The 72,089-nt window shown below is 35.6% G+C and overlaps 2 protein-coding genes and 1 long non-coding RNA gene across 4 annotated transcripts in view; 1 reads left to right on the forward strand and 2 right to left on the reverse strand.

Moving 5' to 3' along the window:
• Positions 1-14,162: 14,162 nt before the first annotated feature.
• Positions 14,163-42,590, reverse strand: esrrgb (estrogen-related receptor gamma b). The gene is made up of 7 exons (XM_056445550.1): positions 42,418-42,590; positions 35,449-35,804; positions 32,925-33,041; positions 26,248-26,352; positions 25,717-25,899; positions 20,589-20,858; positions 14,163-17,084 (listed from the first exon to the last, which is right to left on the reverse strand). The coding sequence occupies exons 1-7, from the start codon at positions 42,474-42,476 to the stop codon at positions 16,840-16,842; spliced, it is 1,335 nt and encodes a 444-aa protein (XP_056301525.1). The 5' UTR covers positions 42,477-42,590; the 3' UTR covers positions 14,163-16,839.
• A 17,321-nt stretch (positions 42,591-59,911) lies between these two features.
• Positions 59,912-61,182, forward strand: LOC130247546 (uncharacterized). Its single transcript, XR_008839558.1, has 3 exons — positions 59,912-59,979; positions 60,762-60,903; positions 61,012-61,182. It is a non-coding gene; the product is annotated as an uncharacterized LOC130247546 (long non-coding RNA).
• A 1,683-nt stretch (positions 61,183-62,865) lies between these two features.
• Positions 62,866-72,089, reverse strand: part of gpatch2 (G patch domain containing 2) — a 24,790-nt gene continuing 15,566 nt past the window's right edge. For both annotated transcript variants that reach the window (XM_056481361.1, XM_056481359.1), the window contains exon 10: positions 62,866-67,579. In XM_056481361.1, the coding sequence (XP_056337336.1) occupies positions 67,410-67,579 (170 nt within the window). In that variant the 3' untranslated portion in view covers positions 62,866-67,409. The remainder of the gene's footprint in view (positions 67,580-72,089) is intronic.

Here is a 72,089-nt window from a genome sequence, read left to right on the forward strand (position 1 = left end):
AGTTAATTATGTTTAAGATCACTATTGTATGGGATGTTTTTTTCGAAGACTTCAATAATGCTTCAATAATGCCACTAAAATCTGTATACTCCACGTCTCAATTCCATTTCTGTTTAGTTCAGTTATGACTGTAGTCGGATTAAGGTCATTAAAAATCGTTGTTTAGAGCTTATCTAGGCCTACAGTTCAAAATTCATGTTTAACTGAATAAACAGTAAACACAAGTACATCTTATTGAACATCATTTATTTTCATCACCGATTATCATAGTAGAGCAGTTTCTCAAGCAGTTTGTGATGCATTTTGGAAACCAGAGATGAGCCCCTGGTCTAATATGCTACCTGGCTTGAGAAAACTTTTAGTCATTATTTTGGTAGCACACATATTCTGAATGACTTCGGCAGAATTCAAATGAGCCATTTTAATCTAGATTAATTCCAAGATTACAGGGAGATTAATCTAGATTAAAAATTTTTTATCTATGCCCATCTATAATATATATATAATATGACTTTAACACCCGCCAACCCACCAAATGCAGGTAGATTTCAGTAGTGGCCTGTTAAACAACCACTTTCACTAGCCACTTTGGCTGGTTGAAAATAATTTTCCCATATAAAAATTCTTAAAAGCAGGGTTCGACAGTAAAGATGGTCCAAAATGCATGCAAAGGCTATCTTAGAATTGAGAAGCAACACGACTGACAAAAATAATTGCGTTGACGCAAGCAATCAAAAGCAGGTGAATACCGAATAAGAGGATAATCACTCGAGCTAACAGTTGAGGTAATGCACGTGACTGTTTAAAACGAGTGCGCGCTCCAGTTTCCTTGCGTGAAACAACTGTGCCTAGAAACGCAACTGATGTGATCGGTTCTCTATCAAATAGACTAGACATATGTGATGAACATGCACCCACAGTCTTGCTGCTTTCAAGATTTGTCTTTTTGTAAGCAGCACCGGTTGCTTTCGCGTTAACCATTCTTTGAACAGATTATTTATGGGTCTAACCAGCCTGATCTCAAGAAAAAACGTAAGTATTTTACGTTTTGTCAGTTTAGTGGCTAATTCTAATTAGTGGCTCGTATGAATTCGTACGAGTTCAGTTGTACGAAATTGTACGATTTTAAAAAGGAGGCGTGGCACCTAACCCCACCCCTAAACCCAACCATCATTGGCGGATGAGCAAATCGTACTAAATTGTACGAATTAGATTGTACGAATTCATACGAATTAGCCACTAAATCAAAAAGTTACGAATTGCCGTGAGATTGTGTTGGGTCTAACATTAACCCTGTGTGTGTGATCATCCTTTCATTATCACACGGTATGTTTTTTTACCTGCTTTCTTTTGCGTTAATTTGATTTAATTATCATTTTTTATAATAACATTGCTTTAATGGGAGATTAACTCTCCATTTATGTGTAGTTAACTGGTGATCTGGGACCTTTAGCCAGGACAGATTACTGTGCATATGTTTTGTTTAAAATTTGTGGCTTAGAAATAATTCATTGTTTATGTTTGGTGTGTTCAGAGATACATTTGGTAAATCCTTCATTTTGAGCTCTGAAAATTCATGTGAAATAAAAACTAATTGTAATACTATGAAACCATGACGCATTTGCTCATGATTATTGAGCAAACTCACACAGACACACTACACGACACACAAAAAGTGGAATGAATGAGGAGGCATGTGGAGATAACGCAAAATCTAAATCAAGTAATTTTAGCATAGCAAAGTCATATTTATGTGTATAAAATATATTTTCCCAACAATAAAATTGTGACTAGTGAAAATGGCGAGTGGCTAGTAATGTTGGAGAACTACTAGCCACAGTGGCTGGTGATCAAAAAAGTTGATATCAAACTCATATATATATATATATATATATATATATATATATATATATATATATATATATATATATATATATATATATATATATATATATATATATATGTGTATATATATATATATATATATATATATATATATGATCTCTTATCTTATATACTTTATAATTTTGATAAATAATTGCAGTATGAAAGAAATAAATGTAAATGTGCATTACAATTAGTTTGTGGTTGAGATTGGAAAAGAAAATACTGATTTGCTTTCTCTTGGTTAAAAAAACTATGCTAATAAGCTTTAAATAACAAGAAAGTTATCAAGTTACAATAAAAAATGACAAAAATTTAAAAAGATTGCGGACTGTTTAATAATAAATAATATTATTAAAATAAATTATATAGTAAATAATAGTTTACATATTAAGCGAAAGTCATTCTATGGCTGTTTAAGTCTACTCAAATCATGTTTGTTATAATAAATCATTTGACAGATGTTTTGTAATTGAAAATGTTTTACTTTTGCAGGGTCTTAGTTTCTGCCGGATCTTTAGACCTTAAAAAGTCTTAAAAACAAAAAACTGGTATTAAATTTCCTGTCAAGTAAAACTGTAGCTGTATAATGTGTTTTATTTTAGTGGTGTCTTTATTTTTCTAGTCTAGGCCTGTCACAATGATCAATATATCGACTTATCGCACAACACATGGGCATGACCTCAATCATTTTTGGTGATGCAATATATATCGCCTGTACATAAAAAACAATTCTAGCAACACTTTAGCTGATATAGCTGATTCCAATGCCTGATTGTTAAATTGCTAAATTGACTATAAATAAATACGTTTTTTTAAAGAGTACTTGCATTGTGATGATTATACTGTCATTTTGGCATTATATAATAAGATGGCCTTAAAATGACAATAATATTATTCATCACAATATATTTTAGTAAATATATATATTTATATATGACAGGCCTATTCTAAATGAGAGCAATATCATACAACCTTTTTCTTAATTGTCTTGTCTTGTGTTCATTTCATTCTCAATTGTATTTGAAAATCTTACATATGACTTTAAGGTTTGTCATTTAATAATTGGGACATTTGCTTTCATGATGACGTTTAAGTGTCATTTTCATTGTTTATAGTCACTTCTCTTCCTCAACACTTTTAAAATAAAATAAGAAGATAAGTTTTTTATGATTTCTTATATATATATATTTATACTAAACAAATTCCATAACTAAATTGGAAAATATTTATTTTGTTCCCGCAATATACTAATGTTATACTTGTGAAAGATATTGGAGGATTTATGGGCTTTTAAGTGTAGATTTAAGCTGATTAACTTTTATTTGATTGCATATTTTACGGAAAATGTATTTAACTACTAGAATCTAAGGCATAGTCAGTTTGTTTCTTTGTTTATTTATCGTGTTTACTTCTTAATGGCTTCGGGTGTGATGTAATTGCGTGTAATGACCACTAGAAGTCAGCGCAGCTTAAAGTGCTCCTCAAAACACGCACTTGATTAATACTTCACTATTAAAATGAAATATTCATGAGCGATACACACACACACATATATATATATATAATGTGCTAATAAATCATCAGATATACGAGGCCACAGATGAGTCAGATCCCGGTGTAAGATGTTCACTGTATCAAACTGAGCGGCTTTAATTCATCCTGAGGCTGGAATGCTAATCCATTAATTCCCTGATCAGCATTCATGTTTCGGCTGATCGCGCTTCAGACATCCAGGGTTTATTACTGAATTAATGAAGTCCAGGATCAAAATCATCTGCAGATGGAGTGAATCACAGACACTCACTGAGCAGATATAAGCAGATATCAGATATCACATAGTGTCTTTCCCTCCTGTGATTTTCAAATATTTCCTAAACGATGTTTGACAGAGCAGAGAAATTTTCACAGTATTTCTGATAATATTTTTTCTTCTGGAGAAAGTCTTATTTGTTTTATTTCGGCTAGAATAAAAGCAGTTTTTAATTTTAAAAAGCATTTTAATATTATTAGCCCCCTTAAGCAGTATTTGTTTTCGAGTCTACAGAACAAACCATCATTATACAATGACTTGCCTAGTTAACCTAATTAACCTAGTTAAGCCTTTAAATGTCAATGTAAGCTAAATACCATATCCTGAAAAATATCTAGTAAAATATTATTTACTGTCATCATGGCAATGATAAAATAAATCAGTTATTAGAAATAAATTATTAAAAATATGTCTAGAGATGTGATGATAAAGTCTTCTCTCCGTTAAACAAATTGGGGGAAAATACTCAGAGGGGCTAATAATTGAGGAGGGCGGCTTATAATTCTGACTTCAACTGTAACAAACAGCACAGCAGTATTTCATAAAAATAGAAATATTAATCTATCATGTAAATTACACACAAATATTACGGAGTAACAAATCTAAAAATAAACAAATAAATAAATCCACATATAAATGAAGCTTATAGATAAGAAGATAGATGAATACATAAATGTAACAATAGAAAAATAAAAATATCTATGACAGATGATTTGTCATTTTAATTCAATTGAATCCTAAATTAAATATTTTTTCTTTTATTAATGTCTAAAATGTATTTTTCATTTATATTTCATTATTTTAAACTTTATTTGTTTTTCTAATTATTTTATATTTATTTATGCATTTATTTACTTTTATTAAGGCCTGTATGTGTTTATTTTGTACTCACTTAAAACAGTTGGGTTAATAATAACCCAACAGGTAACCCATAGATGGGTCAATTTGGCACCGACCTTCTGTTGGGTTATTTTAACCCAATCCATTGGGTTGATAAGGTTAACCCAACAATTTGGGTTAAAAAAATAACTAATTTGTTGGGTTATTTTGCCAAAAAGTGGCTTAACCACTATATAGTAATAAATTATTATTATAGTAGTAATCTTTATATGTAAATAAAAAAATACACCGCTTTTATTACATTGGCAATGCTTTATTTAAATCCATGAATTTAGTACCACTCCTTTCACAATAACAAACGCCTGAGAGCAGTTTAGTTCATCCCCAAGCAGCAGGACAAGAGGGTTCTGTCTCTGTTGCTCCTCCTCCTTTAAGTACTGAACGAAATACAAGTATACATACATGAATTAAATAAATGTCCAACATTTATTGTCATAAATAATGCACCTAGAATTCGCAAAATCAACAAATTCTTGTTTTGCCTCCTGGTATGAGGGCCGAACCATCTTGCTGCACAATCTGTATGGCAGTGGAGAAAGGATAGCTGGCAGAGTTGTTAAAGCCCCATCTCCAAAGTGGGATCTCCAAGGCTGTCTTTATATCAAACAAAAAAAAATAAAAATAATAATAATTAACCTCATATCACAGGTGAAATGCTACAAATAGGGAATAAAACAGAGCTGTTATGCAGGATTGTCTCACCAGATGAAATGTTTGCTTGAACTGATAGATCCAAGGCTCTCTTCTCTTTTTTGCAATACGAGAGGATCCGCAATGATGCATCTCCCCAAACCTCAAAAAGTTTCTTTGGTGTGTGGGTATAAAATACCCGTCCTGAGCAAACTAAAAATAAACAAAAACAGCACTTAAATCCACGCCATGCAAAGAGTACACTGGATTTATTAAAGGGATATTTTACACAAAAATGGAAATTCTGTCATCAATAATTCACCCTCCGCTTGTTCTAAATCTCTCCTCAGATAAACACAAAACATGATATTTTGAACAATACATGTAGCTAAACCATTCTTGGTCCACAGTGAAATTCCATAGCATTTTTGTCTTCGGTTGAAGTCAGTGGGGACTATTAAGTTTTTGATTTGCTTTGTCCTTTAAAGTTATCAATTGTGGTCAGCAGAAATAAATAAAAAAACAAATCAACAACTTGAGGGTGAGTAAATGATTAATACACCCAAAAATCAGTGAAACACCCATACACTATGGCCAATTTAGTTAATTAAATTTACCTATACTGCATGCGTTTGGACTGTGAGAGACATGCTCCTCTGACCCAGCTCCAGGACATGATGGATTCGCCTCTGCTGCTGAATGAGTGTATGGGTGTTTCACCGATTTTTGGGTGTATTCATCATTTACTCACCCTCAAGTTGTTGATTTATTTTTTTTTCTGCTGACCACAAATGATAACTTTAAAGGACAAATCAAAAACTTCATAGTCCCCACTGAACAGAGGAGAAAATGCTATGGACTTTCACACCAAGAATGGTTTAGTTACCTCCTCCTCCATATACCAAATGATGTTCGCTCCAACCTTAAAACAGAAATTTTAAATTTGTACATGTATGCCGGACCAAATAAAAACTAAAATCATGTGTTTACCCAGTTTAGCAACGAAGAAAAGATAACTGGAAGGCTGCAAGTGGGCATCTCCAGGGGTACCTTAAACAGATAAAGAGAAAAAAAAAATATGAAAATGTGCACTTTTAGCTGCAGGATTAGTCTTTTATGCAAGTTGTTAAGGTGCATCACATTTGCAAATTTGGTGGGCAAATTAGGTCCATTTTACATGGTCAACTGTGCACTGATGTTTATCAGTGTGCTTAATTCTCATGCTCAGAAACTTGCAAAAGAGTCAAACTCCTGATAACATTTTCTACTGAAATAGCTGGAACCTGTCAGTAAATTTTCATAATGCAATAATTAATATAAATAGGTTAATGTCTGTAATATCGCAATTTACTTGGTCAAATGTTCCAGGAGTGAAGTTCTGAACTGTGCTTAGACTCTATCAGTCATCTGTACTCACCTGTGGCCTCATGCCTGATACAGAGTCTAATACCAAATTCACACTCAAATAAGCCACAGAAACGCCTTTGAAAGAGGCATTTGTGTTATTACACACTACCAGTGCTGTTCAAAAAAGTATAAATGCATTTACAGAAGAATTACAAATGTATAATTTGATTTTAAGACATATCGTGATGTAAAGACACTTTTACAGTATATGATACTGCTGAAGTGTGTGTATCTGTGCATTTGTACATCATGTACATATTACAAAATACAGAGCTGTTGTTTTCTCATCTTTATCAACAAGATTATCAAGGAGGATTAAAACTCGCTCTATCCAGCGCAACCTACAGTGAACAAACAAACAAAAAAATAAATAAACAACAAATTAACATGAGCTGACAGTCAACATTTATCAGTTGAGTGGTTACAGCATCACTAAAATCTCACCTGAATTGAAAACTGGGCAAGGACATGTATGTTTAAGGGCTTTGTATTATAAGCATATATTACTACTATTATTATACAAAGCTAGCAGATGTTACAATTCTTATATATATATATATATATATATATATATATATATATATATATATATATATATATATATATATATATATATATATATATATATATATATATATATATATATATATATATATATATATATATATATATATATATAATTTTTAGGCTTATATTTAATTGTTGTATGACATATATAACCGATTAAACATTTATATTAGCATCTAACATTATCAGGCTTGTGGTTTCATCAATGTAGGTTAGTATAAGATGTAGGGAAACTGCAATTTTCAGCGCCTTCAATAAAGTACACACAAATACTAATAATAACAACATTTACCTTTCAATAGTTAATAATCAAGTACCTTAAAATGGATAATGAATCTTCTTCTGGTAAAAGATGGTGTAGCAAGCTTCTGCTCTGCTCTTGTTCAGGAGGATAACGTCCTCACGTTGCGATCCATTCAGCGCCCTCTAGCGGCGAATAATAACCAATAATAATATAATGGTCGGATTCCGTACTTCTTGGGAAAACCAGCAACTTCCTGAACAAAATGTAGCACATAAATGTGTCTATATTAGCATTTAGTTGTTACAATATGGTTTCCTAGCGAAAGGACAGTGTTTTTTAAGACAACATAACATACCTTCAACAAGACTGGACGCGACTCCGGTTTGATGTCTCTGCTGGGTCCTAAAGACAAAAATGACGGCGGAATATCTCAAATACGTGTGTCTTTCCTCCAAAACAACTGTAGAGATGAACGAGGAGGTAGAGAAAGCGTTTTTATCCGCATGTAGATCGGCTATGAAGCGCGCACGCTTGTATCATCAATAATTAAGAGTCCAGGTGAAACAGATATAAAAAACATGACACGAAGAGGCAATTTGCTGCATTTCTGCTCTAATTTACTGCATTAGAGCTTGCATAAACTTTATACCGCAAGAGCAACATCACGTACGCATATTGATTCAGCGGTTCTGTGTCAGTTCAATCAGTTGACTGTTGAAATTCAAAAATTGTAACCCAACTGGTTGAGTTATTAAATAAATAACCCAATAAAGGTTTAAAATAACCCAACAAAGCACCAAATATTTTTAACTCAACCATTGGGTTAAGTAAATAACCCAACGTTTTTTAGAGTGTATCTATGGAATTCCACACAAGCACAAATGTTTACGTTTTAATAAATGTGTTTAACATTGAAGTTTGATTGGCTATAAATTCAATTAATGTCAAGTAAACTGAATATTTTGGCTAGGGAAAGCAAACATTCACATACAGAAGACATCACTAAAAGTCATTCAGTGTCAAATATTATATTAAATTATATTAAAGTACTCAAGGATCACAGTGCAGCCCCAAAATACAACACTTCAAATTTTTAATGTACAATCACCGGCCACTTTATTAGGTACACCTGTCCAGCTGCTCGTTAACACAAATTTCTAATCAGCCAATCACATGGCAGCAACTCAATGCATTTAGGCATGTACACATGGTCAAGACGATCTGCTGCAGTTCAAACTGAACATCAGAATGGAGAAGAAAGGTGATTTATGTGACTTTGAACGTGGCATGGTTGTTGGTGCCATACGGGCTGGTCTGAGTATTTCAGAAACTGCTGATCTACTGGGATTTTCACGCACAACCATCTCTAGGGTTTACAGAGAATGGTCTGAAAAAGAGAAAATATCCAGTGAGCGGCAGTTCTGTGGGCGCAAATGCCTTGTTGATGCGAATCATCTCACACTGGTTTCTTGATCATGACAATGAGCTCACTGTACACAAATGGCCTCCACAGTCACCAGATCTCAATCCAATAGAGCACCTTTGGGATGTGGTGAAATGGGAGATTCGCATCATGGATGTGCAGCTGACAAATCTTCACCAACTGCCTGATGCTATCATGTCAATATTGAGCAAAATCTCAGGAATATTTCCAGTACCTTGTTAAATCTCTGCCACAAAAGATTAAGGCAGTTCTGAAGGTAAAAAGGGTCAAACCCGGTACTAGTAAGGTGTACCTAATAAAGTAGCCGATGAGTGTATAAACCCAGAGAAAATGTAATCTCTTACTATATATATTATTGTTTTGATGCTTTACAATAATATATTTGTATATATATATAGACATTAGATCAGTCTTTATCTTTGGTACAACTATTCACAAAATAACTTAAGATCACAGTCCAAAAAAATAGTCCACCCAAATTAATGTTGGAAAATATTCATAAAAAATGTAATAATGATGAAAAATCAAGAGACACATAAGACATATAAAATCTTTATTATTTTGCAACACCTCTGTGGAGTTCAAATGTATTATCTTACTAATGTCTTACTAACGGTGTTAGGTGACCAAACATATTTTTAATGCCTATAGCTGTTTAATAAAAATGTAAATGCACCAAGATATATTGTCTATATTCACTCAGAAAAGGAAAACGTTTTTAAAAAGGGGGTGTACTGCAGACAGTGATAGTCACAGAATTTGAAAGCCTGAATCTGCCCCGTTTGGAGTTTTTCCCAGTGTAAGCAACTTTTCTACGAGTCTCATTAATTACAGCGGCGTCTCTCAGTGAAGAGAGTCTAATGTGCTGATGGTTCCTGATGGGCTGTGAAATGATGCAGGTGAAGCTGTCTGACACGCGCTTAATTCATCTGCATCGATTAGCTTGATTATCCATAGACAGAAAATCACAGCCGCATCTCAATGATCTCTCATGCTCAGAAAAAACCTCTCTCTGAAGGAAGAACCTAAGATCAGCATCTATAGTAAATCAGACACATCTGATCAGCGTCTACCTTTGGAACTTGTGTGAGCCTTCTTTGTTGCAAATGCATATGATCATTTTCATTCCTACACCTTAAATGGAAGAAGTTTCGAAGTCTTCCTAGAGCTGGCCCTCCGACCAAACTGAGCTATTGGGGAGAAGAGCCTTGGTGAGAGAAGTAAAGAAGAACCCAAAGATCACTGTGGCTGAGCTCCAGAGATGCAGTCAGGAGATGGGAGAATGTTGTAGAAAGTCAACCATCACTGCAGCCCTCCACCAGTCGGGGCTTTATGGCAGAGTGGCCCAATGGAAGCCTCTCCTTAGTGCAAGACACATGAAAGCACACATGGAGTCATGCTAAAATGGTGAGAAATGAAACTCCCTATTAAATCCTATTCGCTACTCTCCACTCCTACTGACATTATTGTAGCTGCGGTTATCATTTAGCTCTTTGTGTTCAGACACAAATGAAAAAAAAAAAAACAGCTCCACATTCATCTGCTTCTGTGCGTCATCTTCATTGAATGAAAGTGAAACTAAGATCGCCTCGGCTGTTTTGCACTTGAGCGCCTCCGGGTGGTGTTTACTGTAAGTTCAGCAGCTCCAGGCACGTGAACAAAAGTTTCACGTTGACACTTGTAAACACAATAACCTACCCTGCGACATGAGATTCACTGGCCGTTTGTTATTAAAGGAAGGATCAGCACCAAAGAGTATTACTGTATGGGGCTTTGTCAGACTTTAACAGGGTCAATCACACTTCATATGGTCCAGTTTCTTCTTCCTCCGGATCACAACCTGTAAGTGTGATTAAAATGGTTGTCACTTTGTTTTCTCTAGCTTGCAAAATATGTATTTAATTGTGTGTCTTGCAATCGCTCCACGCGACTTGTACTGTATCGCTGAGGTTAAATCTTTATGGGGCTATTCCCATATCACGTTTAAAACCTGTTAAAAACGCAACCCAGGCTCATTCTGAAAACGTAGTCCCGAGGACGTTTCTGGAGACCACGAAATACGTCCCGGGAGGTACGTATTTTTGCAGTTTTTGGTTTTCGCGAATCCGCGAGAGGCCGCTGTGTGCGCCTTTTGGCTTCTTGGACGTCTCCCACGAGTGCCGTTCGCGCCCGCGCTGTTCTCGCATGAATCCCCCAGAGGCCGCTGTCGAACCAACGTCTGTCTGTCCCACTGGCTGAATGATTGACTGGGCGGCCGGCCGACCCACCCTCCTCCTTCCCTGAACCCAATTGATTTTACCGATCGACCCGCCTTCTTTGATACACCAAGGAGCGGTTTGGGAAAAACTGAATCGCTGAACAAATTATATGGGAGTCGTTGGGATAATTAGTTAATAATAAATAAATAATAAAATAATAATAAATAATAATAATAAATAATAAAACCATATTATAAGACAAGGAAAGTGTCTTTTGACCTTGCATGCATATCAGCCTGTTGTTAGAGACCCCCAAAACCAAAATATGACCTTTTATAATGCATAATACGGGCTCTTTAAAATCCCATGACCCATGGGAAACCTGAGCATGACACCATAAAACACCACAGCACCCACATGACAACCCAGGAACCAAACCAGAACGCTGGTGCAAAGCCTTTACAGACATTATTTATTTTATGGTGTAAGAATATCTACTAATCCCTCAGTGATGGAAGTCAAATACATGCCTGTGCGTTTGTTTATGTTTGTCATGCAGTTCATTTGATAAGAAAACAATCAGACGGCCATAATCCACAAATAAATCATGTAATTAGATCATTTCTGTGCCTGAACACAAACTGATGTGATGTTTTGTGAAGGTAAGCAGTGTTTGCTCTCCAAACAGATTTACATGCTGGAAAAAAAATCTTCAAACCAAAGATGAAAACACACTCACGATGTTTTTGAACATCTTCAGGTCACATTTCAGCCTTTATTTTTAAGAAAGACATAGAATCAACAGATCGGGGGAAGAGAAACGTACATTAACTTTCATGAGAGCGTCATACAAGCAACACGAACAAGAACAAAATGGTGAAAATCTCAAAGAAGTGAGACTCTTGTGGACGTAGGAAATGCTGGGAAACATTAGCAGAGTGATTTAATGTTCATTATTAAACAGACAAACACTGAAGAGATTGATAAGTCCTCACATATACAGAGAGACTTTTTTTCTTTATTATGGTAAACATTATTGTCTGACCATCACAATGCCTGACGGACAACATTCAGAGCTGGATATTATAGTAAAATATATGTGAAAATACTTCAGAGAGAGAGTCCAGCATGAGAGAGTAAATAACAGGGGTGTAAAATAGATCATGTTTGATGCGTATGGAGTAGACATCACGCTTGGGGACTTTCAGATTAAACTTAATCACCTGCACCTGAAAAAACCTGCATGCAATTTTACACATTCATGTACGAGTCTACCACGGAAAGTGGCTTTATAATCTTATTATTTGTAATGTATGGAGTTTTATTTAATATTTTATTTATTATAAAGCATGCTGGGATGTTTTTAATATTTTTTATTGTATTGTTTTAGTTTATAAATTATGTCGCGATGCTCCTGTCCTAATTTAATTCCCCCTTGGCAGGATTAATACAGTTTTAAAACTTAAAGAGGAAGAATACAAATGCCCCTTATGACAGGATGTAAAATAAACAGTCTCTGGTGTCCCTAAAGTGTGTATGTGAAGTTTCAGCTTAAAATAACACACAGATAATGTTTAATAAGTCTTTGAAGCTGCCCCTTTTAGCCTTTGATCCAAATCCTGCCATCCTGTCACTTTAAATTTAAATGAGATTGTGCTCTTTTGAAGAGAGGGCGGGGCTATACATGCGTATGTGTCAGCATAGTGGCAGATTCAAATCACTAATGTCGGGGCTGATGCTCACTCAGGGTGTTTATGCAAATGAGGGAGAGATGGTCACTAATAGGCGGGGCCTTTTCCCTCTGATGACACGTATAAAGGGAGAATGCCAACCGAAGTGTTTCTGCAGACAGTTTTTATCAAGTGTGATTATTAAAAATAGAATTAATGAATGTTTATCACTAGAAGCTGGTTATATTCACAAACTGCTGCACACAACTGTGTTTAAACCCCGTATAAAAGTGATTTTTGCGTAACAGGTCCCCTTTAAATTGAAATAAAATTACTTAAAAGTGTTTTATTTTTATACTGTTTACTTGTTAAACACCATAATATGCTCCGAGCTGTGAGTCTTGTACATTTCACCCCTAGAATGTTATGACAGAATCTTTATTTTTCATTTTTTTGGATGAACTTTGTAGTTTAAGATGAATCAATCAAAAATGATTCTGTTAAAACATTCAATAATTGCTGCAAAAGATACTTTCACATGTCTGGGAATGGCTGAAAACAGATATTGCTATGGCTTTCCTGGCATTGACTGAGTAGGAACTTTACAGTTTAATGAGTAAAAGTGCTTAAAAACAGCAAAAAACAAAAGTAGCCATTTTTGTTCATATATTTTAATGAGCACATGGAGACAATCATCCTTCATTAGTGTAGAATTTGTTATGCTAATCAGGTCACTCCTTAAATCCAAAGTGCCAAGTCTCTCAATCGTCTGTACGTGATTTCTTTTAAACCCCAGAATATTTCTCAAACACTGTGGATTTGTTATGTTTTCATTATTGTGTCAGCAGTTATTCCAACACAATCTCACGGTAATTCGTAAGTTTTTGATTTATTGGCTAATTCATATGAATTCGTATGGTCTAATCGATTCAGTACGATTTGCTCATCAACCAATGACAGTTCGGTTTAGGGGTGGGGTTGGTGCCACGCCTCCTTTATAATAAAACCTTTTCGTACAACTGAATTAGCCACTAAACTGACAAAACGTAACATACTTAGGTTTTCTTGTGAGATCAGGCTGGTTGTTCAGTAGTGTCAATAGCAATTGTTATTTATTTGGCAAGACTGACAGGTTCTACTGAGATAAAGCTCGGAAAACATCTTCAATATAATTAAATGCTATTTATCTTCAATAAGTTACAGAAATGCAAACAATGAACATCTTTGTTTTCAAGTTTGAGAAGTATATTCTTCATTAATTGAGTGGTATTTTATTATCCGCAACTCTCTGATTCACTACTGTTCAGAAGATACGCAGTTGAAGACAATTATTAGTTGTGAAATTAAACATTACAAATATTAAATATTACTTGTTTATGTTTTTACTTTCAAATATCTCCCATGAAGCGATGTTTAGCAGAAAATACGTTTGCTGTTTATTCAAATTACTTATTTAAAATGAGCCGAAACATTATTCTTGAGGTGTTTTTTAGTAACAACTTAACGCTCGTTCACACCGGGGCGCTTTTTGCAAAACATTCAACGCCTTGTGACTAAACAAAGGACACTACTGTGATCGTGCACACCAACACGCAAAACGCCAGGCGTAAAAGTCGTCATTTTTTTAAAAAACGCCTCATGCTTGTTTTTATTCCACTAGTTTTCTCCACCAATCAGACTGGCGCTTTTGTTCACGTGCCTGGAGCTGCTGAACTTAAAGTAAACACCACGCGGAGGCGCTCAAGTGCAAAACAGCCGAGGCGATCTTAGTTTCACTTTCATTCAATGAAGATGACGCACAGAAGCAGATGAATGTGGAGCTGTTTTTTTTTTTTTTCATTTGTGTCCGAACACAAAGAGCTAAATGATAACCGCAGCTACAATAATGTCAGTAGGAGTGGAGAGTAGCGAATAGGATTTAATAGGGAGTTTCATTTCTCTCTTCTTTTCTGACTTACATGACGTTCACTAAGCGCCATCTAATGTCAGCGGGTCATTTTGTGCGTTCACTCTGCTCAACGCTGATGAAAATCACCTGGGATTGAATGCAGAAAAACATCTTCAAAAACGTTGACGATAAACACGAGTGAAAAGCGCCCCGGTGTGTACAAGCCTTTCATTGTTTTAAGTTCAACCCATTTGTAACAACTAATTCATTCATTCATTTTCTTTTCGGCTTAGTTCCTTTATTAATCCTGGGTCGCCACAGTGTAATGAACCATCGTTACAACTAATAAGATAACAATTCCTTCATGTTGTCCCAACAAATCGATTGAGTGGAACCCATTTATTACCCAAAGGATTCATTACAGTGAAGGAAATGTTTCACAGTATTTCCTATTATATTTATTGTTAATTAAACTGCTGTGGTCAGTATTATTAGCCCCTTTGAAAATTACTAAATTATTCATTTTCTTTTCGGCTCAGTTCCTTTAATAATCTGGGGTCACCACAGCGGAATGAACTGCCAACTTATCCAGCACGTTTTACGCAGCGGATGCCCTTCCAGCCGCAACCCATCTCTGGGGAACATCCATACACACTCACTCACACACATACACTACGGACAATTTAGCTTTCCCAATTCACCTGTACCGCATGTCTTTGGACTGCAGGGGAAACCGGAGCACCCGGAGGAAACCCACGCGAACACAGGGAGAACATGCAAACTCCACACAGAAACACCAACTGACCCAGCCGAGGCTCGAACCAGTGACCTTTTTGCTGTGAGGCGACAGCACTACCTACTGCGCCACTGCATCGCCCCATACTAAATTATTAAGTAATTTAATAATAATAATAATATAATTTTGTCTTCAACTCTATGTTTCGTCTCTTCAGCTCTCCAAAGCTGCATTTACTTGATAAGAAAAAGCAATGAAACCAGTAATACTGTAAAAGATCATCACCGACTGCTATTACTGTTTTCTTCCTGAACATATTTGAAAAGTAATGAATGTCCAGCATCATTACTCCAGTCTTCACCATCACATGATCAGAAATCAGTCTAATGTGCATTCGTTTGAAAGATGTTGCACATTTTGTAACATTACAAATGTCTTCAGCATCGCTTTTGATCAGTTTCATTCATTTCTGTTTTATAAAACGAAATGAAACCCTTTGAACAGTAGTGCACATGAAAATTCTGTTTTCTGGATTTACAATGAATGTATACTGTAGATGTGTTTGAGTAAAACATTGTTTTTGTTTTGTCCTGAAGCATCTGTGACTGATAAATGGTCAACATGACAAAAATAAATGAGGTTTATTTATTTTAAGACAACACAAAACCAACGTTGAAGCAGATTACCAACACTAACTAAGCAGTTACCAATACTAAGATTAAAAAATAATAATAATAATTACACGAGACCTTTAAGAAATCAATATTTGGCTTAATAACCACTGATTTTCAATCATTTTAGAGATAAAATTCTCTGAATGACAATATTTCTGTTTGAAATATCTGTAAGAAATGTTATCAGACCTTTATAGACAAACAAACATGAACTGTTTACTCAAACCCAAAACCTACCAAACTGAGTAAATCCAGAAAACATTCAAGTGGTCTCTTCATGTGCAGTATATTTGATACCTTTGACATTATTATTGATCATCCTCAACAACAGTTGAAGTCAGAATTATTAGCCCCCTGTATATTTTTTTTCTCCACACATTTCTAAACATAATAGTTTGTTTTGTAGACAATTGAGAAAAAAATAGCTTAATGGGGCTAATAATATTGACCTTAAAATGGTTAAAAAAAATTAAAAACTGCTTTTATTCTAGCCGAAATAAAACAAATAAGACTTTCTCCAGAAGAAAAAATATTGTAGGAAATACTGTCAAAAATTCCTTGCTCTGTTAAACATCATTTGGGAAATATTTGAAATAGAAAACAAACAAAAATTCACAGGAGGTGAATCATTTTGACCTCAACTACATATGCAACTGTATCCATATGGAATATATCCCGTGTTATTAAGTAATTTCCCCTGTATCTGTGACCAATCCTCCCTCAGCCAACGGTGTGCGAGAGGTGGCGTGTCATCTCAGTCTGACAGGTCCACTGGGCTTTCGGATCAGATGTTGGCCTCCAGCAGCTCCAGGAAGAGTTTGTGCATTGGGACGCGTCCGTCCTGTTTGATGCTGCAGAAATGACGAACGGCTTTAGCGGAGGTTTGGCGGAGGAGAGGAAGAGTCATGATGAGTTTTCCTGCCCGTCGAGGGTCCTCACTGTGATGCACACACTCGTAATCCAGCAAAGCCTCGTGCAGGGCGTCCTGAAGACCCTGAACTGCTTCCACGTCCTCAATGTGCATCGAGTCTGAGAGAGGAAGTAAACCGGGATTTCAGATATTTACTAGTGCTGGGCAAAGAGTAATCGCATCCAAAATTAGTCCTTTAGCAGACGCTTTGGTTGAAATCAAAATGAGAATCAGAATGAGCTTTATTTTATATTAAAATGAGTTTTATTTTTATTCAGGAGCATTTAAAAAATAAAAAAAAAGTTTTGTATAGCTTTATGTGTGTGTGTGTGTGTGTTTGTGTGTGTGTGTGTGTGTATTACAATCCCTAATAAATAAATAATATATAATACACATAGACCTTATGACAAGCTTTAATTTACATCTATATACAATTTATATCTTTAATTTTCATATATAAATACATATCAACTCATGAACGCAGAATGACATTTAAGTGAAGTTTCACAAACTAATTTCGAGAGGAGCACGTGATATGATTGACTGCAGAGCTGGACACCCATCTACAATCATTAGTTAGCCAATCAGATTAATCCCAACGCACTATAAGTAGCCTAGCTAGAACTACTCCCTACTTTGTTTTCCGAAGAAACCCCCCTTCCACCCCTTCTCCTCCTTTACCACGGGGAGCTCTCTAGAACCACCTGATCTCGTACTCCCCTCACATGCTCTATGGACCAGGCGGGAGCCCTTGGCTCAACTATGTCCGAGCTCAGGGTTCTCTCCCGGGACAGCATGTCAAACCTGCTAACAGCGTCAAGCAATATCTAAGTGTGAACTCTTGAAATAATGTGTTGATTAGGGGTGTAACATATCACAGTTGATCCGTGATTCGTATGCATCACAACACACGGATCGGAACACACGTGACCCGTGGATTCATACTATTTTTTTACTTGTAGATTACTCCTGAATTTGTAAAGATCGCAGAGAGATCACTTCTCGCATCATTTAAAAAAGCATTCAGGCTTTCCTGTAAAATATAATGATGACGGAAGAAGTTGTGGTGGGTTATTGGGCATGTGGTGGGTTTCTTAGGTTATTAAAGGTGTTTTCTGTCACTACTTGTTTACCTGCATTAATGTATTCAGTGTAAGCTGCAGGATTAATCATTAAAAGATCGGGATCTCAACAACCACGCAACAAATTATAAATGATGGTGATTTGCATATGTTTATTAATCCTTCTAATCGCTGCATTCAAATCTGTGTTAGAAAAATGCAAAAATCAAGAAAGAGATGGAGTCTTTAGTCTTCTGAGTTAGTTAAACAGTCAAATAACACAGAAGTACAGGGGTAACAGTTTATAGTTTAGATAAAACCACTGGTGTTTATGGTAAAGATTACAATCACCATCATATGCATTTAACAACGCTCAAAAATGAAAGTTGTAGGCAGCAATTACATTGTGTAACCAAAAGGAGGCAACAACCAGCCATCACAAATATGCCACTGAATAATTCTTCAAAAATGACCCATCTAGCAATGAAACAAAGTTATGAGTGAATAACTGAATCATTTATTGAAAATGAGAATAAAAATAAATACAGGTAGTACAAATTATAATGTTCGATTTCTATATTCAGCATTATCAGCAACAGTAGTAACAGTGAATTTTTCACAGTAGTGAATGTTTTACACTATATTATTATTCAGCTGATTATCTCTTCATTTTAATTGTAATAAAATGACAGGTTCTAAGTTCTGTTTGTCAAAACCAAAAGTGTCTTACAGTGCTGTTTTTGGACTAAATGGAAAGAAAATAACATTTGTCGTCTCCCCTTTTTGGCTGATGCGAAAAATGGTCCAATCTGTGAGAAAAAACCCCTAATGTGATCCGAACTGTGAGATTTGTGATCCGTTACAGCACTAATATATTCAGATATAAATTAAAGTTAGTTTTGACATAAGATAAATGTGCTTTTATATGATAAACACATACATGCATAAAAACTATTTGAACAATTCTATTTTTGCATATATATTTAAATGTAAATTTGTTTCATATACATATACAATTGAGATCAAAATTATTACGTTTTCTTTCTCAGATATTTCCCAAATGATGTTTAGTGAAGTTTATTTATTAACTAATTTAAAGAGGATCACCTGCTTATGATTGCTTGCGGTCATGCATTATTCAATTTATGATTCACCAATCCGACGATTCCTAAGCCACTATAAATACCCTAAAGCTGCGGTCACACTGGGCTTTTCCTCCCATAGACTTCCATTCATACACACGCGAATGCGTCAGACCGGAAACGCAAGGTCATGCGTCAAGTTCAAGCTTAGTGAACTGTAACCTGCGAAATCGCATCACTTGACTGCGAGAGACCAATCGAGGATTAAAACATGACATCTCTGGACAGAAATTTAAAACATGGTGCAATCGCTCGCTTTTTTTAATGTCTAATCATCTTGTTTAATCCCGCCCCTTTTTCGCATCGCCGTACGACAGAATTTTGCACACACAAACTCTAGTGTAACCTCAGCTTTAGTTCCATATAACAGTCATCTTCATTTTGAAGAATCCCCCCTTCCACCCCTACTCCTCCTCCTTTCCTAAATGGGTGGTACGGTGGCCCAGTGGTTAGCACTGTTGCCTCACAGCAAGATGTCACTGGTTCTAGTCCTTATCAAGCCAGCCGATGTTTCTGTGCACAGTTTACACGCTGTCCCCGTGCTCACGTGGGCTTCCCCCCCCTCTTTTTCCTCCCACCATCCAAAAACATGCAACTTAAGTTAATTGACTAATCCAAATCAGCACCATGGACATGCTGCTAGTAAGACGTTATCTCTTAAGAGCAATCACTATCTGTTCATTAGCTACTACTACAGCAGAGGAGTTCTCGAGATCTACCTGAGCTCAAACTCCCCTCTCGCCTTGCAAACGAATGGGAGCCCCGGGCTCCAGGATCTTTTGAGCTCAGGGCTCTCTTCTGTGACAGCATGCCAAACAAGCTTTATAATCAATCATCAGCTAAGTGTGAACTCTTGAAACAGCGCAAGGAATTTTTCACAGTATTTCCTACAATATTTTTTCTTCTGAAGAAGAAAATTTGTTTTATTTCGGCTAGAATAAAAGCAGTTTTTAATTATTTTAGAAACCATTTTAAGGTCAATATTATTAGCCCCTTTAAGCTATATTTGTTTTTATAAAAACATTTTAAGGTCAAAATTAATAGCCCCTTTATATTTTTTTCGATAGTCTACAGAACAAACCATCAATATACAATAACTTGCCTAATTACCCTAACCTAGTTAACCTAATTAACCTAGTTAAGCCTTTAAATGTCACTTTAAGCTGTATAGAAGTGTCTTGAAAAATATCTAGTCAAATATTATTTACTGACATCATGGCAAAGATAAAATAAATCAGTTATTAGAAATGAGTTATTAAAACTATTATGTTTAGAAATGTGTTGAAGAAATATTATCTCCGTTAAACAGAAACTGGGGAAAAAAATATACAGGGGGGCTAATAATTCTGACTTCAACTGTATGTTAAAAATGCATCACACATCGATCACGGAGATCAGTGTGTGTGAATGTGAGTCTGACCTGAGTTAGCGAGAGCGATGGCCTTCAGAGTGACGAACTCTTCTCTCTCCAGACTCATGCATCTGTATCTGCGCACCAGCTGTAATATGGCCGTGTGCAGCTCCAGCAGACCGGCACATTTGGCCTGTTCCGCATCCATGATATAATCGTCCGCAAACAGCAGCCTGTCGTCGCAGGGCAGAGAGCGAAACGCCACCCGCAGAACCAGGATCTCCATCCAGGCGCTCTGAAGGAGACTCATCTGATCCGACAGAGAGAGCCTGGAGAAACCTGACACGGAGACGGAGGAAAGACATCAGTAAAATAAAGACATTCCCATCTAATTTATTCATTAAATAAACCAAAATATCCCAACAAACATTTATTCAGACACCATATATACAGTCAAGCCCAAAATTACTCATACCCTTGACAAATTCTGACTTAAAGTTTGGGTTCAAATGTAAATAAAAGCAACATAATGATCTGGTTCATCGCTGCTGGTTGCAGTTCCGATTGGGCCAGTTTCTGAGTTTGCATGTTCTCCATGTGTTGGCGTGGGTCCAGTTTCCACACACAGTCCAAAGACATGCGCTATAGATGAATTGGGTGAGCTAAATTGGCCATCGTGTATGTGTGTGTGTGTGTGTGTGTGTGTGTGTGTAAATTTGAGAGTGTATGGGTGTTTCCCAGTAGTGGGTTGCTGCTGGAAGGGTATCCGCTGCGTAAAACATAAGCTGGAATAGTTGGCGGTTCATTCCACTGTGTTGACCTCTGATAAATATGAGACTAAGCTGAAGGAAAATGAATGAATGATATATATGTATGTGTATATGTAAACACGTGTTTTTCTATGATGTATGCGTGTGTATTGCACTTGTGTGTGATGCACGTGTATTAATGTCTGTGTTTGCATGTGATGTGTGTGTTTATACTGTATGTATGTGTGTGTGTGCGTCAGTGGCAGCTGAGTATCTCTCCTTCTCCTCTACAGTTAATTAAAGCAGCAGTGATCAGAGGCGCAGGAGTGGTGTGATGTTTATCAGCTGACTCATGTTCATTAGCTGATTGAATCTCTGCGCTGATCGAGCAAGAGCTGAACAGTTACGCATCGACATTTGTGTAACATGTTAACAGATTCAAAGGGGCATCGTGACACTTAAACAACGGCAGTGAAAAACACCCAGCTGTTTAAATCAATGATGTCATCGTACAGCCAGCTTCAGACGCCAGAGGAAAGACAAAGCTGTTGTCACGCACACACACACACACACTAATTCATTGTTGACATGAACACAAAACACCACTCATCTATATGCTCAATTCACACACACATGCACATACATAAAGCCTTGGGTTGAATGTGAAAAATCGATTTCTTCTGTTATTTAATATATATATATATATATTACACGCTACCTGGCAGAAGTCTTGTCTCCTATCCAAGTTTTAGGAACAACAAATAATAAGTTGACTTCTATTTGATCATTTGGTATCAGTAGTGGCTTATATGAAAGGCAAAGGCCTCTAGATAACACTTATTTGACCCAAATGAAATATGATCATGTCTTGATTTTTAATTATTTAATTAGGACAGAAAGGTCTGACTTTGCTTGGACAAAAGTCTTGTTTCTTAACAGAAATAATGTCCAGTATAGAATATAAAGTCATGCTGCAGTGGAAACAGAATGAATATTGTGTCTGACTCCATCATGAGCTTGGAGGACTGCATCCATACATCTCTGCAATGACTCAAATCACTGATTAATAAAGTCATCTGGAATGGCAAAGAAAGCGTTCCTGCAGGACTCCCAGAGTTCATCAAGATTCTTTGGATTCATCTTCAATGCCTCCTCCATCTTACGCCAAATATGCTCAATATTGTTCATATCTGGTGACTGGGCTGGCCAATCCTGGAGTACATTGACCTTCTTTGCTTTCAGGAACTTTGATGTGGAGGCCACTCTGCAGATCTCTCTCACGCCCCCATACTGAATGTAACTCCAAACCATGATTTTCCCTCACCAAACTTGACTGATTTCTATGAGAATCTTGAGTCCATGCGGGTTCCACTTGGTCTTCTGCAGTATTTGTGATGATTGGGACGCAGTTCAACAGATGATTCATCTGAAAAATCAACCTTTTGACACTTTTACAAATGATCAACTAAAAGTCAAGTTATTATTTAGTGCTCTTACTGTACAACTGGGATCAACGACAAGACTTTTATCAAGTATATACAGTTGAAGTCAGAATTATTAGCCCCCCTGTTTATTTTTTTCCCCAATTTCTGTTTAACGGAGAGAAGATTTCTTTCAACACATTTCTAAACATAATAGTTTTAATAACTCATCTCTAATAACTGATTTATTTTATCTTTGCCATGATGACAGTAAATAATATTTGACTAGATATTTTTCAAGACACTTCTATACAGCTTAAAGTGACATTTAAAGGCTTAACTAGGTTAATTAGGTTAACTAGGCAGGTTAGGGTAATTAGGCAAGTTATTGTATAACAATGGTAGGTTCTGTAGACTATCGAAAAAAATATAGCTTAAAGGGGCTAATAATATTGACCTTGAAATGATATTTAAAAAATTAAAAACTGCTTTTATTCTAGCCGAAATAAAACAAAATAAAACTTTCTTTAGAAGAAAAAATATTATCAGACATACTGTGAAAATTTCCTTGCTCTGTTAAACATCATTTGAGAAATATTTAAAAAAGGGAGAAAAAAAAATCAAAGAGAGGCTAATAATTCTGACATCAACGGTATTTCTGTCAGAATTTTATCAAAATATCTGCAAATTTAATTATAATATGTAATTAGATGGGAAATAGATGACATTTTATGATATGTATACATTTTCCACCTCACCTGATTTATATCACCGCATTACCTGTTAAACAATGATAACCCAAATACTGACTAAATATATATATTTTATTAAATATCAAAATTTTAAAATTAATTTAAATAAATTAGAAATCATTTTAATTTGAAAAACCAACTTAATTTCTTAAGATTATTAGCACATAAATTGCCGACCTGTTTTAAAAGGGATAAAATAATAATAATTATTATTATTATTGTTGTTGCTATTATTTTTCTTTTGTTATGAGTACTGCAATGCAAGAAAATAATTGTAAACCTGTAAATGTAAACCATTGTTAATTAATTTGATTAAATTAATTAGAGAAATAATACAAGTTATTATTCACCTACATAATTATACTTGATAATTATCAAAATCAGCAGAATAAATCTCCTTCTGCAATAAATAAATGATCTTACATCGTGCATAGTTTAATTTCCAGGGCAAATTTATTTAGTTTTAAGCATGTTTAGATATTTGTACTTAACAAGAATAATACTATAATGTTTGATATTTTACTGCCAAAATGTCTGTAATGTTATATATTTTTACTGAACCAAAATACTTTAGTCACCAAAAAATCTGCAATATTTATTTCTAAAACATTTTTTGCACTCAGGGTTAATTAATATTATATAAAAACACTGTAAATCTGTATTGTGTGCCCTCAAGTGTGTGACATACACTCACATTCTATCTGCTTAAATGTGAACTAATAGTATTTATTTACCAAACACTGTAATCCGATGCACAAAACTATGACAAATAATATTCATGTTATGTAGAACCACACACACACACACACACCTGGATTTGTGGTTTGTTTTGTAAGCATTACTACAGAGGTCAGTATCAACACAAAACAGGTGCTGACCAGTTTAGTGTGTGTGTGTGTGTGTGTGTGTGTGTGCAATGAGCCATTGTTGTATAAGATTTATAAAAGAATCTGATGAAACCTTTGATGATGAGGACTACCTCATTTTGATAAAAAAATAAATAATAAATATATATATATACTTAATGAATGTAATACCTCTGTGTGTATATAATATATATATATACATATATATATATATATATATATATATATATATATATATATATATATATATATATATATATATATATATATATATATATATATATATTATACACACACAGGCACACATATACACTCACCGGCCACTTTATTAGGTACACCTGTCCAACTGCTCGTTAACACAAGTTTCTAATCAGCCAATCACATGGCAGCAACTCAAAGCATTTAGGCATGTAGAGATGATCAAGACGATCTGCGGCAGTTTAAACCGAACATCAGAATGGGTAAGAAAGGGGATTTAAGTGACTTTGAACGTGGCATGGTTGTTGGTGCCAGACGGGCTGGTCTGAGTATTTCAGAAACTGCTGATCTACTGGGATTTTCACGCACAACCATCTCTAGGGTTTACAGAAAATGGTCTGAAAAAGAGAAAATATCCAGTGAGCGGCAGTTCTGTGGGCACAAATGCCTTGTTGATCCCAGAGGAGAATGGCCAGACTGGTTTAGGCTGATAGAAAGGCAACAGTAACTCAAATAACCACTTGTTACAACTGAGGTCTGCAGAGGAGCATCTCTGAACACACAACAGAAACATAAACGCTGGTGTTCAGAGCTGCAAAAAAACTTGAAGTCTTGAATAAAGGATGATATTTATATTGTCAAATACCTCTGAAAGCATCTTGTGTTTTTGACAGAATGTGTGTGTGTGTGTGTATCTGACAGCAACACACAGCTGTTTTCCCAATCTCATCTGAACTAACAGTACTTCACCCCTCTGTGTCCAAAACAGACAGCAGATAAAGCACGTGTATGTGTGTGTGTTTGTATAAATGTTAATGTGTCTATACGTGTGTGCATATACAAGGGTGTGCTCATATGTGTGTGTACATAAACACCTACTGTGTACATATGTGTGTGCGCATACGTGTGCGTGTATAATTGTTACTGTGTCTATGAGTGTGTGCATATATGCGGGTCTGTTCATGTGAGCTTGTGGATGCATGTGTCTGTCTGTCTGTCTGTCTGTCTGTCTGTCTGTCTGTCTGTCTGTCTGTCTATCTATCTATCTATCTATCTATCTATATCTATATCTATCTCTATCTATCTATCTATCTATCTATCTATCTATCTATCTATCTATCTATCTATCTATCTATCTATCTATCTATCTATATCTAGACACAGGGTGTATGTGTGTGTTTGTGTGTGTGTGTATGTATATTTCTCAGTACCTGGTATGTGTTTGGCCCAGCTGATGTTCAACACCAGCTCTCGGTCAGCGAGGTCACACAGGGTCGTCAGGGCTTTGATGTCACTGTCAGGAAGGGCGGGGTCAGGCATGGCACACACCTTCTCTGGCTCCGCCCCCAGCAGAAGCGTCACCACCTTATTTTCAGCTTGAGCGCTGCAGGACACTAAAAAAGCCCAAACAGATGCAGCTTTCTTATACTGTGTTATTAAAAGTTTGCACTCCTATTGGAATTAAAATTTAAACACTACTTTGCAGAGTAAGTTAAATACTACCATATCATGCTGATAAAATACAACAGACACACGTTATATTCTCAAGAATATATAGTGTAAATAGTTTGCAGATTTCCAAGTACTGGGATGCAGCTGGAAAGGAATCCGCTGTGTAAAACATATGTTGGATAGGTTGGCGGTTCATTCCGCTGGGGCGACCCCTAATGAATAAACCGTCTAAGCCAAGGAAAATGAATGAATAGTTTGCAGATGTTTCTGTATGAAGTGGAACTTTTTACCTGGTTTTCTGTGAGGAAGTGGCACACTGAGGTAAACACTGGAATCAGAGTCAATTCTCCTCTTATACTTCTGCCGTCCTCCTCGAACCCGGTCCAAACGCACACCTGGAGAAACACAAACAGAAGAAAATTAATGCCGATTCGGGGATGAGACAATACCATCATTTGATCTAAAAACAGTTTGAAGTGTCAGAAATATATATGTCATTTTTATTTATTCATTTATTTAAGTAACGTTTAAAAAATAACACACTACAATGTACATCATTTAATAAAACAAAACAAAAAACAAATACATTTTAGACATATTTTGACAAGGCTGAGAAGTGATTATTATTAAAAGTATGTCAATGTGAGCATAGTGATGCATTATATTTTATTTGTTTGTTTATTTATTGCCAAGTCATCAATTTATGGCTATAACAATGTATAAATAATCACCCATTCATTCATTTTCCTTTAGCTTAGTCTCTGATTAACAGAGGTCACCACAGTGGAATGAACCGCCAACTTATCCAGCATATGTTTAACACAGCGGATGCCCTTCCAGCGATCAGCTTCATGCTTTGTATGGAATATACACATTTCTACTCCCAAGAGATCTTTTTTTATTCTTATTCATTCATTCATTCATTGTTCTGTCATTTATTTTCAGTGTAAAATTATTACTTATGTTAAAATGCCAAAAACTTTTTTTCACTTATTTAGTCCACAGAGAAATGGACTAGTGTTTGTTTTTATTATTACTTTGTGCTGTATTAATTGGTTATTGAGCAGCAATAAATAACACTTTAAAATATAAAGAGTTCTCATGTGATTTTTACAAAATTAGTGTTTTGAAATTAATGAATGCATAATAATCATGAAAACTGTGATACCATGATTATTCCTCAGACTATAATCGTACAACCAAAATCTATAATCGTTGCATCCCTAGCTGCAACGCAGTACTGAGAAACCCCCATACAGTCTTACATGCACACTCATACACTAAGGGCAATTTAGCTCATCCAAATTACCTATGGCACATGTCTTTGAACTGGGGAGGAAACCGGTGTTCTGTCGATTAGTCCTACCTTGTCAGATTGTCCTACCTCCCATTCAAAATATAGGTAGCACATTTTGATGACGCAATATGCTAGCCATCAGATTTTGCTACCAGTATAAATTTTTTGGAGTAGTGTGATATGAAGCTGTAATATTGCCCTAGCCTACCTAATCCCTAACCCTAACCTCAGAATCATTCAAATACAGAGTTAGTAGCATATTAGGATAAAATGTCAGGACACCGGAGCACCCGGTGGAAACCCACGCCAACACAGGGAGAACATGCAAACTTCACACAGAAAAGCCAACTGGCCCAGCTGGGACTCAAACCAGCAACCTTCTTGCTGTGAGGCAACAGTGCTAACCACTGAGCCACCATGTCGCCCCTATTATAATATATTAAAATTAATAATACAATTGATATATTAATCTTTAAAACAACCAAAAAGTACAATAATATTAACACACTGTATAAATGAATGTGTAAAGATTACTCCCTGACACAGGATTATATCATATCGTACAATGCTACACACAATACCCCATAATGACAATGTGAAAAAAGAGTTTTTAAAATTGTTGCAAATTTATAAAAAAAAAAAAGTTTAAAAATCACATGTACATCAGTATTCACAGCCTTTGCCTTGAAGCTCTAAATGGAGCTCAGGTACATTCTGTTTCCACTGATCATTCTTGAGATGTTTCAGCAGCTTAATTGGAGTTCACCTGTGGTAAATTCAGTTGATTGGACCGGATTTGAAAAGGCATACACCTGTCTATATAAGGTCCCAGGGTTGACAGTGCATGTCAAAGCACAAACCAAGCATGAAGACAAAGGAATTGTCTGTAGACCTCCGAGACAGGATTGTCTCGAGGCACAAGGCTGGGGAAGGTTACAGAAACATTTCTACTGCTCTGAAAGTTCCAATGAGCACAGTGGCCTGCATGATCTATCAGTGGAAGATGTTTGGAACCACCAGGACTAGAGCTGACCGGCCATCTAAGCTAAGTGATCAGGGGAAATGGGGCCTTAGTCAGGGAGGTGATCAATAACCCGATGGTCACTCTGTCTGAGGTCACTCCTCGCCTGGAATTTGCCAAAAGGGATCTGAAGGACCCTCAGACCATAAGAAACTAAATCCTCTGGTCTGATGAGACAAAAATTTTACTCTTTGGAGTGAATGCCAGGCGTTATGTTAGGAGAAAACCAGGCACCGCTCATCACCAGGCTAATACCATCCCTACAGTGAAGCATGGTGGTGGCAGCATCATGCTGTGGGGATGTTTTTCAGCAGCAGGAACTGGAAGACTAGTCAGGATAGAGGAAAAGATGAATGCAGCAATGTACAGAGACATCCTGAATGAAAACCTGCTTCAGAGTGCTCTTGACCTCAGACTGGGGCGACGGTTCATCTTCCAGCAGGACAATAACCCAAAGCACAATGCCAAAATATCAATGGAGTGGCTTCACAACAACTCGATGAATGTCCTTGAATGGCCCAGACAGAGCCCAGACCTAAATCCTATTGAACATCTCTGGAGAGATCTGAAAAGGGCTGTATACCGTCGCTTCCCATCCAACCTGATAGAGCTTGAGAGGTACTGCAAAGAGGAATGGGCAAAAATTCCCAAAGACAGGTGTGCCAAGCTTGTGGCATCATATTCATAAAGACTTGAGGCTGTAATTGCTGCCAAAGGTGCATCAACAAAGTCTGTGAATACTGATGTACATGTGATTTTTTAGGTTTTTATTTTATATATATATATATATATATATATATATATATATATATATATATATATATATATATATATTTTGGGGGGGTATTGTGTGTAGAATTTTGAGGAAATATATAAAGTGTGTGTAGAATATTGCATAAATATATAAAGTATATAAATACACTAAAATACACAAAAAAATATGAAGTATTTTGGCCACTACTTTAATTTATTTTGCTTTATATAAAAACAAAAGAAGTGGGTTTTTTTGTATATCACACAAGTAATTGTTTTTCCTAATAATGCAGATTTGGGATGAGGGAAAAAAAGCGTGTTTGCAAAGTAGAACAAGCATAATGAAACGGACTAAAATAAACAGCCAATTGAAACGAGAAACAACTTTTTCTGTTTGCCTTTATACTTTTTTTGGCAGCATTTTAAAAAAGCAGGTGCACTGAAACAAAATGAGGGCAGCAATAATACGGCTCCACACCTGCACTAATCTAACACTCTTTGCCAATTTGCTGACTATTTCACTTTCAAAAGAATATAATTATTAGTTTTACGGCTGCGTATATGAAAGCACTAGAGTACAGCTGCGTTTCCCAAAAGCCCATGATGTGAGTGTTTAATCTTCCACAGAAAAATAAACCAAAAGATATCAAATAATATACAGCGCTGAATGCATTGTGCCATTGTCAAAACCTCACAAAACCTGTCAAGAACTTGCTCACATCATCAAAAAAAGAAAGAAATTAAACAATCTGTTTGCATAAAGCAGCAAATGGTACAACAGCTCCGTTCTGGTGCAGACAATAAAAATGCTGACCTCAAATATTAAATAGCAACAAACAATATAATCGTCATAATTAGTGAAGCTTTAAAAAAAACACTCCACTCATAATAGGCTTGTATTAAAACTCCTCAAGAAACAAACAGATCTAACCAGTTTTGAGTCTCTTCAGGCAATCTCTGAGTCTGACAGGAGCACTTTTAGCTTAGCTTAGCATAGATCATTGAATCGGATTAGACCATTAGCATATTCCTTTAACAGAGGTTTTATAATTTTGCTATTCGACGCTTCTGTAGTTGTAAGACTGATGGAAAATGAATAGTTGCTGTTTTCTAAGCTGAAATGGCTAATAACTACTTTCTTTCTGGCATAATAAGCAGGCAACATTGCTGCCTTACGATGCTTGCAGCAGATGCAATGATAATACGAAGTGCTGTTACTGGACTAGGGAGTTTCAGGTACTGTAAAATATAATTACTCCTGCTGCAGCCAAGGTATACGATATAACTATAGGAAAGTCATGCTATTAAAAGGAAAATTATAGAAACTCTTTGGTCATTTTTAATGAGATGCTAATGGTCTAATCCAATTCAATGATTTATGCTAAGCTAAGCTAAAAGCACCAGATCCGGAGATCGGCTGAATGGATTCAAAAATAGTAAAACTCAAATGTTTAACTCTAGGAGAGTTGTAAAAAAAAAAAAGTGGAGTGCTTCTTTAGGAAATTTAAAGGGCATTTACAACCACAATTGACGTTTAAAATGTTTATTTTTCCTAAAAATAAATCAAAATCTAAACTGTAATTCTTTAAAATGCATTTATCTTATCTTTATCTTAATTAAAAAATATTTTTATTACAGTAATGACAATATAATGAGAATAATCCTGATGGATTTCGGTGAAAATAAAAACATTTAAAGGGACAATTCAGGAATTAATTTGATTTTGCCTGTATGCTTTTTTATTCTCAAACTGCACTCATCTACTTTCAGCTAAAAATCTTCTTTTAAAGGCAAAGTATGTCATTTTCTACTACTGCCACTAGAGGGAGTGTATTAGTAATAAACAAAGGTTTATTTTGATGAGGCTATGACTAAGTATGGAATTATGGGAGTTGTGGTCTTCATTACATCCTACAGGACAGAAATCATGTTGATGACGAGCTAAAGTATTCAACACTTATCATGGTATGAAGCAGACTAAAGGTTATTGCACACTGAATCCGAAACTTTTGTCCATCATAAACAAAAAAAATCAAACAGGGTTAAATTTTTTCCGCTTTTTGCATCCAAAAAAGCACTTTGAGAGGTTCAGAGCCACCATACAAGCGAAAAGCTAAATACAGAATGCAGTCACTTGATTCACAGATAACTTCATGACAAACACAGTGCATAAAATAAAGACAGAATGTGGCGGACAGCTATATGCTGGATTCAGTGACTGGTGTAGCACTCCCTGCTGCTGCTTGGTGTGTGTGTCCATACATTTGACATACTGCCCATAAACATTACAATAGAAAGCATGGTCTGCTTTCGGTCCCTTGGTTCGATACGTGAACGTGGCAGCCATCTATTATAACGTCTATTGGTACTGGCAGTCTCTGTCCAAGATTAGTTTACATACGTGAATGTGTTAAGTATCACAAGCACTGTATCAAAATATCACTGATTTCCTGAAATAAACTTTGCATTTCGAGATAATCGTAGGAGCACAGCTCTTTGATAAGGAGAACTCTCTCCTTCCTCTCTGTGTAGGCTAGTATTAAATGAACACCCTATGTAGCCTATTCCTCTTTCTTTTTCTACTTTGGAGAAGAGAGGAGAACGCTTGAATGCTTGAACTGACTCTGAAATGTTTCGCGTATTTTCATGATTGATTAATTAATACGCATTGGATTCAGTGTGCAAGGATTGTTTACGGGACAAATTTTTCACATATGAATACGAAAATAACGCACATGAAATTTTTCAGACTTCAGTGTGCAAGACCTTAAAGCAATCGACACTGAAGCAATTGCTGATGAAAGACGAGCAGGACGCAACACTAAAACAGCAGAGCTTTTATTATGCCACAGTCCACCACTTCTGGTTCTTCAGCTCGTGATTGCGTGGAGAAGTAGCAGTGCTGTTTTATCAGACTAAACACATTTAAGGCTTCTGTTATAATGCTGCTCTGTGCAGTCGATTAAAAACACACAACATATTAAAGCTTCACTGCTGTTTCCCTGTTTAATATAAAACCAGAAATGGAGGGAGTGTGGCACCATTAGCTCTAGGGTTAGGCGATGTTGACCAATTTGGCATTGTACAATGTCTAATGTGAAACATCGCGATTGCATCGACGTCATGTGTACAGCCGGAGAGAGAGAAAGGGGGGTATTTGGAGGGGGAACGAGGAGGGATGCGGTGGTGAGAGGTGAGAAGGGTGCGAGACTTATTTGAGGACCGGGAGGAAGACGCGTGATTTCTGCGAGATTCTCTCTCGTTTGCAGGAGTCTCTATGCATTTGCGGGAGACTCCCGGAACTTCCAGGAGACTTGGGATGTCTGATGTTTAACAACTATAGTGAAACTCGATCCAGCGGTACATCCTTGATAAACTGTCCAACGTGCACTGCTCACTGAAGCTCAGACCAGCGCATGACAGTGTGTGTGGCTGTGTGTGTGTGTGTGTGCTCACGTGATGTGCGTTTTCAGCGGATGGAGGGCTGTTCAAAAATGCTAGGTAAAACAAGGTGTGGATGTGGATCATTTTCGTTCTAAAATGCCATTTTAACATTAAGTTATATTAGTATAAACAGTGCCTGAGTGTTTATTTTCCGCGAGAGAGTTTGCGACGGGGGCGGGGTGGAGGATCGGCGATCCCGGCTCAGCGTCGTGTTGCCTATTAGGCATCGGCAATGGACGATGACATCGTCTATCGGCCCAACCCTAATTAGCACGGACACAAAAAACACTCTCCATCTCACTAGTCAAAAATGCTTATTTCAGCAAACTGTACAACATCATTCTACTGATGGAAAAATCTTACATATTATGTGCCTTTACTGTTCTACTGAATACACACATATGCATATATTTATATGTTTTAACATTTGAAGTGTGATGTTGAACTCTCACCTTCTCTCAGCATCCCCACAGACAGACACTTGGTGAAGCGACAGGCCTGACAGGACTTCCTTCTCCGTTTAGTGATCTCACAGTCTCTGCTGACTGAACAACTGTACTCTATGTTCCCTGATAGACACACACACACACACACACACACATCAGGATCAGAATCATCAAAAAAACATCACTAACACACGTTTCCCTTTCTGCAGCACACTAGACAGAGGGGTGTGTGTGTTTAACCTCTGACCCCACCAATCCCCATCATTACATCATTAGAGAGTGTATTACGACACATGTCAACAAAAAATGTGTAGAAACCACAGTGGTATTGCTTACATTATAAAGCATTTATTTGATAAAGAACATACAGTAAGTAAAAATTGCAATATTGTGAAATATTATTACAATGTAAAATATTCAGTTTTGCTTTTTTGGATTTGTTGTTGTAAAGATTAATTAATTTTTAGCATCATGTAACACGATCCTCCAGAAATCTTTCTAATGTGCCGATTTTATGATCAACTGATATTTCATTGATTCATTCAGTTTCTTTTCGGCTTAATCCCTTTATTAATCTAGGGTCGCCACAGTGGAATGAACCACCAACTTATCCAGCATATGTTTTATGCAGCGGATGCCTTTCCAGCCACAACCCAACACTGGGAAACACCTACACACTCCAGCATTCAAATACATACTCTACGGTCATTTTAGTTTCTTCAATTCACTTATAGCGCATGTGTTTGGACTGGGGGGAAACCGGAGCACCTGGAGGAAACCCACGCGAACACGAGGAGAACATGCAAACTCCACACAGAAATGCCAACTGACCCAGCCAAGGCTCGAACCAGCGACCTTATATATATATAATAATAAACATAAATAATAAAAATATGAATATATATATCTATATATATATATATATATATATATATATATATATATAAATTAAAATGTAAAATCTAAAACGAAAATTAACTACTAAAACAAAAACAATTATAAAATCTTCAATATTTAAATCTAAAATAAAGAAGTAAATAAATAAATGAAGGACCCTTTTCACATTTCCGGGTTTCTCAGTAGCAGAAATCGTCATAGTTAGGTATGTTTAGAGCACAGTGAATGGGGGAGAGTACAATAAATAATATTTTACAACCCTATTTGCTGAAATAATGAAAGAAAAACTCCACAATGGTCTTATCAAGACTTTCAGAAAAAGGAAAAAAAATTGTGTGACACTGATAACGGCAGCCAGATAAGAGAATAACATCAAATTTACTGTCCTGCCCCCATAGATGCTGCATTACAAGTGCCTCCCACAGGCAGTAATTTGTTTTTTATAATTTGATGCAAAGATGATAAAATACACACATAAATACATATAAATGTGCATTTAAAAAATATATATATATAAATATAAAAAATTTTTTAAGGAATTAACATGCTGATGACCATTAAAGTTCAAGAACTTGAAGCAGCAACCATTTTAGTTTCATGACGCAGTTCCAAGAGAAACAAAATATTAAATAAGAAAACAGTGGGCGTGGCTTGTTTTCTTACTGCGAGCTGATTGGATGTAGTACAGTAGGCGTTTCATACCGAAAGAATGGGGAAAGCATTTTGGGAGAGTTATTACAACCTAACAGACACCTCCTCCTCACCATATCTGTTTGTTGTCATAACCGACTGTTGGAGGGGTGTGTTTAAGTATGTAAGCCACGTCCAATACCTCAGACAGACCTAACAAAGACTATAGAATACACAAGACTTGTCACTCATACAGTTTAGTTTTCAATGGGGAAAAGTGTAATGGTCAATATGGTGATTGAAGCACAGTCTTCTAGTACAGGAGCCAATCATCGATTGCTGTAGACTGATGATTCACAAGGAGGAGTGAATCAATAGCCTTGCATTTATTACCACAGACTATATTTATAGTGTTTGAAAGTAATTCGCGTTTTCCTCCTGTATAAAAACATCATAAGAACAATGCTTAGTGGCTTAATGTAATACAACAGTGTTTTTAAATGTCTAAACACTTTATTGCTATAGTGTACAACCACGCACATGTGATCAGAACACAAACGAGTCACGGGTAATAAAGTATTAAGCGTTTCCCCCAAACAAAAAAGCCCGTCTAAGCAAAACAGATGGGTTAATAACTGTCCCGCTCATGCTCCGCCTCTTTGCCCTTGTTTGGTATCCCGCAGTTGATGCGATGATACACTAACAAAACGGCAACAGTTGACCACGCCTACTTGTAGCTTCTTTTGCGCTCTTCAGAAACCTATGGTGATGTAACAGATACAACGTCCATATCTTTTAGAGTCTATGGGGCACACATTTTTATATGCACAGCTGAATTGTTCACCACAAAACTAGCAATGTGGGCAAACAAAATCAATATGGTTACCTTTGTTTTCTTTTGTAGTTTAAACAAAACGAATACAATACAAAATTTAAATCATTATAAAAAAAACTTTCAAATGTAAATACAAAAAAATCGTATGCATAAAAGGTAACTCCTGACCTTGGATGGTGCGTTTGAAAAATGCTTTGCAGGCCTCGCATGAAGCCACTCCATAGTGGAATCCAGAAGCGACATCTCCACACACAAGGCACAAGCGTTTAGGGCCCGAGCTCAGCCCGTATTCTCCCTTTGACTGCGCTTCCTCCAGCAGCCTGCAGGGGGTGCCGCGCGGGTATGATCCCGGAGAGTCCAGGCCTGCCGGGTTTCCTTTAGGTCCTGAACTGTAGCTGCTCCCGGCGTCTGATGAGGCTCCGGGACTGTGCTGGGTCAGACTGTCTGACAGGGAGGAGGGACTTGATGGTTCGGTCTTAATGTAGGGGGGACAGTGTCCGCTGACTGACATCATGTCCATGAAGCTTTAGAAATAAACAAAAGAGATATTTTTAAAATATATACAGCTCAAGCCAGAATTATTAGCCCTGTTATATTAAATTTGAATTATTTTATATATTTTTTACCAAGTTCTGTTTAATGGAGAGACTTTTTTCAACATTCATGCATTTTCTTTTCGGTTTAGTCCCTTTATTAATCAGGGGTCGCCACAGCGGAATGAATCGCCAACTTATCTTTTATCTTTTAAACAATAATTTTTTCAGGGTTTTCACCTTTATTGGATAGGAAAGTAGAGAGTATTGACAGGAAAGCATGGGGAGCAGAAAGAGGGGAAGGATCGGCACAGGACCACGAAGCGGGAATTGAACTCGGGTCGCCGTGAGCACCGGAGTGCATGTGTCGACGCACTAACCACTACACCACTGGCGACAACATCCACCATATGTTTTACACAGCGGATACCCTTCCAGCACTGGGAAACACCCATACACTCTTGCATTCACACACATACACTACGGCTAATTTAGTTTGTTCAATTCACCTATAGCGCATGTGTTTGGACTGTGGGGGAAACCGAAGCACCCGGAGGAAACCCATGCGAACACAGGGAGAACATGCCAACTCCACACAGAAACGCCACCTGACCCAGCCAGGACTCGAACCAGCGACCTTCTTGCTGTGAGGCGACAGTGTAACCACTTAGCCACTGCGTCACCCCTCTTCAGAAGTCATTTTACAATTTTAAATGACTGTTTTCTATTTTCAATGTATATTAAAATGTAATTTATTGCTGAAAACTTTGCATTATAATAATAAATTACATTTTAAAATACATTCTGATAGAAAACCGTAAATAATATATATATATATATATATATATAAATAGTTTTTTACCATCACGTGTGTTACCCTGATGATGTTTTGTCCTTGTGTAGGTCACGCTGTGCATGTTCTACAAACAGTTTATGTTTACCATGAAGGTATTTTTACCAACCATGGTTAACTGAAACACAGTTCTAACCAACTTTCAGCCATTTTTACAGCAAATTCACCAGGTTTTACAATACATAAAAAGCTGAAACGAGCTGAAATCTGACAGATCGGCAACTTTAGTGCCCTAGTTTTCCTTTTTATCAGCACAACTACAGATTTCCCACCATGTCAGGTGTGGTGTTTACAGCACACACAGCACCTGAACACACCTGTCCTGTTCTATCCCTCACACACACACACACACACACACCCTGCAGCAGCAGCCAGTAACGTGATCTTAAAGCCCATCAGGGTTTTTGTCTGGGATCCAGAGGAATTACCTGTGACTCCATCACACATCCACAAATCCTATTGCCGTAAGACGGTCAGTAAACGCTGCCAGAACGTGTGCTTATTAAAGCGCTCTGCCTCAATCCTTACGTAAATATACAGCAGGATTACATTTGAGATTTTTTTTCTTCCCCGAGTTTCTCAACACTTTTAAAGCAAGAGTTAGCAATACAACTAACTCCATAATTTTCAGTCATCATTTCCCCAACCTCTGTTGATCAGGTTGATCAATTGTTAATGCCACACTGATGGTTCTTTTCTCTCCCGCAATTCACAACACAACACCCCCAAAACATTATTAATTCTGAGTGCGCCTCACACAGGTGAGTGGGCTTGACAAACCACCTGTAAAAAAAAAAAGACACTTCTCCACCCCTTGAACCGAGACTTTCACACATTTTTTCATCTTTTAACTGACACTTGCACAAGTTTTTGCACCAGAAACATCCTTTTAATTACTCTCTATATATACAAAACAAAATAAAAATTGTGCATTTATGAAGTGAGCTTCGCACAGGTGAGTGGGCTTGACAAACCACCTGTAGTTTTTGCACATTTGCACCGGACACATCCTTACAATCTCTATATCAGGGCTATTCAATTAGTTAGTCATGGGGGCCAGTTCATGAAAAGCATCCCAAATGAGGGGCTGGAGAGATATGACTTACAATATAAGTGATGACACAACAGCAATATAAGAGCCCATATGCTGTATTTTTGCTCCTTAAGACATTAAAACGTTAATATGCTGTATTTTAAAACTACATAACATCAGTGCATTGCACAATGTGGCTTATTTACAAATATTCGAATTTCAAAGCACAAGAAAATATGTGTATTGCTCAAGTAAGCTTCTTCTACATTTAAACACGTTCATATGTTATGATTTAAACTGCATAACAATTAGGGATGCAACGATTACAGATTTTGGTTGTACGATTGTAGTCTGAAGAATAATCATGGGTTATTATGCATTTGTTAATTTTTAAAACACTACTAAAATCACAAGAAAACTGTTTATATTTTAAAGTGTTGTTTATTGCTGCTCAGTAACAAAATAATACAGCACAAAATAATAATAAAACAACAAACAATAGTCCATTTCTCTCTTTGGACTTAAAAATAAATGAAAAAGTTTTTGATTTAAACATGAGTGATCATTTTACAATGAAAACAAATGACAGAACAATGAATAAATAAATAAGAATGAAATAAACAAAAAATAGTATTTGTCTAACATTAATTTAAGCTATATAATAGCTAAGAATTTAAATCAACTGTTGTTATCATCTGTGTTTATTCATAATCATTTTAATCATTTGTAATAATTCGTCTAACGTATCTTTTGTTTATATTGTACTGAAAGCCACGCACAACTCTTACTGCTACAGCGTGAGATCATTTGAACTGTGTACTTCTGGAGGGGGCGAGTGCGTGGGTCCACTTGCGAGCCTTGCTCCCAATATGCGCACGTCTCAATGTCAATATCCGCACAATGAAATTGTGTGCGGAAAAGACGCAATATGTGAACAGCCTGCTGCTATAGTTAATCTAGTGTGCGTGTGTATTAGCCTCGGTTTAAGCTTAGAACTTTAAACTAGCACATAGTTAGCATAACTTTGTTTAGTTGCAGCAGTTTAGTTCTGTTCAACAGAGATGCGGCGTTGAGAAGCCTTTACGATTAACTAACCGTAATGTATTTAAGTTCGGTAAATAGTGAAATCGGCTAATCATTGCATCCGTATTAACGATATCAGTGCATTGTACAAACCTTTTCTATAAACATATCCAAGTGTTTTCGGCTGCTCGCGCCACTCGCTTACTGTCACTTGACTCACTCTCTGCGCAGCCTTCAACTGTAGCTCGTGCTGTATTGAATAGACGTACGTCACTTCACTATAGCAACCGTTTTTTGACTAAACTGAATTTATTTTTGATGTCTTGGTCACACTATTTAGAGAGCCGGAACAAATTATCTTGGGAGCCGAATTCAGTCCGCGGGCCACCAATTGATTAGCCCTGATCTATATATATATATATAAAAACTAAACAAAAATTGTGCATTTATGAAGTGAGGTTCGCACAGGTGAGTGGGCTTGACAAACCACCTGTAGAAAACACACTCTTTCATATTTTTCACGACACTTGCACCAGTTTTTGCACCAGACACATTCTTATGCTGCCTTCATACCAGACGCGAAAGAAGCGTCAAGCGTGAGTGATTTACATGTTAAGTCAATGCAAAGACGCGAATAGACAATAGAACTTCAGCAGACATTCGCACCGTGTTAACCAATCAGGAGCTTTCTCTTGTAGGGGCCTGTTGTTGGTCTCCTAGGGGAAAATCCTCCTGCTGACACCGACAACAGTTCATCAAACTGGGCTCGGCTCAGTTGAAAGCACCGCTGAAAGCCTCCATCATCCAGGTTAATTTTCTGGAGTAGTTTATGTACTCACAGAGCTGAGTGCACCTCTGAAAAGATCTAGTGGACTCAGACACGGCTCCAAACGAATCGACACTGTTTTTCAGCCTTCATAAAGCACATAACCACAGCTATTCTCTCATTAAAATCCATGTTAGCAATCTAGCAATGAAACTAGAGTCACCGGGCAGACAGAAGCCCTGCCCATCATGCGAATCCGCGTCAATTGTGAAGTGAATTTGATGCACAAATGAATGGAATAAACTCAAAATGTTCTATTTACTCGCGAATATTGCCATTTATCTGCGTGTACCGTGTCTGGTGTGAACACAGCATTACAATCACTTCATCTATTACATATAAAAACAAAACAAAAATTATGCATTAATAAATTGAGCTTTGCACAGGTGAGTGGGTTTGACAAACCACCTGTAGAAGAGACACATTTTCATCTTTTTAACCAACACTTGCACCAGACACATTCTTACAATCACTCTACATCAGAGATGTCCATACTAGGGCCAAGGTTGGCCCATGTTAATGTTAGGGGTTAACCAGGTAAACAGGGTTGGGGCGAATGCCTTTAACAGAGATTGTAATTTCGAGCAAATTGTAGAGATTGTAATTTTGAGCTAGTGTAACTCCATTCTGTTATGAATAGATTTTGTAATACCTGTAATAAGTTCATTATAAAATGTGAAAATATATACTGTATTAATTAATATAAAGCAATGTTTTCTAGTTATTTTAAAATATTAAATCAATTAGGAAATCACCAATGGCAACTTTAATAATGTTTGGCATATTTACCTTCGGCCCACCGAAGTGTTTGGCCTTTCATAAGAAAAGGTGTGGGCACCCCTGCTCTATATATACATATACATAAAAAAAAACTAAACAAAAATTGTGCATTTATGAATTGAGCGTTGCACAGGTGAGTGGGCCTGACAAACCACCTGTATGAACACTCTTCCCTCTAAAAAACAAACAACCCCCCCAACTCTAGCACTTAACTCTCTGAGCAATAACAGTTCCTTTAGATAATTAGCATTTCTTGTTTGTGAATTGCTTGTGAATGCCTCCTAGGGCTGACCCGATAAACTATATTATATCAAATCGGGATAAAATTTATGTCAATAATGATAAGCACTGCACTTTTTTACTCAATATTTATAATAATATATATCTACGAGCCAATCACACAGCAGAAATGTGCAACAATGGGAATCTAAAAGTGTGTTGATATTAGAGATGTACTGAATTTTTGGCCACTGAACATTTATCGGCCTAAAATATGTTATGCCATTTAATGGAGCCTCTCATTTTTGTGGCTTCAGTCATTTTTGGGGTACTCTTTTAAATCTGAAAGCATTCACAACTTATATCGAAATCTATATCATTATCGTTTAATATAGAAAACAATTATTGAGATTGCATTTTTGCCATATCGCCCAGTCCTAATGCCTCTTTAATTGTAAGTCGCTTTGGACATATGCATCTGCTAAATGGCTAAATGTACATAAGTTCTTCTCAGTAAAGCATGACACTATGCTCTAAAAACAAAAAAGCTGTGTTGTATTAAGAATGTAGGGACAAATTTGGATAAACCTTCATTTTTGACAATAAATTTAAAATTACAGCCTTTAACCCAGCAGTTGGGTTGGTCCATATTTGATCTAGCGTTTGGGTTAATACAAGTGTTTAGAGTGTAACAATGGAAATGTTTATTGAGGTAAACTTGGTTTTATATTCACACATTCCTTCAGTGACAACTTGTGACTTGCTCCCTATATTGTTTAGCATAGTACTTTGAATATTCGGTCTGAAATCACATGCAAATATAAATTAAAAACAATATTAGCACTACTTATTTGACTCATTTGAGTCACTGCTTACAGTATATGATTCCACTATTTAGAATTTGCAAATTTTCTGAAATTATATTATTAAGAAGAAAGTCTGAAGGAAAAGAAAAAGGTTTTATGTACAATTCCCAGGAAAGGCAGAAACTGGTACAAAAACTGGTCGCTTTGCATAAGAGCATAAATCTGTCAAATGCATAGATGAAAATGTAAAGCACTATGGCTTAACCAAACACTTTCGTATCACTGGTGCTTTTAAAAACCAGAAACAAAGTTAAAGTTAAAGAGCTGATACCCAATGAATGCATTCTTTTAATTTATGCATTATTTTAATTTTTAAAAAAAATTTCATTGGAAATTCCAATCTTCTCTGTGATCTTGGTTTGATTGTGATCAACCCTTTTCTTGATTTTTTTTCTTAAGCACATATACATATTATACTATCATAAAATATAAATATACAGTAGAAAATATAGACTATTATAGAGCTTCCTTCAAAATATTAAGCATTTCATAACTTAAATGGGTCACACTTTACAGTAAGGTTCCATTAATGTTGGTTACAATCTTTACTAACAAACAAGGATTTACGAACAGACAATGGACAATACATTTATTGCAGAATTTACTCATGTTTGTTAACAAAAATGTAGTCGTTCATTGTTAGTTAACTAATCTTCAAGCACTTCAATGGATTTTAATAATACTGTACATTGTTTTGTTTTGTTCATTCTTAGTTCACGTTAGTAAATATATTCAATTTCAATGGAATCTTATTGAAAAGTGTTACCCTAAAATGATCTATAATGGGTTGTATTTGTATTTATATGAGGTATATCCGTATTTTGCTGGAATTTTGCTTAATTAGTTCACTTATTTTTACAGTAACACTAATAACTGAAGTAATATTTTAGGATAAACAGGTCAACACTGTAAATACATGTGTATAAAGTTACAGCACACCACATTTAGCAAAACTAAAGCATAATTATCTCCAAATAAAGTTATAAATGAGCAAAGTTACTTACGCGTTCTGTTCAGAAGGGAAAGAAAAGGATTCCGGGTGATAAAACTGCACTAGATCCATTAGAATAAAACCATAACCTCAAAAACTCCTGTGAAATCAAGAAAAACTGTAAATCTCTCGCTCGTTTTCTTCTGTAGTGATGTTTTTATGGTAATTATGGTCGTCTGTCTCTGTTCTCCGCGTTTCTGCTGCTGCAGTGGAACCGCTAAATGCCCTAGCAGGGCTGCTTATGAATATGAAATAGATGTTTAGCGTTGTTCCCGCCCTAACATCAGACGTCGGCAAACAATCGACCAATGGGAACGCGCGATGATGAATATTCATGAACCTCGCGCAGGTGAGTGTGAGATGAAGATGGCGCTTCAGTTTGAGAGTGACATGAGACCAGAGAAAACACAAATAACGACAGGGGCTAAGACGCGAGCTACTCGACAAAACTGCAAAAAACAAAAAAACAAAACAGGTATACCTTCAGTTTCATTGTTTAATAAGCTACTAAAATCCAGTTTGACGGTTTCATGGTAAGGATGGTATCAATAATACAATGCTATATAGGCCTACAAAACATGTAACTTTTTGAAGTTTTTACTATATAATTTTCAATGTGGTCATGTCATTAGCCCATAAACATTTCCTGCTTGTTATTAAACTATTTTATAACTGTAACAAGAGGCAATACAATCATAGGTTAACGTTGAAGCAGCTCTCATAACATTATTTATCAATATGTGGCTCTTTTTTTATGTAAAATAAAAATCTTGTCAAACATATTTATAATAGGACACATTTGACGACATATTTAGGGATCACAATGTAGCATCAAAATCAGTGTTTGGGAAAGTTACTTTAGAAAGTAATGCATTACAATATAAAGTTACTCTACTAAAAAAGTAACTAATTGCGTTACTTAGTTACTTTTTATGGTAAGTAATGCATTATGTTACTTTTGAGTTACTTTTTCTGACCTGGGGTGCGTTCTCAATATTTGTAAAGGAAATACAGGCTCTATATGTGCCGTTTACATATATTTAAGTTAATATAGAAAACGAGTGCATGTTTTTACCAAAACTAATATTGGATTTTTTTTTTTAATTGCGTGTGCAATTAAAACAATATAATTTGCACAATTAAATGATGCAGTTCTTCTCTAAACAAGTAGTTACTCCACCCTGTTTAGAGCATCATTATGGGCATTTTACATTATAACTAACGTGGTTCAAATGACGGCTCTGCGACAGAGAAAATACTGGTTTTGGGAAACACTCGTCACTACATCGTTCTTTTCCCAAACGATGCTAAAAACATGCACTCATTTTCAATATTAATTGAAATGCATGTAAACGGCACATATAGAGCCTGTGTTTCCTTTACAAATATAATTGAGAGCATTACATATTCTATTATAAAACATAAAATTACTTACAAATATGAACACGTATTCTAATCTCATATATAAAATCATATAAAGAAATAAATAATGAGACTATTTATTGAGAAATGAAATTTAATATTTATTATTTAGTAGGAAATGAAAAAATCATATTTTAATAATAATATTACTAATGTTAATGATGCCGATTATTATTATTAATTAGGATATTGTCTATTTATTTATTTTTTGTTGAACAGTCTACTTTTATATTTTGACCCATGCAAACCACAGCAGAAATGTTCTAACCAACAGGCCCATGTCATATACAGTACAGATACTTAAATAACTCACTATAAATTTAAACGATTAACCTATGTATGTCTTTTGTTTTCACAAGCTTTGGAGACGTAACGTAAATTCTGCTTTTAAACAGGCCACCTATAGCTTTTGTCATGAGCCACGGCTGAGTTCAAAATGGCTTCAATGTTTTCAAAGTGCACTGCGAAAGGAGAGCAATTGTAACCATGAAAATCACTAAAACTGAACTGTAAAAATACTTAGAAAGCAAATTACACCTAAGAGAGATGACTTTAATGCTTTTTTTCTAATCATTCCAAGTTTAAATGTTAGAATGTTCTAAAGGAATAGGGCATAGGGGGGATAACTGGGAATAGAACACAGTCAGGAACTATGTGTCTAACTACAGCTCCAGAGCTGTAGTTGCAAGCATGGAAGTTTGCGATGCAGTTTGCGAATGTTCGTTGAAACTATGGATTTGGGAAACGCCAAATCAACGAACTATGTTTGTACCGACGCAACTTGTGACCTTAGTTGGCTAACGATGGTTTTCGGAAGTGCACCCCAGTTTAGCTGTTAGCCTTATCAGTTTGTGCCTGAATCAGACAGAAAATGAAGAGGACACAGCTGAACTTCACGCCTGCTCTCTAAAATAAAATCTGATAAGTGTCTTTCATTTATATATTCGGGTTATAAGCATGTGTACGGTATATGAAACGTTCACATATCTTTTGCGAGTTCATTTTTTGAGATGTAGAATGCAGGGAAAGCGGCTGCATAGAGAGACACTGCAGCACTGCTGAAGATTGTGTGTGTTTACAGCGGTTTGACTGATAAATAAGAATTTGTAGCTAAATTGTTAGCAGTGCCAAACAGCATTTCCTGTTGTTTACATCCTTGTTTATGTCCTCGCTACAATATACTGTTAACACTAAAAACTGTGCATGTAGTTGATCAATTTTAACAAATATAAACACTTACAGGTTGTGGCTCACAATACACAGCTTCTGCTATTATGGTTGGAGCTGCTCCTTTGAGGAGATTTAGCTGAATCCAGCACTGAACTGGGAGAGATTCTGGAAACTGTCCTTTGTCAAATGCTAGCGCTTTATCTTTATTATAATAACATAATTCAAATTAAACTGTAAGCACTTCTCTCTTTGTGTCGTGTCCATTGGAAGCACAAATACAGAAACAGAAGAAGCTCTGTGGAAATAGCAGCGTTTGGACGGCATTTTAGCTTTCTTTACTGTAACATTACAGCGCCTCTGGTCATGCCCCTTCGCTGCATAGAGTGTGTGCATGTAACCTGAAGGGTTTGTGATCTCATTAACCCAGATTATTTTTTTGTAGTCCCCAGACTTCGTACACTGCAGGCTTTGCTAAGCTAACTCAGTAAAAGCTAATGTCTCCCTTTTCATTGAACTTTTCATTGAACTAATTCGTGCTACATTAAGAGATGTTGTTTATGTTCACACAGCTATATTACACGTCAACTCAAGTTTAAAATATGCAGTGTTGGGCAGCGACGCTACTAGCTTAACTACTAGCTTAACTAGCTTAGTAGCGTCACTACTTTATAAATCCAATAGCTTTTCAGTAGCAAAGCTATTTTTTTTGTCAAGTAGCGTCCACACAAGCTACATTAACCGATCGCAGATTAATAAGTGACAGCACCAACATTCACGGAGCTGTGAGGCCGGTGTCTAGCCAATGAAGGTGAGAATGAGGATTTCTTCTTCTTCCTGTTTTTTTTTTTTTTTTTTCTGGGTTTTCACCTTTATTCGAGAGGACAGTAGAGAGTATTGACAGGAAAGTGGGGAGCAGAGAGAGGGGAAGGATCGGCAAAGGACCGCGAGGCGGAATCGTACTCGGGTCGCCGCGAACACAGGAGTGCATGTGTCGACGCACCAACCACTACACCACTGGCACCGACTTCTTCCTGTTTTACGGTGGTTTGGTGCATTACTGCCACCTCTCGCTCTGGTCGGTGACATGAGAAACTTGCAATATATATATATATATATATATATTGCAATTTTCTCGTGTCAGCCCAATGATTGATTTGCGACGAAACAAATTATAGTATACACACACACAAACAAACACATATATACATATATACATATATATATATATATATATATATACATATACATATACATATATACATATATATATATATATATATATATATATATATATATATATATATATATATATATATATATATATATACACACACACACACACACACATACATACATACATACATACATACAGTACATACATATATATATATATAGTTTACAGTAGTAAAGGCTAAAGTTTAGTACAGTCATTACTATTATTTCATGACAGTTATTAATAATACTGCAATATGTAAGTTAGTGTAATTTAATGCTTATTCGTAAATATTTCCCTTTACTATACATTACTATAGTATTTTAAATGCGTAACAGCTGGTTTATTGGATTTGTTTGTTTTTGCTGTTATATACTATCATTTGTTTCTGTTTGGTACAATATTATTTACAGTAAATAACTGAACTGAACTAGTCTGCCTCATATGATTCATTGACAGTTTTAAAGATCACTCAGATATGATAAGATATAATTTAAGTTGCTTCGATTTAAAAATGAAAATAGCTAAAATAGCTAAAATGTAGCCAAGCTAGTTTTGCAAAGTAGCTTTTAGCTTAGCTTGCTACATTTCCCAGGGTGTAGCTTTTAGTGTAGTTAAGCTACATTTTAAGTAGTGTAGCTAATAGCTTAGCTCACCACATTTTTCAAGTAGCTTGCCCAACACTGAAAATATGATATTCTAGTGGACCACCCTTTTAAAGAGTAAAGACATCAACCATTATAATAATAATAAAAGCTAAAAGCGCACACTTTAATTTAATTGAATATGCTTCCTGCGTGTGTGTATTGTAAAAATCACATTGTGAATTCAATTTGATGCAGACACCAAAATATTTTAAAGGCCTGAAATTATGCTTGAATAGAGATGCAAGAACACCCAAAAATGATTCAAGTGATAAAGTGCAATCCTTCTCATCGAGACTGTAACTGAAACGAGACACTCCGCCACAGTTAGGCCTAATTAATACTCCGCAAACTCTTCAGGAACAATAATGTGTTTATGCGAGATCATGTGTTTGAAATGAGAAAGCCTCCATTAATGCAGAAGGTAAACAGACAGTGTTTTCAGTGGCATTACTGAGGAAAGCCTCTGTCCACTCGTGCGCCGAGGGCAAACACACAGTGATCTGCAAAACAAAGGGAGATCTCAACGCTCTCAGTGTGTAAAAGCCACATTTACTTCATTCTGCAGCTCTCTCAACATGATCATTGTCATTGCAGACTAAACAGCAGGAAACGCTCCTCATTAAACATCCTCCTCGTCCCTGCTGATCAACTGCACCCAGATCAGACCACACCGCATTACAGGTATATTTATATATACAGTTGAAATCAGAATTATTAGCCCCCCCTGTTTATTTATTTCCCTCGATTTCTGTTTAACAAAGAGAAAAAAATTCAGCACATTTTTAAACATAATAGTTTTAATAACTCATTTCTAATAACTGATTTATTTTATCGTTGCCATAATGACAGTGAATAATATATGACTAGATTTCCTTTAAGAGGATAGTATTCAGCTTAAAGTGCAATTTAAAGGCTTAATTAGGTCAATTAGGCAAGCTAGGGTAATTAGGAAAGTCATGGGACAACGGTGGTTTGTTCTGTAATGAATTCAAAAAAGTTCTTAAGGGGCTAATAATATTTACCTTAGTAGTTTTTATTTATGCCAGCCAAACTAGAAAATACAACATTCTGCAGAAGAAAAATAGTCGTGACGTACGAAATACAGTTTTGCTGCTCTTTTGAATTGAGAAAATATCCATTCATGACCACTTTTTAGTCATATCACACATTAAAGTGAATTTTAAATACATAATCATAGTGTACACAACAGTCTCTGGACTTGCTGCATCACAGACACTAATATTGTAAATATTTATAATCAATTAATCACTTTCTGGCTATCGGATATTAGGCATGGTTATATACAGTTGAAGTCAGAATTATTCGCCCCCGTTTATTTTTTTGCCCAAATTTCTGTCTAACAGAGAGAATATTTTTTTTCAGCACATTTCTAAACATAATAGCTTTAATAACTCATTTCTAATAACTGATTTATTTTATCTTTGCCATGATGACAGTAAATAATATTTGACTGGATATTTTTCAAGACACTTCTATACAGCTTAAAGTGACATTTAAAGGCTTAACTAGGTTAATCAGTTTAACTAGGCTTAGGGTAATTAGGCAAGTTATTGTATAATGATGGTTTATTCCATAGACTATGGAAAAAATATATTGTTTAAAGATTCTAATAATTTTGACCTTAAAATTGTTTTAAAAAAATTAAAAACTGCTTTTATTCTAGCCGAAATAAAACACATAAGACTTTCTCCAGGAGAAAAAATATTATCAGACATACTGTGAAAATTTCCTTGCTCTGTTAAACATAATTTGGGAATTCTTTTAAAAAGAAAAAAAGTTCAAAGGGGGGCTAATAATTCTGACTTCAACTGTATATTGCGATCATGATTTTTGAAAGTATTACAACGCTTTGTAAACGTTTATTATTTCCATTTGTTGAGTCTCCCTATACAGTTTGATATAACGATTGGAACCAGAATCTGCTTTGCGTGACGTCACACTTAAGAAGCGGATAGGAAATACTGCGGAATATTTTCCTTGCTCTGTTGGGAAATATTTGAAAAAAGAACTCAAATTTCACAGGAGTGCTAATCATTTAGTCATCAACAGTACATTTGTTTAATTTTAGCTTGTCGTTAAATAAATATTTCACATTTTCATTTAGTTTAACTTGTTTTAAAATGTAAAATAATAAAAGCAATATAGACTTATAAAATATAAGGAATAAAAATGATAAAAACAGAACAAAATTATAAATATTTTGATAAAAAAATTAATGGATTATATAAAAATAAACTATTAAACTTGTTTTATTTTTGCTAGTTGCCAAATAATTCAGTCATTTATTCATTTTCCTTCGGCTTAAGGCTGATTTATACTTCTGCATTAAGTGCACACGTATGCTCTGGCTCAGCCTACGCACGGTCACAGATGCTGATGCACACTACTCAAAAATTGTAACTACACATCGCAACTAAATACACGTATCGCAAGATCTGTGATTGGTCGGCTTGGTATCGATGATGAGTGTGGCCTGTGCTGAGAGCCGCAAGCCTGATGGAGCGAGTGTTTACATGTGTGGAATCCCGAGAAGGAGCTCCAGATGGAAACTTGTTTTGTGTTTACCTTATGATTAATGTTGTTGCACGTCCGCTGGTTCCCGCCTCAGAATGTGCGAGTTGTAGCAACATGTACATTAAGGTAGCATTCAGAAAAAACAAAACACCTCGACAGAGAGGAATATAAAAACAGCCAGCTAGCGTTTCAGAAGTGTTATTGCAGAGCAACACAAACAGCAGGCAGAAGTATAAATGCACCGCGCTTTACGCTGATCACTCAACGCAGAAGTATAAAGTTTCTGATTTAATCAGAGGTTGCCACAGCGGAATGAACTGTCAACTATTCCAGAATATGTTTTACACAGCGGATGCCCTTCCAGCTGCAACCCAGTACTGGGAATCACCCATACACTCTCACATTCACACACACAAACTCATACACTACAGCCAAGTTAGTTCATGCAATTTACCTATAGCACATGTCTTTGGACTGTGGGGGAAACCAGAGCACCCGAAGGAAACCCATGCCAACACGGGGAGGACATGCAAACTCCACACAGAATTGCCAACTGACTCAGACAGGACTCGAACCAGCGACCTTCTTGCTGTGAGGCGACAGTGCTAACCACTAAGCCATTTAAATTACTTGTAAAATAAATCAATACAAATAATTATAGACTTTAAAAATGATTCATGAAATGAAAACAAAAAGATCAGAAAAATTTTGAATTAATTATATGATTCTGTTTAAAAGTTTGTATAACCCATTTTTTCTTAATAAACACACACCAATAGTGCATTTATTCCTTCATTCATTCAATCATTCATTCATTTTCGCCCACTTCGGGGCCGTGTCGTGGGGGCAGTAGTCTTAGTGGAGAACCCCAGACTTGCCTCTCCGCAGACACTTCCTCCAGCTTCTCCGGGGGGATCCCAAGGCGTTCCTCGGCTCCTCCTGGTGGGACATGCCTGGAACACCTCCCTAGATCGGCGTCGAGGAGGTATCCGAAACAGGTGCCCGAGCCACCTCAGCTGACTTCTCTCGATGTGGCGGAGCAGCTGCTCTACTCCGAGCTCCACATGGGTGACAGAGCTCCTCACCCTGTCTATAATATATATGCGCCCTGCCACCCTGCAAAGGAAACTCATTTGAGCCGCTTGTATCTGAGTTCTTGTCATTTCGGTCATGACCATAGTTGAGAGTAGGAACGTAGACAGACCAGTAAATCGAGAGCTTTTCCTTTCAGCTCCTTCACAACGGACCGCTATATCTCTCGCATTACTGTTGCAACAATCCGCCTGTCAATCTCATGCTCCATCCTTCCCTCATGAACAAAACCCCAAGATACTTGAACTCCTCCACCTGGAGTAAGGATTTTCCTCCAACCTGGAGATGCCAAACCACCTTTTTCCAGTGGAGCATCATAGCCTTGGACTTGAGGTGCTGATTCTCATCCCAGCCGCGTCACACTCGGCAGCAAACCGCCCCAGTGCATGCTGAAGGTCCATGTTCGATGAAGCCAACAGAACAAGAAGATTGCGATCATATGATCACAAATACGGTGAATTGTTTCCAAATACTATTAGAATTTCGGTTTTCTATTTAAATATATTTTAAATGGCAAATTTCATCCTTGTGATAATTTTCCAACAGCTTTAATTTCGATTTTCATCATCACATCTAAGCGCAGAAAGCAAAAACCAAAGCAGAAAATACACTTCTGCTTATAAATGCTATAGAAAGTGCCTCCAGCAACTCTTTCAAAGCATTAACCAGGTAAATCCAGTGCTTCACTCTTCCTCAGAAGCACTCAACGCATCCACTTTGTACTTACCAGATGATTTAATAGACAAACAAAGTACTTAATACAACATGTCTCGTACAATCTGCACCAGGTGGTTAGTGAATGTACTCTACTATCACATTTATTAAATCTCTCATATCCTCCTTCAGTGTTTGAGCACACACTGTGGTATTGTGTGTGAGTGTGTCTATGAGTTGTTACCTGTGCATTACGTAACTCAAGTCTCAAAGTGATGAGCTGAGCAGGATTACATGCTGGATTTCCCCTGACCGAGACCATTCTCATCTCCATTGTCTCGCGCACATCTGTGACAGAAGATGACACAGCTATTTTAAAGGGTTTAGTTCATTTATAGGGGTTATTATTTTCAAACCGTCTGCCAGTTATTTGATTTTTAAGATCTGAGTTGAACTATCTGCTGCTGCTTTCAGTAGTATGCCAATAAATGTCAAGTGAAATGGTGTTTAAACTCTGAATGAAGCAGATAATCTGTACCTAGTAGCTTAGTTTATGCTGTCACAACGTTGCAGAGCTAGAAGGCATTTTTAAAATAGAAAATTTGCACATCTCCGTTTAACATGGAAAAGATGTGTGTTATGGGTGACACGGTGGCTCAGTGGTTAGCACTGTCACCTCACAGCAAGAAGGTCGCTGGTTCGAGAATCGGCTGGGTCAGTTGGCATTTCTGTGTGGAGTTTGCATGTTCTCCCCATGTTGGTGTGGGTTTCCTCCTGGTGCTCCGGTTTCCCCCCCAGTCCAAACACATGCGCTATAGGGGAATCGAATAAGCTAAATTGGCCGTAGTGTGTCTGTGTGTGTGTGAATGAGCGTGTATGCGGCCGGAAGGGCATCCGCTGTTTAAAATATATGCTGGATAAGTTGGCGTTTCATTCCGCTGATAAATAAAGGGACTAAGCCGAAGGAAAATAAATAATTGAACTGAATAAAAGTCATTTTTGGGTAAACTAACCATTAAGGTCTCGTTTCTGGGTTAAAACAGTTTTCAGGGCCACATTTTGGTGCCACGTAACGGGTTAGTTCACCTAAATATTACTAATTTTCTATTAATAGCTCTCATAGCATGAAGACATTCCAAACATACTCTTGGAGGATGATTTTTACATATCATAACAACATAAAAGACATTTATAAAATATATATGACATCCATTTTATCTGGATTCCTAAAGAAGTGACAGCTTTGGAAACGGTTCCATAAATGTTGTCAAACACTGACTGCGTTTCATTTCTGAGCTAATCAGGATTGCGACGCTCACACAGACTCTGAATAAATCTTCAATATATCAGGACACAGAGACGGCGAGTCTCTCAGTATAATTTTCTGCTAGATTGCACAGTTATAATTACTCTGAGATCAGCTGTACTGATGAGAGTATATGAGCATCGATCTGTCTGCTGACAGTCCGCACAATAAACACATTCAGAATATGAAATAATCCCCATAAAAGACAATCTTCAGGCTACAAATGAGTTGCATGCAATCACGTTTACTCACCCTCCGCTTCTTGAAAACACACAGCATTTGCTTACATTAAACAGAATTTAAAAGCAGCTATTTTAACTTTTTTTGGTAGGGAAACTACTTAATACATGTTGCAAAAATGTATTAAATAATATAATCACAAATAACTAAAATACTATAAATAATACATATTTAAACAATTATTTATTTAATCATTTTAATTGCTCGGCCTCTGGGGTCTACTTGTCACAATGTAGCTAATCATTTAACTACTGGGTAATATTAATAAAAAAAAATGTATAATTATTTTTTCTGGGTTTTCACCTTTATAGTATAGGACAGTAGAGAGCATTGACAGGAAAGCATGGGGAGCAGACAGAGGGGAAGGATCGGGTCGCCGCGAGCACCGCAGCGCATGTGTCGACGCACCAACCACTACACCACTGGCGCTGACAATATAAATTAATCACATGTCTGTAGTATATGGTTAGGGGTCAGTTGCTGGTAATTATGCATAATTAATTGTAATTACTATAGTGAGTACACAGATTGTGTAACAGACACATTAAAACAAATTAAAAAAATTTAATTATTAAAAAAAAAGACATTATTTTTAATAGTTATAAAATAAGAACTACTTGTTTAGATCAGTGTTTCCCAACCCTGTTCCTGAAGGCACACCAACAGTACACATTTTCAATGTCTCCCTAATCAAACACACCTGAATCAACTTATCATAAAATCAGAAGAGACTCCAACACCTGAAGTTAATGGGTCAGAAAAGGGAGACATCCAAACTATGTACTGTTGGTGTGCCTCCAGGATCAGGGTTGGGAAACACTGGTTTAGATGATATGCTGTTTACACTGTTTAAAATTAATAAAAATATATTTTATTTAATAATATAATATTTATAATTAATTAAAATTTTTAATTAAATTTAAACATTAAATTAATTAATATTAAGTTGAATTAAATTTATATATATATATTAGGGATGCTCCGATCAGGATTTTTGCAGCCGATACTGAGAACGGATTCCTTGTCCTGGTGATCAGCTGATACCGAGTACCGATTCTTCAAGCTTTATAATGCATTTTCCCTCGAAGTATGATAGGATCTCACCCAAGCTAAGAGAATAAATAAAGGATGTTGCATTTAACCCCTTAAACATGTAATCATATACAATCAAACATATAATAACCATTTAGTGAGGACATGTCATGGTCAGAAAGAGTTTTACAGAAAAAAATGATAAAACAGACAAAAAAAAAATGGTATGAAAAATTATTGACAATGAACTTTAGAAACATTGTAAATGATGGAGGAAGAATTTAACATGTCTCACTAAAGAAAAGTTGAGCGCATATTTGATGCATAAGAAGTTAAAACGCACACCTATAAATATGTTACTTCTTAACTAAAAGGAAATAGGCCTATAAACTTCTGTTTATTGCAATAAGTATATTACAAAAGTTATATTAATGAATATTCAAGTTAAAAACATATCATGGTATATGCAGGAATCCTAAAGGGAATTTTAATACCCTTTTAAGACTTTTAACAAATCTTCTCACAATACTTTAAGACCTCGTCGCCAAGTATCAAACCTTTAACTTAATAAACACGTGTAGGTAAATCAATGGTGCACAACCATGCAACAGAACTCAGATAAGCACTGAGGAAACAAAGCTTGAAAGAATAAATTACGCGGTTGTTTTCAGCGACAGGCTTCAGCCACTGTTTAAACTCGTCTTTCTCCAACTAGGCGTACGCTAACTTGCATCTTCCCATTTTGCCATCTGTTTCGCTCTATGGTTTCGCTACATGTGGAGAGCATTGCAAATTAGGTGACATCACCTGGATGAATTAGCTAGGCAGGTCGTGCCCCAGCCCAAACTAATGAGACATTGCTCGCTGCAGAGCCATTTGAGCTCCAGCGAGGGGGAGCTTCAGCTCTCACTCCTCCTTCTGTAAGCTGTTTTAAAGGGCACCTATGGTGAAAAATCTACTTTTCAAGCTGTTTGGACACATATATGTGCATGTATGGTGTATAGACCATCATATTGGGGTGATATAAACACACCCAGTGCTTTTTTTGCAATTTAACAACATAAAAAACGGTGGACCAATTGGAGCGGTTTTCAAACCGACCGCAACTTTACGTAGGACAGCGGTCCCCCCGCCCACCAATATTGATTGGCCGGCACGTCATCATATCCTCAGTTTGTTGATTCACGTCTGCCATTTTCAGCGTGAGTCGAAGCGATATCACTAAAGGAACACGCTAGCTCTATTTTTAGATGCAAGACTCATTGGGCTCAACACAAGAGCAATATTCTCCACATTATCGCTCTAATCGGAATTATTGGTTGTGTCTTTAGGTAGGTTTGCAAACATGTGTACTTCTCATCGAGTCTACCTTATACTTCAGCCGTTTGCATTTCTCGGGATCCCAGAAGCTCCCTGTGATCTTAACTAGCATGCGTTTTAGAATTCTAAACATTGGTTTCTATCAGGGTACACTCAAGTCGACGGCTGGGCGCCGCGGACCGCTGCAGAAACCCATGTTTAGAATTCAAAAATGTGTGGCGGGACGATTCGGGACACTTCATGCTTCTGCCGCGCCACAGAGAGTGTCTGGTGTGCCGTGTTGCGGCTTCGAGCGACGCATCCTGTGCCTCAGTCAAAGTTAATTCAGTGTGCGTGGTTATTAGTTTCTGTATACAAGCTCGGCACTTGAAACTAGCACACAGTTGGCTGTAAAACTGTACAAAGACACATATGATTTTGTACTCTCTGCTTGGTCTGTGTCAGAGTCGTACATGTACGACTGAATGGTGATCCTCTCACTCCGGCTCCTCTCAGTCTTCCTGTCAGACTCTGCTGCAAACGCAGAGCGGGTGAGCTCATGGCCCCGCCCCCTTGTTATGTTGGCGGGAAGCCGAAACTACTTTACATGTGAAGCAACACACCCCTAAATCAGCGAACTGTGGACACGCCCCCAACATGACACTTTTGAACACATTATAATAAAAAATCTGAATTGTGTTTTAATCTGAACCTAAACTGGCACACTCAGAAGAACCATAATATTAATATTAAATCATAAAAAAGAGGTAAACTATGTGCCCTTTAATGCGTACGCCCACCCCACCCCTAACCCCAACCCCCAGTGACATCACTTGTAGAAGAAGTGCAAGGAAGGAGGAGCTGGAGCTCAAGCTCCCCCTTGCTGGAGTTCAGCTCTGCCCAGGTGGCTCTGCAGTGAGCACCATTTGAAACTAATCGCGTGGCTCGAGCACCCCAATGTTAATATTTGCAGGAAAATAAATATATTTATGCTATTTTGGAGACCTCGTATAAACGTGATTAAGACTTTTTAATACCTTTTAAGGGCCTTAATTTTCTCATATTTGATTGATCAACTTTTAATACTTTTTAAGATTCCCTAATTTTCCACACAGGTTTTAGTGAACATTGTCAAAAACACAGAACTTTCAGCTCTTATATGTAAAAGGCCTACATACATGCAAGACCATTCAAATATTTTGCTCATCTCCAACTATTAACAGCAGCAGAATGATCGCAGCTCTGGAGAGCCTCGCAGCAGCTCGATCAAAGAGAGGGAGATTTGTACTTTACTGCTCTATTAATTTAACACAACACCTGTAATTCTTCACTGCATGCCCTTCATGATCTGTTCTCTTGCTCATTCACTCTCGTCTCCATGATTTACGGCCGTCACTGAGGCACTATGGATATGCGGGAGACTAACAGAGCTTCCGGGGGAGGTCATATGGTTGAATGTGACACTAGATAGGGGCGATCGCTTCGCTTGTGTCACAACAGATCAAAACACTGGGTATATAACCGTGCCAATAAACTGTGTAAACAGAGGTCACACCACATTTATAGATTTTAGCTGCTGTGACACGATCGCTCAAGCCCTCACACATCATTCACCTCCTCACATGTTGTAGCGCTGCTGATGTATAATATACAGCTGCTCACGGGCATCTTCCTCTGCTTGTAAACTCGTAAACAAACACATGCTATCGGTTCATGAGGCCAGATCAGAGAGTATCGATCCAGTCATAAAATGTGATTATCGACCGATACTGTTCGATTGGAGCATCACTTTATATATATATATATATATATATATATATATATATATATATATATATATATATATATATATATATATATATATATATGTTAATTTTTTTCCCCAGTTTTTGTTTAAAGGAGAAGATTTTGTTCAACACATTTCTTAACATAATAGTTTTAATAACTCATTTCTAATCACTGACTTATCTTTGCCATGATGACAGTAAATAATATTTGACTAGATATTTTTCAAGACGCTTCTATACAGCTTAAAGTGACATTTAAAGACTTAACTAGGTTAATTAGGTTAACTAGGCAGGTTAGGGTAATTAGGCAAGTTATTGTATAACGATGGTTTGTTCTGTAGACAATTGAAAACAAATATTGCTTAAAGGGGCTAATAATATTGACCTTAAAATGTTTTTAAAAAAATGTAAACTGCTTTTATTCTAGCCAAAATAAAACAAATAAAACTTTCTTCAGAAGTAAAAAGTATATATATATATATATTTTTTTTTTTTTGAAGTCAGAATTATTAGCCCCCTTTTTGCATTTTTTTTTTTTTCTAAATATTTCCCAAATGATGTTAAATAGATTCAGGAAATTTTCACAGTATGTCTGATAATATTTTTTTTTCTGGAGAAAGTATTTTTTGTTTTGTTTTGGCTAGAATAAAAGCAGTTTTTAATTTTTAAAGAAACCTTTTAAGGGCAAAATTATTAGCCCATTTAAGCAATTTTTTCTCGATAGTCAACAGAACAAACCATCGTTATACAATAACTTAAATTACCCTAACCTGCCTAGTTAACCTAATTAACCTAGTTAAGCCTTTAAATGTCACTTTAAGCTGTATAGAAGTGTCTTGAAAAATATCTAGTCAAATATTATTTACTGTCATCATGACAAAGATAAAATAAATCAGTTATTAGAAATGTTAAACAGAAATTGGGGGAAAAATAAACAGGGGAAAATATATATATTTTAAATATAATTACATATATGTATAAATTTTTATAAATATAACATTTATTTTATTTATTTTTTAATTTTAATAATTATTCTAAACAAATGTAATTATTATGACTACTCTAGATAGTCAATAAATGTCAAATAAATGCAATGAGTGGCAATTAGAATAAACTGTAAAACAATATATTACACTCTAAAAAACGTTGGGTTATTTACTTAACCCAATGGTTGAGTTAAAAATATTTGGTGCTTTGTTGGGTTATTTTAAACCTTTATTGGGTTATTTATTTAATAACTCAACCAGTTGGGTTACAATTTTTGAATTTCAACAGTCAACTGATTGAACTGACACAGAACCGCTGAATCAATATGCGTACGTGATGTTGCTCTTGCGGTATAAAGTTTATGCAAGCTCTAATGCAGTAAATTAGAGCAGAAATGCAGCAAATTGCCTCTTCGTGTCATGTTTTTTATATCTGTTTCACCTGGACTCTTAATTATTGATGATACAAGCGTGCGCGCTTCATAGCCGATCTACATGCGGATAAAAACGCTTTCTCTACCTCCTCGTTCATCTCTACAGTTGTTTTGGAGGAAAGACACACGTATTTGAGATATTCCGCCGTCATTTTTGTCTTTAGGACCCAGCAGAGACATCAAACCGGAGTCGCGTCCAGTCTTGTTGAAGGTATGTTATGTTGTCTTAAAAAACACTGTCCTTTCGCTAGGAAACCATATTGTAACAACTAAATGCTAATATAGACACATTTATGTGCTACATTTTGTTCAGGAAGTTGCTGGTTTTCCCAAGAAGTACGGAATCCGACCATTATATTATTATTGGTTATTATTCGCCGCTAGAGGGCGCTGAATGGATCGCAACGTGAGGACGTTATCCTCCTGAACAAGAGCAGAGCAGAAGCTTGCTACACCATCTTTTACCAGAAGAAGATTCATTATCCATTTTAAGGTACTTGATTATTAACTATTGAAAGGTAAATGTTGTTATTATTAGTATTTGTGTGTACTTTATTGAAGGCGCTGAAAATTGCAGTTTCCCTACATCTTATACTAACCTACATTGATGAAACCACAAGCCTGATAATGTTAGATGCTAATATAAATGTTTAATCGGTTATATATGTCATACAACAATTAAATATAAGCCTAAAAATTATATATATATATATATATATATATATATATATATATATATATATATATATATATATATATATATATATATATATATATATATATATATATATATATAAGAATTGTAATATCTTCTAGCTTTGTATAATAATAGTAGTAATATATGCTTATAATACAAAGCCCTTAAACATACATGTCCTTGCCCAGTTTTCAATTCAGGTGAGATTTTAGTGATGCTGTAACCACTCAACTGATAAATGTTGACTGTCAGCTCATGTTAATTTGTTGTTTATTTATTTTTTTGTTTGTTTGTTCACTGTAGGTTGCGCTGGATAGAGCGAGTTTTAATCCTCCTTGATAATCTTGTTGATAAAGATGAGAAAACAACAGCTCTGTATTTTGTAATATGTACATGATGTACAAATGCACAGATACACACACTTCAGCAGTATCATATACTGTAAAAGTGTCTTTACATCACGATATGTCTTAAAATCAAATTATACATTTGTAATTCTTCTGTAAATGCATTTATACTTTTTTGAACAGCACTGGTAGTGTGTAATAACACAAATGCCTCTTTCAAAGGCGTTTCTGTGGCTTATTTGAGTGTGAATTTGGTATTAGACTCTGTATCAGGCATGAGGCCACAGGTGAGTACAGATGACTGATAGAGTCTAAGCACAGTTCAGAACTTCACTCCTGGAACATTTGACCAAGTAAATTGCGATATTACAGACATTAACCTATTTATATTAATTATTGCATTATGAAAATTTACTGACAGGTTCCAGCTATTTCAGTAGAAAATGTTATCAGGAGTTTGACTCTTTTGCAAGTTTCTGAGCATGAGAATTAAGCACACTGATAAACATCAGTGCACAGTTGACCATGTAAAATGGACCTAATTTGCCCACCAAATTTGCAAATGTGATGCACCTTAACAACTTGCATAAAAGACTAATCCTGCAGCTAAAAGTGCACATTTTCATATTTTTTTTTTCTCTTTATCTGTTTAAGGTACCCCTGGAGATGCCCACTTGCAGCCTTCCAGTTATCTTTTCTTCGTTGCTAAACTGGGTAAACACATGATTTTAGTTTTTATTTGGTCCGGCATACATGTACAAATTTAAAATTTCTGTTTTAAGGTTGGAGCGAACATCATTTGGTATATGGAGGAGGAGGTAACTAAACCATTCTTGGTGTGAAAGTCCATAGCATTTTCTCCTCTGTTCAGTGGGGACTATGAAGTTTTTGATTTGCTTTGTCCTTTAAGTTATCATTTGTGCTCAGCAGAAAAAATAAATAAATCAACAACTTGAGGGTGAGTAAATGATGAATACACCCAAAAATCGGTGAAACACCCATACACTCATTCAGCAGCAGAGGCGAATCCATCATGTCCTGGAGCTGGGTCAGAGGAGCATGTCTCTCACAGTCCAAACGCATGCAGTATAGGTAAATTTAATTAACTAAATTGGCCATAGTGTATGGGTGTTTCACTGATTTTTGGGTGTATTAATCATTTACTCACCCTCAAGTTGTTGATTTGTTTTTTTATTTATTTCTGCTGACCACAATTGATAACTTTAAAGGACAAAGCAAATCAAAAACTTAATAGTCCCCACTGACTTCAACCGAAGACAAAAATGCTATGGAATTTCACTGTGGACCAAGAATGGTTTAGCTACATGTATTGTTCAAAATATCATGTTTTGTGTTTATCTGAGGAGAGATTTAGAACAAGCGGAGGGTGAATTATTGATGACAGAATTTCCATTTTTGTGTAAAATATCCCTTTAATAAATCCAGTGTACTCTTTGCATGGCGTGGATTTAAGTGCTGTTTTTGTTTATTTTTAGTTTGCTCAGGACGGGTATTTTATACCCACACACCAAAGAAACTTTTTGAGGTTTGGGGAGATGCATCATTGCGGATCCTCTCGTATTGCAAAAAAAGAGAAGAGAGCCTTGGATCTATCAGTTCAAGCAAACATTTCATCTGGTGAGACAATCCTGCATAACAGCTCTGTTTTATTCCCTATTTGTAGCATTTCACCTGTGATATGAGGTTAATTATTATTATTTTTATTTTTTTTTGTTTGATATAAAGACAGCCTTGGAGATCCCACTTTGGAGATGGGGCTTTAACAACTCTGCCAGCTATCCTTTCTCCACTGCCATACAGATTGTGCAGCAAGATGGTTCGGCCCTCATACCAGGAGGCAAAACAAGAATTTGTTGATTTTGCGAATTCTAGGTGCATTATTTATGACAATAAATGTTGGACATTTATTTAATTCATGTATGTATACTTGTATTTCGTTCAGTACTTAAAGGAGGAGGAGCAACAGAGACAGAACCCTCTTGTCCTGCTGCTTGGGGATGAACTAAACTGCTCTCAGGCGTTTGTTATTGTGAAAGGAGTGGTACTAAATTCATGGATTTAAATAAAGCATTGCCAATGTAATAAAAGCGGTGTATTTTTTTATTTACATATAAAGATTACTACTATAATAATAATTTATTACTATATAGTGGTTAAGCCACTTTTTGGCAAAATAACCCAACAAATTAGTTATTTTTTTAACCCAAATTGTTGGGTTAACCTTATCAACCCAATGGATTGGGTTAAAATAACCCAACAGAAGGTCGGTGCCAAATTGACCCATCTATGGGTTACCTGTTGGGTTATTATTAACCCAACTGTTTTAAGTGAGTAGGCATGTTCCAATCACATTTAATCACTGCGAAACCCTTTAGTTTTCAGGGTTCTAGAGTCAGATCTGAGTTTCAATAGTCATGTCAAAGCAGTCAGTAAATCAGCATACTATCATCTCAAAAACATTGCAAGAATCAGATGCTTTGTTTCCAGTGAAGACTTAGAGAAACTTGTTCATGCTTTTATCAGCAGCAGGGTGGATTACTGTAACGGTCTCCTCACTGGCCTCCCCAAAAAGACAGTCAGACAGTTACAGCTCATCAAGAACGCTGCGGCCAGAATTCTGACCAGAACCAGGAAATCAGAGCACATCACACCTGTCCACATTCAGAATAGATTTTTAAGTATTATTACTGGTCTATAAATCACTAAATGGCCTAGGACCTCAATACATTATAGATATGCTCACTAAATACAAACCTAACAGATCACTCAGATCTTTAGGATCAAATAAACTAGAAATTCCAAGAGTTCAGTCAAAGCAGGGTGAATCGGCTTTCAGCTACTACGCCCCTCGTTGCTGGAATCAGCTTTCAGAAATGATCAGATGTGCTCCAACATTAGGCACGTTCAAATCAAGACTGAAAACACATCTGTTTAGCTGCGCCTTTACTGAATGAGCACTGTGCTACGTCCGACAGATCGCACTATTCTATTTTTCTCTTCTTTTTCATTCTTTTATAACACATTTTATCTGTTTTTATGCTTATTTATTTATTTTTTAACCATTTTTATTATGTTTTTATTTTTCTTATACTTGTTTCTTTTATTCCTGTTTATGTAAAGCACTTTGAATTGCCACTGTGTATGAAATGTGCTATATAAATAAACTTGCCTTGCCTTGCCTTAGTTTAAGTCGCAATTCCATAAGTGCACCAACATGGTGCGGCAGCACTACGGGCGTCCTAATTTCAAATCCCAGCTTGTGGACCTTTTCTGATCCTATCCCTCTCTCTCCCTGTCAAATAAAGGCAAAAATGGCAAAAATAAATCTGCAAATAAATAAAAAACTGATCACCTGCCTCTTATTAGGAACTTGGCTGTTTATTAGCACTTATAAAGTATGATCTTAGTCTACATCCCTAATTCTACCCAATACCTAACTACATTACTAACTATTAATAAGCAGCAAATTAGTAGTTTATTCAGCTAACAGTGCTAGTTAATGGTTTGTTAATAGCGTGAATTGCAGATTAAAACAAAGTGACCAGTCAGACTTTAAATAAAAGATGGAGAAACCAAGCGTTCATCCTTGAGCAGGGAATGCTTTAATACTGATCTACAGTATATGAACATTAGCACACACAGAGACCATTTCATCCCTGCTCCTCAAAGCTCGCACATTGACCAAAAATACGAACAGAATTAAACAAATGTGGCATGTTTGGCGTGTTTACAGATCACAAAATGTGACGAACATGACACACTCCTCGTTCATGTCAACATAGCGATTCCTTTGGAGTGCAAACATGATTAAAAATACAGCATGTTCCCAAAAAAACACCAGAAAGGAAGTGATGTCATGTTCTCTTCCCGTCTCAGCGGCGCTCTGCTGAGATAATAGCATCTCCAATCATCAGCGATTGTTGGTAAGAGGCATTGAAGTGTTTATCCAACAATGGTGTAATCTTCTTTACCTCGTGACGGTCAGAAACGACAGTCGTCAGTAGTAAGTGTGTGTGTGTGTGCCGCCTCCTCGAATAGTTAATTCCACCTGAACTAAGCCAATTCAGTCAATTAATCCTATTCATTACTTAAACTCTGCTCAGAAACGCGAGCATTTCGCTGAATTTCAAATCATACACGCTGGAAATAAACAGGATGGACCTCAAACCTTCGTATATATAGGCATTATTAAAACACAAGTGTGTTCAGTCATGTAAATAATAAATCTGTTCAGCTTTTCATAGACGTAGGATTGTTTTTGTGAGAGTGTAAATGGCTGAGGTGCTGACATTCAAGATTTTTGGACAAAATTCAAACAGAATAATAAAAAAAAAAGTACTTAAAATGGTACAAAAAAAGTCTATGAGTGACGTCTGATAAACAAATATCAAATGATAAAGGGAGAGAGTCATTTCTATCATGAGTGACGTCTGATAAACCAATATCAAATGATAAAGGGAGAGAGTCATTTCTATCATGAGTGACGTCTGATAAACAAATATCAAGTGATAAAGGGAGAGAGTCATTTCTATCATGAGTGACGTCTGATAAACAAATATCAAGTGATAAAGGGAGAGAGTCATTTGGACTGATCTAATCCGCTAAAACATGTATCGGTCTTCATAGGTGGAAATATTTTAAAAAGCATTTTTCATAAAAATAATCATAAAATTCAACAACAAAAAACCCCAAAACATTTATCAAATTTCCGCTGAGGTTTTGATGTCGGTTTAACACCCTACTGAGTAAATAAAGGGTGCTGTTCTTTAGTTTTAGGACAACTTTGATGAAGCACTTCAAATGTTGACTACTGTATATCGAAAAGTATAAGAGTAACATTTTACAATAGAGTTCTGTTGGTTACTGCATTTACTAACATGAAGAAACTCTGAATAATACATTTATTACAGTATTTATTCATCTTTGTTAACATTAGTTAATAAAAAAGCCATTGTTAGTTCATGTTAACTCCGAGCGCATTAACTAATGTTAACAAGCACAACTTTGGGCTTTAATAATGTGTTAATACATGTTGAAGTGTGATTAATAATGCTGTACATGTATAATGTTAGTTATTAGTTCATATTAGTAAATAGATTAACTAATGAAACCTTATTGTAAAGTGTGCCCAAAACAAGTCAAAATCCAAATAGGTTTGTGTTGCAGCATTTACATGACAATTAAACACTTTTATATCCTAAATCCGTATTATAGTAATGTGAAAAAAGTGCACAAATTAATTAATTTTCAAAAACTTATTTAAAAACGTGCTTAATTAACATGAAAATGTCCAAACGCTAACACGTTAAAATAACGGCCCATTAGTTCCTGTTAGTTCATGTATTTACTAACATAAACAAACTCTAAATAATACATTTACTATGGTATTTATTCATGTTTGTTAACGTAATTAACATTAGTACATTAACTTATAGTGCATTAGCTAATGTTAACAAGCACATCTTTGGGTTTTAATAATGCATTAATAAATGTTGAAGTATAATTAATAAATGCTTAGGTTATTCATTATTTGTTCAAGTTAGTAAATCCATTAACTAATGAAACTTTATTGTAAAGTGTGACCACAAAATGAAGCCTATTTTCATCATTTGTTTTGTTGCAGCATTTTCATGACAATTAAACACTTTTATATCTCAAATTATCATTACATTAATGTGAAAAAGTCTATTGAATATAAATAATTCATTTTCAAAAAATGTGTTCAAAAATGTGCTTAATTAACATAAAAATGTCAAACTAAACGCTAACACTTTAAAATAACGGTCCATCAGTTAATGTTAGTTCATGTATTTACAAACAGGACAAACTATAAATAATGCATTTACCACGGTATTTATTCATGTTTGTTAACGTTAGTTAATGTTATTAAAGTTAATTCACGTTAGTATGTTAACTTACAGTGCATTAGCTAATGTTAACAAGCACATCTTTGGGTTTTAATAATGCATTAGCAAATGTTAAAGTATGATTAATAAACGCTTCGTTCATTCATTCTTAGTTCATGTTAGTAAACAGATGAACTAATGAAACTTTATTGTAAAGTGTGACCACAAAATAAAGCCTATTTTCAACATTTGTTTTGTTGCAGCATTTTCATGACAATTAAACACTTTTATATCTCAAATTATCATTACATTAATGTGAAAAGTCTATTGAATATAAATAATTCATTTTCAAAAAACGTGTTTAAAAACGTGCTTAATTAGCATGAAAATGTGACGAGAAACAACGCTAACACTTTAAAATAACGGTCCATCAGTTAATGTTAGTTCAGGTATTTACAAACAGGAACAAACCATAAATAATACATTTATTATGGTATTTATTCATGTTTGTTAACGTTAGTTAATGTTATTAAAGTTAATTCACGTTAATATGTTAACTTACAGTGCATTAGCTAATGTTAACAAGCACATCTTTGGGTTTTAATAATGCATTAGTAAATGTTGAAGTATGATTAATAAATGCTTAGTTCATTCATTCTTAGTTCATGTTAGTAAACAGATTAACTAATGAAACTTTATTGTAAAGTGTGACCACAAAATAAAGCCTATTTTCAGAATAGTTTTTGTTGCAGCATTTTCATGACAATTAAACACTTTTATTTCTCACATTATCATTACAGTAATGTAAAAAATAAGTGTATTGAATATAAATAATTCATTTTCCCAAAAAATGTGCTTAATTAGCATGAAAATGTCACAAAAAACACAACGCTAACACTTTAAAATAACGGTCCATTAGTTAATGTTAGTTCATGTATTTACAAACATGAACAAACTATAAATAACACATTTATTATGGAATTTATTCATGTTTGTTAACGTTAGTTAATGTTATTAAAGTTAATTCGCATTAGTACATGATAACTTACAGTGCATTAGCTAATGTTAACAAGCACAACTTTGGGTTTTAATAATGCATTATTAAATGTTGAAGTATAATTAATAAATGCTTCGTTCACTCATTATTTTTTCATGTTAGTAAATCCATGAACTAATGAAACTTTATTGTAAAGTGTGACCACAAAATAAAGCCTATTTTCAGAATAGTTTTTGTTGCAGCATTTTCATGACAATTAAACACTTTTACACCTCAAATTATCATTACAGTAATGTGAAAAAAGTGTATTGAATATAAATAATTCATTTTCCAAAAAAATGTGCTTAATTAGCATGAAAATGTCACAAAAAAACACAACGCTAACACTTTAAAATAACGGTCCATCAGTTAATGTTAGTTCATGTGTTTACAAACATGAACAAACTATAAATAACACATTTATTATGGTATTTATTCATGTTTGTTAACGTTAGTTAATGTTATTAAAGTAAATTCATGTTAGTATGTTAACTTACAGTGCATTAGCTAATGTTAACAAGCACATCTTTGGATGTTATTAATGCATTAGCAAATGTTGAACTAAATGTTTTACAATATTATTCATACTTAACGTTAATAAATGCATTAACTAACATTAAGTGATGGACCATTATTCTAACGTATTACCAACAAAACCACAACATTTTAACGGTGCTAAAAACCCACCATGATTTTCTTTTAACTTTTTAACTCACACTTTACAACACAAGACACTTAGCTAAAGTTAAAAACTATAAACAATACTTGCGTTTATTAATCGTAGTTCAACATTTACTAGTGCATTATTAAAACCCAAAGTTGTGCTTGTTAACATTAGATAATGCAGTTAACAAGAACTAACAATGGATAATCATATTTCCGTTACCTAGCATTAACAAAAATATCATAAATGTATTGTTTGTTGTTCGTAGCTGTTAGTAAACCAATTAACCATGTGTCCTATTGTAAAGCGTTTAGTTTTCCTTACGATTTAAATTCGTCCTATTTAAATCTGAATTTCGTACAAATTCTGATTACGAAATTGAATTGTTGGGAGAAATATACTCATTATCTTTGTTAACGGTGGTGATGAAATGTGTGTCGGCAGTGAGGCAGCTCTGGAGTTTGTTTGATACCGTCCCGTCATCTTTTCCTACATCTGCTTCTCTATCGCCTCAGTGCTGCCCTCTGTTGACGGGGAGGATAAACAGATCGGATCGCAGTTTCTGTTCAGTCAGAGTTCAGTTAAAGCCCAGTCCGGCTCCTTTCGGCCTCTGAGATGCTCGGATCGGCTCTGTGATGCCTCTGCCTTCGGGGCCCAAGCCGGTCCCCGGGGTCCAGCCCATACTCTGCAGCATCCGGTTGCCCACATTTGAGTCGGGTAGAGGAGCAGCGCTTTCGCCAACCACACCTAACACACACACAGAGAGAGAAACAGAGAGAGACGGGGATAATCTGAGTTAAGCGGAAAAGCTCACTGATTCCTCTAATGCACTTTCTGGGTTGAAAGGGTCCACAAGATAGAACTTCAGGTTCTGTTACTAGTGATCCAATCAGAAGTGATCAGATGGGACACATTGTTTCCATGGAGTACACTGGATAAAAAGGACTGCTGGCTAAAAGTTTTTTTTTGTTGTTGAATCAGATGAATTTTTTCTAGTCATCTCAACTTGCATCAGTCAAACCGACTAAAAATATTAAGTTAAACTTTGCATGACAAAATTTTTTTTTTTTTATGGTTTAAAATGTGTTGAAGTAACCAAGTATAACCAGCATTAAAACTAGATAACACTTTAGTTTAGGTCACAATTCATGCTATTAACTATTGGCTTTTTATACATGCTTAATATTAAGATATTGAATGTTCATTAGGGCTGATTTATACTTTTGTGCATGTATTCTTGCATTTATAATTCTTGCATGGAGGAGTGGAGAGCATGAAACTTATTCCTGTGACGCTCCAGGGACAGACGGGTCTTCGCCAAGATCCAGCTTTCTCCAGCCTCCAGCACCTAGACTGCAGCTCTGCACAAGACGTTTGGCCATAGGAGAAATGGTCGTGCCCAACTGAGCCTGGTTTCTCTCGAGGTTTTTTAATTCTTTACTTTGGCCAATTGGTGAAGTTTTTCCCTCGCCGCTGTCGCCACTGGCTTGCATGGTTCGGGATCTGAAGAGCTGCGCAATGATGGATTTGCTCTTCAGTGTTTGGACTCTCAGTAGTGATTATTAAACCACACTGAACTGAGCTAAACTGAACTTAAACACTGAAAACTGAACTACACTGTTTCAATTTACTATGATCTTTTATGTGAAGCTGCTTTGACACAATCTACATTGTAAAAGATAATAATTTCAAGGGGTCGCGAGAGTGATTTAAAAATTGTGTAATTTTCAGTAATTATAATAAATATTTTTTAGTATTACAAGTGAAAGATAGTATTTTCAGATTTACGATATTACTAATAAATTCATAAAGAATTTAGGACACATTCAGGCAGAATACATTTTTGTACTTGAAACGCAGTGCTCAGGAACAGTTTAAAACTTGTCATGTCAACTTGCCGCAGTAAACAAAGCCCGCAATGCTTGCCCTGCCTTCGCGCTCTTCTTATTGGCCCACTGCTCTAAGAACTGAACACAAATGGATTGGTTAAAATCAGCTGTCAATCACTCAGTCAACGTCTCCTGTCTTCAGATGACAGGAGCTACAACCACGAAAATTTAAAGCGCTGAAGATGAGAGAAAGATTTAGTCTTAGAAACACCTAAAGCTACAAATAATGGCACATCTGATTACTCATCATGTGGTGAATGTTAATACACCATCTACACTTTTCCAAGAGTGGATAAAAGATTTCCATTGGCTTCAAGTCTGTTAGGATAATAACTAAAGCATTCACTGTAAAGTCTCTGGGACAGATTTTTCAGGTAACTTTGCCACATCTACACATTTTAAGCACGAGAGGTTCTGTTTAATCCTTCATTTAAATCGCCAGACGATGTCAGCCGTACAAGTGGCAGCTATATGTAAAATTTAACACCACGTTCACCATCGCAAAAGGGCTTGCACTGACTAAGATTAAACTAATATTGCAGCTCAAGAAAAGACCGGTATTGCTATTAAAATGACGTATGCAAATAATAAGGTATATGTCAAAAGCATCTGTGCAATATCAGACACCATCCGTGAGAACAGTTATCGTTAACAGATTCATTAATGAATTCATGTCAAGCAGTGCGTGATATCTTTTGGTCCCTCAATTGTGTTATAAAAATGTATTTTCTTGTGATAACGGGATTTCATTGAGACATATTTTCCTCACGCATGCATATATATTTTTTTGCTTGTTAGTTTTGATTAGTGTTGATTTCAAATGCAATAAATCTGTTTATAAAACTTGTAGTAACGGTACGATAATTGGTGGGAGCCACAAAATTTTGGCTGCTGCACCTAAATTTTTAAAGTTAGGAGCACTAGTACTACCAAGCAAAAATGTTGATTTCGAGCCCTGTAATGAATAGTAAATATAGTTAAAATATTGTGAACAGTTTAAAAATGGTTATTTTTATTGTTTGTATATGCTTTGGTAGTGGGGGGGTCACGAGTTCTTGACAATCTTGCATTGTCGCTGGTTTAAAAGTTTGAGAACCACTTCTTTAAATTACCTAAAGATTAAAGTTAATCCCTTACTTTTTTAGTGGAGAAGTAATTTAATTACAGTAACTATTTACTTTATAACTAACCACACCAAACTAGGATGAAACAAAGCCTGAAATGCATTTAAAAACAACACATTAAAATGTTTAGCTAAATAAATGTAAGAGCTGACATTTTTCAATGGGTAAAAAGGTGCTTAATTTCACTACAATACATGAAATCTAATTTATAATTGATTATTAGGTTTTTTTTATTGTTTTGTATTATGACTATTATTAGTAATTAAACACATTTGCATCAGCATATTGATGTTATTTTTCGGAGGATGATCATTATTTTATCTCGAAGGCTATTTACATGTATTAAATGGGTAGTAAAAAAATTACATTTACTCAGATTCCAAATTTGCATGATTTTTTTATCTGCTGAACTTACAGGGATAGTTCACCCAATAATTTAAATATCCTCACCACTTACTCTCACTCAAGTGGTTCTATACTTTCATGAAATTTATTTCTTCTGTTAAAAACTAAAGAAGAATGATGGAAAAAATAGTTTGAAATTTATTTGGTAAATGTGTTACCATTGTAGTTTATGCGCTTTTTTTCTTAGCGTATAAAAAGTTTACTCTACTCAATTGTGCGCATACATTTTTAATGCGCATTTTCTAATTTTATGCAAATTAAGAATTATGCAAATTATTTTCATTAAGCATTTTTGTTACATAATAATACAAAATGCGGATTAAAGACACAGTATGAAACATAGCCCCTTTAAGCTATATTTTTTCCGATATCTACAGAACAAACCATCGTTAAACAATAACTTGCCTAATTACCCTAACCTGCCTAGTTAACCTAATCAACCTAGTTAAGCCTTTAAATGTCACTTTAAGCTGTATAGAAGTGTCTTGAAAAATATCTAGTCAAATATTATTTACTGTCATCATGGCAAAGATAAAATAAATCAGTTATTAGAAATGAGTTATTAAAACGATTATATATATATTTATACATACATACATACACACACATACATACATATATACAATATACACCATTAAGAATTAATTATTGGTACTTCTCTGAATTTTTGTTTCTTTTTTCCAATATTTCCCAAATTATGTTTAACAGAGCCAGGAAATATTCACAGTATGTCTGATAATATTTGTTCTTCTGGAGAAAGTTTTATTTGTTTTATATTTGATAGAATAAAAGTGGTTTTACATTATTAAAAATCCATTTTAAGGTCAAAATTATTAGCGAATATATATTAAATATTAAAATGCAGATTAAAAACACGGAATGGAACATAGGCCCTTAAATCATTATACTTTTTCGATAGTCTACAACAAACCATCGTTATACCATGACTTGCCTAATTACCCTAACTTGCCTAATTAACCTAGTTAAGCCTTTAAATGTCACTTTAAGCTGTATAGAAGTGTCTTAAAAAATATCTAGTCAAATATTATTTACTGTCATCATGGCAAAGATAAAATAAATCAGTTATTAGAAATGAGTTATTAAAACTATTGTGTTTAGAAATGTGTTAAAAGAAATCTTCTCTCGGTTAAACAGAAATTAGGGAAAAAAATATACAGGAGGGTTAATAATTCTGACTTCAACTGTGCACATATATATATATATATATATATATATATATATATATATATATATATATATATATATATATATATATATATATATATATATATATATATATATACATACATATATAAATATACATTTCTATTTTTTTCTATTTAGCAATGTTTGGATGTTACCAAGTCATGTCAAATGATAACATAGATTAAACTAATATGAGACAATGTATTCCCTCACTGGTAACTTTGATATATCTGTAAGGTTTTGTGATTCAAGATTATATGATCTGTTTTTTTGTTGTTGTATTTTTTATTATTAACATGTACCTCTTTTAGATAATCGCTTTTTCTTCAGATGTTGCCAAGCATCTCATGTTAAATGATAACATGTAGACTGAACAAATATAGGACACTTTGTTCCCTCACAGTCAACTCAAAGTCTGAAAAGACAGATTTTATTATTAGTTTCCTTTTTTGATTTCTTTACTTTTACTTTATTAATGTGTGTATATGTGAATGTATGTATATGTGTGTAGGTATGTATACATGTCAGTGTATGGATATATATATATACCCTATTTGTTTTTCTCTTTTTCAATGCCGTGGTTGTGGTGAGAAAGGGGTAATGTACTGCATTAAATTGAAAATGCTAAAGTCA

The sequence above is a fragment of the Danio aesculapii genome, chromosome 20, assembly GCF_903798145.1.
Source record: "Danio aesculapii chromosome 20, fDanAes4.1, whole genome shotgun sequence".
In the NCBI taxonomy this organism is placed as follows: Eukaryota; Metazoa; Chordata; class Actinopteri; order Cypriniformes; family Danionidae; genus Danio; species Danio aesculapii.

Excerpts from the sequence above, each read along its gene's own strand:
- esrrgb (XM_056445550.1), bottom strand. The coding sequence starts at position 42,476 with ATGGATCTAGTGCAGTTTTATCACCCGGAATCCTTTTCTTTCCCTTCT. Across the intron at positions 35,805-42,417 it reads TTCCCTTCTGAACAGAACGC|CTTCATGGACATGATGTCAG; the intron begins GTAAGTAACTTT and ends TTATTTCTAAAG. Across the intron at positions 26,353-32,924 it reads TGTGGGGATGCTGAGAGAAG|GTGTGCGTTTGGACCGGGTT; the intron begins GTGAGAGTTCAA and ends GTGTTTCTCCAG.